The sequence below is a fragment of the Zingiber officinale genome, chromosome 6B, assembly GCF_018446385.1.
Source record: "Zingiber officinale cultivar Zhangliang chromosome 6B, Zo_v1.1, whole genome shotgun sequence".
Lineage (NCBI taxonomy): Eukaryota > Viridiplantae > Streptophyta > Magnoliopsida > Zingiberales > Zingiberaceae > Zingiber > Zingiber officinale.
In genome coordinates, this window is record NC_055996.1 from 78,657,845 (window position 1) to 78,729,933 (window position 72,089).

Below are 72,089 nucleotides of genomic sequence, written 5' to 3' on the forward strand. Positions count from 1 at the left end.
TTTTCTAAAATTAAACTTAAATCATTATTTTCTAAACTTGAACTCTATGAGCAAACTAACACTAACCAACGAAGAAGGGTATAGCTCTTTTTTGCAGGACAATGAAAGGAGAACAAGCAATGGACAAGAGGTGAACCATAGTCGGAGGAGTCTGAATCCAACAACAACTATGACACAACCGTTGAACTAGTCAACCTCTTCTAAAAATTGGTGAAAAAATAAGGTTTCAACACATGAGAAATCAAGAAAGTAATTTGGAACAAGAAGGAGGGATCAAATCAAAAGGCTGAATCCACCTGTTACAAGTGCCAACAAAAGGGGCATTATCCAAAATTGAACAAGAAGAAATTTTAAAAGATAAATAAGGCACTCAAAGCAATATGAGATGAATCATCATCCTTCGAAGAAGAAGAAGAACAAGTTAGCCACCTAGCAATGATGGGAATTGAGTTTGAGTCTAAGACTGAGTTCGAAGCCGAGTCTAAATCAAGTCATGGATTTGTATCCGTTTTCAAAGGGTCCAACCTCAATGTAAGCTCAACTCAACAATCTAATCTGTTTAGCATAACTTTTACTTGAATCATAAAGTATAAAAATCTAATGACCCGGTCAAGTCACTTCTAAAGGAGGTCAAACTTTTCAAGGAACACACTAACCCAAGTTTAGTAATTGATGAAGTTTAGGCTGGAACCTCAACTTAAGTCCAATAATTTGAGAAAGAGAATTTTAATCTGAAAAATTAGGTTCGTTGGAAAAGTTCGCTATCATATCCAAGGGCTTTGACATGCTTCTTAGGTCTTAGCGAGATGTGTATAATCAAACCGAACTTGGATATAAAGTAAAAACCAGTCAGAACAAATCCTTCAGGTCTTTAGTTAATCGGAATAAACATAGAATTCAAGCATGAGTCCAAAAAATTAATTTGATTAATCAAGTCAAATCAAACAAATATTAGGTCCCTCAAGATCATGTACATGTTTTGGATAGACCTTATCTAAGCCGTATTCAAGGGGGAGCCAATCAGAAAATCATTTTTATTATTAGATAAATAGATTTCTAGTTTATTCCTTTAAATGCATACTTAGCTTTTATTCTTAGTTAAATTAGAATGACTAGTTAAGGACAATATGCTTACTTGACACTTGCCCAATCTAGTATTAGGATGGGGCGAGATGATAATACGTTAGGAAAGCTTGGTGTAGGAAGCCAAGTCGGGTAAGATATATCCTACTTGGTATACTTAACTAAGTACAACTAACTAAAACTAGCTCATCACATCCTAGACTAGTTAGACCAGAGTTTCTTAATTGATTAGCTAAGTATTCAATTTCATGAATCAACTTTGTCTATAAAGTAGTTGTTGCTCTGATATTCAATAAGGCTCTTGTGTTTCGTCATTGCCTGTAAGCTGAAACTTGAAATGTGTGTTGGTGCAGCGGGGCCGACAAGAGGGAGGTGAATTGCCTACAAAATAAAAGTATACGGCCTCCTCGATTCTTTCAACTCAAACAGTGCAATAGTAATAAAGTAAACTAACAGAAATAAAGAAAAAGACTCAGCAATTTACTTGGTTACAACCAAGAAGGTTGTTAATCCAAGGCAGTAGAAAAAGCTCTAAAAAGATCTCCTTCTCTGAAGGTGGAGAAGCCTTTTACATACTAGAAGTTCAGAACTATTGCTAGAAATGAATACAGAGTTGATTTCTTGATTGATATTCATTTCCTAGCTCCAGGGGCCTTTATATAGCTCCTGAAAAGTCTATCTCGAGGGTCCAAGGCACCTCCAACAGGGGTTCAAGGTGCCTCCAATAGTTTGATCGGATAAAACTTTATCTGAATCTAAACGATAACTTTGGCTAGGTCTGAGGTGCTTCAAATAGCCTTGGAGGCGCCTCGGACTAGTCTAAGGTGCCTCTAAGCTGTCTGAGGCACCTCAGATAGTGCAGGCTGCGGAGGCGCCTTCAGCACTTCATTGAAGGCGCCTCTATCTCCTTTTGGCTTTCGATGCTCCGATAGCTTGGGTGATTACGGCCAACCCGAATAGGGCTCACCCGAACTCAATTCCCGGGCTTTTCCTAGCAGGCTTTTGTCCAGGCTTCTCATCCCTCGAACGTCGTGCACGTTCTTCTCATCCACCGGTGTACTCTTCCGCAGCTCTCTCATCCTTCAGATGCACCGAGTCCGTCGGCTCCCTTCCCGTGCCATCCTTCTCGCTAACTGCGTCTTCTGCTCGACTTCCTGCGCTCCTAAATTCTTGCACACTTAGACACAGGGATGAGATAACTAGTAGGACCTAACCTAACTTGGTTGATCACATCAAAACACTCATAGGGTCCAACATCTCCCCCTTTTTGATGTGCATCAACCCAAGTTCAAGTTAGGATAAAAACAAACAAATAATAATTTTAAGAAAAATTACTAAACTAACAGTTTAAGCAAAAATTGTAATAATATAATTCACAACATAAATTAGATAAAAATTAAAAAAAATTAATTTTCTTAACTCCCCCTAAACTTGTACCTAACTCTTCCCTTTTAATCACAGCAAAAAAAATGGGGTAAAAATAATTTAAGGGTTAAATAAAAATTTCAAAATAAAAATTCTTTTTCAAAAAGATTTGTCTAAGTCAAAATTTTATGCAAAGAAATATTTCTAAGAAAATGTTTTAAACAACTTTTCAAAGTATTATATAATTCTAATTTTAATGTTTTACCAGAAAGTTCATTAAATATTTTATTTCGATATTTTGATTTCCAAGTTGTGGCGAGGCACTAGGCCTTCTTGGTTATTGGAGCAATTACCACTTCCTTAAACAAAACCTTATAAAGAAATTGTAATGTTTAATTTTTTCGCTGAAAGCGTTGCCCTTTTTAATCTAGCACAGATTTTGGAATCCAGTAAAGGTTTCTACCTACTGGATTAATCAAAAATTTAGGGGGTATATAACTGTTAGGAACTTTTCTAAGATGTCCCTGATTTTTTCTAATATACCAATTTAATTTCCCGTAAATTCTAAGTTTTGATTTTGGGAATTTATTTAAACATGTATTATTATTTTTCAATTTTTCAAATTTGATTTTCAATTTTTCATTTTCTAATTTTAAATTGTCAAGTAATTCTAATGAGCATGAATTTTCTAGTTTCTTTTTCAATTCAGCATTTTCTTTTTCTAATTTTGCTAGATCTTTCGTAAGCACCTTGATAAATTGAAAAGATTGAGTAGGTGTGAGATCACGTACCTTACTTACCTCACTTGGTGATGCTCCCCCTTCATCGTAGCTTTCCTCTTCTGATTCTCCCCCTTGATTTATGCTCATCTCTGAGTCTGAGTCATCTTCAAAGAGATGGTTGGTCATCAATGCCACTCCTGAGAAGCCTTCGATTTCTAACTCAGAGGTTGAAGAATCGTCCCATGTAGCCTTCAAACTCTTGCGTTTAGAGGGTGTCGGTCTTCGAGACTTTTCCTTATTCTTTTTCTTTAATTTGGGGCAGTCATCCTTGATGTGTCCTTCCTCGTTACAATTGTAGCATCGGACCATTCTTTTGTGTTGATTCTTCCTTAACTGTGATCGAAATTTATTAGTTTTAAGAAATTTATTGAAACGTCTTACCAGTAGCGCCGCTTCGGTTTCGTCAATCGACGCTTCGGAGTCGGGGTCGTCCTTTTCGTCTTGTAGGGCAATGTTGAAGTTCGACTTCTCTACTTGTTTAGGCTCTACAAGTCGAGACTCGTGAAGTTCGAAAGTAGAAAATAAACTTTCTAAACTACTTACCTCAAAGTCCTTAGAGATGTAGTATGCATCTACTAAGGACGCACACTCCGGAATTCTAGGGAAGGAGTTGAGCGCATACCGGATAAAGTCTCGGTTCGTTATCGATTCGCCAAGATTTGTCAGTTGCGTTATCAGCTCCTTGATTCTCGCTTGAAGTTGCGCTACCTTCTCACCATTGTTCATCTGGAGATTCGTTAGCTGAGTCCGAAGGATGTCCCGTCTTGCCAATTTTGCTTCTGAGGTACCTTCGTAAAGCTCCAGGAATTTTTCCCAGAGGTCTTTGGCGGAGTCGTAGTTTCCAATCTGACTTACCTCCTGGGACGGCAGAACACTGAGCAGGTGGAATTCCGTCTTTCCGTTGGCCACAAAATTTGCTTGCTCTTTCTTCGTCCAGTTGTATTCTTCCTTATCTTTAGGTGTTGCGAAACCATATTTCATAATAAGAAGAATATCAAACTTTGTTTTGAAAAATACCTCCATTTTGCGTTTTCACGTAGCGAAGTCTCCGTCGAACTTTGGGGGATGAATGTTCGCGTTGGCCATCGTCTTGATCTTTGTGCTTCAGTCGGTGGTTAGTCCTTCTGAGGCTGTCGGGCTCTGATACCACTCGTTGGTGCAGCGGGGCCGACAAGAGGGGGGTGAATTGCCTGCAAAATAAAAGTATACCCTCCTCGATTCTTTCAACTCAAACAGTGCAATAGTAATAAAGTAAACTAACAGAAATAAAGAAAAAGACTCAGCAATTTACTTGGTTACAACCAAGAAGGTTGTTAATCCAAGGCAGTAGAAAAAGCTCTAAAAAGATCTCCTTCTCTGAAGGCGGAGAAGCCTTTTATACACTAGAAGCTCAGAACTATTGCTAGAAATGAATACAGAGTTGATTGCTTGATTGATATTCATTTCCTAGCTCCAGTGGCCTTTATATAGCTCCTAAAAAGTCTATCTCGAGGGTCCAAGGTGCCTCCAACAGGGGTTCAAGGTGCCTCCGATAGTTTGATCGGATAAAACTTTATCCGAATCCAAACGGCAACTTTGGCTGGGTCTGAGGTGCCTCAAACAGCCTTAGAGGCGCCTCGGACTGGTCTGAGGCGCCTCCAAGCTGTCTGAGGCACCTCAGACAGTGCAGGCTGCGGAGGCGCCTTCAGCACTTCATTAAAGGCACCTCCATCTAGCTTTCCAGCTCCTTTTGACTTCTTTTTGGCTTCCGATGCTCCGATAGCTTGGGTGATTGTGGCCAATCGAAATAGGGCTCACCCGAACCTAATTCCCGGCCTTTTCCTTGAGTAGGCTTTCGTCCCGACTTCTCATCCCTCGAACGCCGCGCACGTTCTTCTCGTCCACTAGTGTACTCTTCCGCAGCTCTCTCGTCCTTCGGATGCACTGAGCTCGTTGGCTCCCTTCCCGTGTCGTCCTTCTCGCTAGCTGTGTCTTCTGCTCGACTTCTTGTGCTCCTAAATTCATACACACTTAGACACAGGGATGAGATAACTAGCAGGACCTAACCTAACTTGGTTGATAACATCAAAACACTCACGGGGTCCAACAATGTGCACTTAGTTAATCAATTGTAACTTGAATCTAATTTAAATATCAATCAATTCCTAGAATTTAAACTAAATCTATAAAGATAAAATTAATAATCATCTCATGAAACATATAAGATACATTGATTGAAAATCTAGAAATGGGTGAGATGGATTTAGAATTTACTTAATTAATTAATTTAATTAATTTAATCAATCAGATTAATCAATTTAATTAATTAAACTAATTTAATCTAATTTAACTAATTATTCTAATTCATTGATTCCAATCTAATAAATTAAACTTAAATAATCTCTAATTAAATAATATTTATTTAATTAATTAAACTCAAATAAACCTAAATTAAGCCATATTTAATTAATTAAAATTAAATAAACCTTAATTAAATCATCTTTAATTAACTAAAATTTAACTAAAACTTAATTAATTAAACTAACTTAACTTAAGTAAAACTTAATTAATTAAACTAACTTAATTAACTTAACTAAAACTTAATTAATTAAACTAACTTCATTAAATTAATAAAACTTACTTATTTAAACTTAACTTAAACTTAATTTTAATTAAAATAAACTTAAATTTAATTCAACTTTTAAATCTAAACTTAATTAAGATAATGTTAATTAATACAAAATTGACATTAAAACTAAAAATCATAAATAATAATTCCAACCCTTTACTTTAATCAAATCTAATCATTAAGTAAAAAAAAAAGGTGAACTTAACTAACACTCTACCAAAATTAAAACTTAAATCAAGTTCAAACATTAAGTTTAACTCTAACTCGAGCTAAATTCGCTCCATGTAGGAACAATATAAGTTGAATCAATGGATGTTGGATAATTGTTACCCCAGACATATAACTGGAGATCAACTAAAGTTTACTCGATTGAAACACAAAAACCAAGGATCCATTACCTTCAGAAACAATGATAAACTTATAATAATCGGGTCAAGTGATATTAATCTCAAAACCAATTTTATTCGTAAAATTTTATTGGTTGAAAATTTTGAATTTAACTTGCATAGTGCAAGTAAGTTATGTGATACTGGTTACAAAGTCACATTTTCACTCACTAATTGCACAATTAAAACTGCAACAAATCTTGAAATCTTACTTAGGGGCATTAGGTAAAATAATATCTACACTATAAACCTACCGAACTCCTCACTTAAGTGTCTTATGATACAACAAGAGGACATTTAGTTGTGATACAGGAGATTAGGTCACGCTCACATACGACTCATATCCAAAATAAGTCAAAGTAATGTAGTTAGAGGCTTATCTAAACTTAAGAACTTGAAAGATAAAATTTGTAACACTTGTCAATAAGAGAAACAAACTAAAACCAATCATAAGTTAAATAACTTAGGTCAAACCAATTGTATCTTAGAACTATTACACTTAGACTTATTTGATTCTCATGGGGCTAAATCACTAAGTGAAAATCAATACCGCTTAGTAGTAGTAGATGACTATTCTAGATTCACCTGAGTCAAATTCCTAACACATAAATATAAAACATTTGAACAATTTAGAAACTTATGTAAATTATTGGAAAATGAAAAAGGAATTAGAATTAAAAGACTTAGAAGTGACCATGGAGGAGAATTTAAAAACTATAGGTTTACCTTTACCAAGTTTTGTCTAAAGAGTGAATATTATCATGAGTTTTCATGCCTTGGAACTCCACAACAAAATAGTCTAGTTGAATGAAAACATAGAACTTTACAATAAGTGACTAGGACTATGTTGAACGAATATAACCTAACCAACAAGTTTTGGGCTGAAGCCATCAACATAGTATGTTATACTCAAAATTGAATCCTAATTAACAAATTATATAATAAAACACCATATGAACTTAATTACAACCAAACACCTAATCTAAAATACTTTAGAGTTTTTTTGATGTAAAGTACATATTTTAAATACTAAAGATTACTTAGAAAATTTACATCTAAATCACAATAAGGAATCTTCTTAGGATATTCAATAACAAGTAGGGCCTATAAAGTTTATTACAAACAAACCTTAAAAGTGGAAGAAACCTTAAATGTTACTTTTGACAAAGACTATAACATAAGTCAATCCAAGTTAAACCAAGAATAGATAATAAAACTGAAGAACTTGAATTAACCAACAATGAACCTGAATCAAACTTTGAGTCAATTGAACCAAACACCAGAATCCAATCTAAGTATCCAAGTGATCAAATCATAGGTGACCCAAATCTAGGAGTCAGAACTATATCAACACTTAGAAACTTAAGCCAAATATCTTTAATATCAAAACTAGAATCCAAAACTATAGAAGAAGCTCTTCTTGATGTCGATTGGATTATAACAATGCAATAAGAGTTAGCCCAATTTGAGAGAAACCAAGTATGGGACTTAGTACCTCTACCTAAAGACAAATCCCAAATTGACACAAAATGGGTTTTTTTGAAATAAACTAGATGAAAAAGGTGAGATAATTAGAAATAAAGTCAGCCTAGTAGCCAAAGGATTCAGTGTTCAGCCAAGTAGAAGGATTAGACTATGACAAAACATATGCTCCAGTTACAAGACTTGAGTCCGTTAGAATGTTGCTAGCTTATGTTGCATATAAAAAGTTTAAATTATATCAAATGGATGTCAAGTCTGCCTTTCTTAATGGACTTATTAAAGAGGAAACATACGTAAGTCAATCACCCAGGTTTAAAAATCCTAATCATCTAGGCCATGTATTCACTTAAGAAAGCTCTATATAGATTAAAACAGACTCCTAGAGCCTGATATGAAAGATTGTCCACCTACCTAATATCTAAAGGATTTATTCAAAGTCAAATCGATCCAACTTTATTTGTGAAAATCATAAACAAAGAAATCATTGTAGCCCAAGTCTATGTAGACGATATAATATTTGGGTCAACCAACTCTAAATTTTTCAATGAATTTACAAAACTCATGGAAAACAAATTCAAAATGAGTTTAGTAGGAGAATTAAATTCCTTTTTAATATTACAGATAAACCAAACATAGGATAGAATTTTGTCCATCAAAATAAATATGCTAAGAAACTAATTAAAAAGTTCAATATGAAAAATACCAAAGAAATAAAAAAAAATCATGACAACAAATCTAAAAATGGATAGTGACTCAACAGGAAAAGAAGTTGTAGTGTAAAACAAAAAATATCTAGTTCACTTAAATGAATCAAGACTTATGGGTTAAGTAATTAATATGTTAATAGATTAGCGAACCTGACCCAGATGGCTAGGAAATCCGACCTGGCTTTTTATATATATGCCCTAAAGATTTCTAAGGGTTTTTCATCATCCCCCTTCCCTTCCCCCTTTGAAGCTAGCAGCCACCACCACCACTCACACCCATCCGAAACCTTCCCCTTCTTTGATAAGTTGTCGCCACCCCTTTTCCATTCAAATCTGAACCCCTAGCCAACTTAGAGGTGGAGGAAGATCCTTGTCAGGGCGCCTAAGGTCATTTCCCTACGAAAAACCTCAAGGTAAGGATATTATTTTTGCATTTGTTGCACTGTAGGGATCATAGTATGCTATTTTGAAGAAGTTCCCAGGTTTCTTTCATTTTATTTTCTACACTAGATGGTTAGTAGTATACAGATTTGATGTTATGAGCATATTTTCTCAAGGTCATGCTTCCTTCAATTCTTAAAATAAAATAAATAAGTTTTAATGTTTTTCATTTACTTTTACACTAAAATTTCTCCTACTAGATAGGAGGGAGACATTACTATTTTTCTGGGAATTTATTAGGGGTTGTTCGGGTGAGGAGAAAAGAGGAGGTTGGGGTTTTTATGTACTATTCGGGTGAGGGAAGTAAGCTAAGGTTTTAGGCAGATTCAACTGATGATTGGGGCTGATTTAGATGAGGGAAGAGGGCTAACAATCTGTGTTGTTCGGGTGAGGGGTGTAAACTGAGATTTGGGTAGATTCGACTGACAATCGAGGCAGAGTTGGATGAGGGAAAAGGGCTAGAAATCTATGTTGTTCAGGTGAGGGAGGAAGACCGTGGCTGGGGCTTTGCTAGTGTTTTTTGAGTGAGGGAGGAAGACCATGAGAGGGGGTGTCGCGAGGTGAGGTTTTGTGTCAGAGGAAGAGAGGATGGGGGAGCACGGGGCAAGGTCCTTAAATAACATTTCTATTTTAGTTACTTTCCATGTATACTAATTGTTTTTCCATTATTATATGAGTAAACTTTATATACTCTTAGCTATGACTTTCGAGGCATGAAAAGTAAAAATGTATTATTTATTAATATAACCTGCATGAATTTATGCGATGGGTTAGGGAATCCATCTTAAGAGGGGTCCGGTGAACCTTACCAAAATAGAGAGGTTAGGGAATCTTGCTTAAAAAGGGTCTGGTGAACCTTATCAAAACAGAAGGGTTAAGGAATCAAACTTAAGAAAGATCTGATGAACCTTACCAAATCAAAAGGATTATGGAATCTGGCTTAAGAAAGGTCCGGTGAACCTTAGCAACCTAGTACTAGAGTAAAAGTTTGGTCAAACAATCAAAAGTTTCAATGATATTGACTCACCTAAATATTTTGACGTTGAAAGTTAACGTTTGATGTTATTTTATCAAAGTTGAAGGCATACGGGACTAAATGTTACTAAAGTTTAACTTTTAAATATTTAAGGCATGCTCTTAAATATATATATATATATATATATATATATATATATATATATATTGAAAAACATGTGAATGTATGTTTATTTCTTTCTTAAAATATTTGAATTTGCTGAATCTTTAGACTGACTAGATCCCTATGGTGTAGATAATAAGGAGACGGAGGGACTTGATGGATGAGCTCGCTCGTACCTAGCAATACACACCCTATGACACTCTTCTAGAAGACTAGGTTCACTATGCATTAGGACATTGGTTTGCTTTGATCCGGTTGTTTTTTTTTTTTGTTGTTGAGGAAGACGGTTTAGGTTCTTTCCATTGTCCCAAGTTCATATACTGACTTGTTTTATATTTGGATTATTTTCTTTACATTGGAGTGTCTTTTCCTTGTTCTACTAATATGATGTATGTTTAGTTTGGTTAGAGTCCAAGCTAAACTCGAATTAGACGCATGTTTTGACTAGTTGGTTATGAATGGTATAAGTTCTAGGGTGTTTTAGAAGTTGACCTAAAATACTATAAGAGTGTAATAGGTAGTCTCTTGTGTCTAACTTCAAGCTGACCTAGCATACTTTTTGCAGTAGGTATGTATGGAAGATATCAGTCTTGTGCAAAAGAGACTCACTTTACTACAGTCAAAAGAATTCTAAGATATGTTTGTCACGCCCCCAGAGGAGTCCCTGTCCGAGAAAATTTCGGCAGCATCTCCCCTGTACGGCGGACAATCAAAAATTTCTACAAGCACTAAATACTCAGCCACAGGCGGCTGGAATCATAACAATAAATAAAATCAATCACCACGCAGTTTATATATATATTCAGCCTCTGGCTGACACAACCACGCAGTAATAATACTCTGACTCGAAATCCACCCTACTCCACTACACTCGTAAAGCTCAAATCCGATAAACTTACCTCTTCTGCCGTCCAGGCAGGCATGTAGTAGAATAAAACCAAATCCAATTTCATCGACATCATAAAATCCATACAACGTCCATAGGTGGAATAAATCTAAAACATAACAAGTTTTAAATAATCTAGAACAGAAAAGAAACCAAAACGGAAACCAAATCCTATCCTCGAGGTCTGCAGGGACCAGCAACTGGAACTCTCTCCTGACAGCATCAACCTGAAAATATCAACAATGGAGGCGGGGTGAGTCCAACACTCAGCAGGTACAATTGATATGCAAAGTAAAGAAATAACACCTAACACTAATCATGCGTACAGTCTCCTGATAAGAAAGATATAAATATGCATCTGAAGTAAACAGGAGAATGCTGTACTAACCAGGTCCTGAGTATAAGGTCAAACAGTCCGAGTGGTATAGGAATCCTGTATGCATGTCAAACATAGGCATCCAAACAATATGCAGCATATAAATGCAGCAACCACAAACACAAGCAATAAATGCATCATGCATATGATGCCAATGATGCGTCCTGGTCACCCCTGACGCCAGTCGATCGTCTCATACAAAAGTGAGGCCTGGGTAGGGCTGTGACAACCGTGCACTCTGTCGTCACTACTCCTGATGAGTGACCGAGTGGACGGGATGCTGTCGGAGTACACCTATCCTCCTACCCCAAATCATAGATGGGGGAGCGCAATGCTCTCAACTCCCGGTACACAATGACGGGGAGGAATCCCTGCCGGATAACACGTTGTGTCACACTACCCATGAGCGGACCAACGGTGCCTAACAGAGTCCCTGCTGCAACACACTCTGCCTGAATCGACCACTAACCCATGAGTGGTGGTGTGTGCAGATCCATGTAACTGGCGATGTGCTCAACAATAATGGAGCGGACTATCGCACAGCATGCAATCATGCAAATGATGCATGGCAATAACCATATAAACATCCTGACCTAATCCATATATATAGAAAAGTGCACCCTAAGTCAACGAATCATATCGAATCAAAGGTACACAGAAGGTATAAAAACCTAGGTCCTGAACATGGTGAAACATGGTATATCACTACCCCCTATAAGCATGTATAAACAGGTAAAATATACATGAGATGCAAATCAATCAATCAATCAAGTACGTACCAAGATTTGGGTAGTGATTAACCGAAACAGATAAGAAACACAATTGATGCAATATGTTAATTTCATTACTAAGCATATCAAAGACAAAAAGTCAAAAGTACCCGCCTCCGAAAATAGAAAGGTCCAATCTGACTCCGAGATACTCGTCTCGCGTCAAGGTCCTATATAACCAATATAAACATAATTTATTTAGCTAACTCAAATGTATAGCTAAATAAAATTCTTAAGGCTAAATTAGGGTAAAACCCAAATCCACTCAAGCCACATATCACGATTAAATAGAATTAGGGCACCCTAGCAAGTCCACAACTAGAATGAAATCTAGTATATATACAAACTTACCTCTACAACTTGTCCAAATCTGGTTGGAAACGTTGCTACTGTAAATCAACAGTCGGAGCAAGATTAAATTGCAAATCTCCCAAACCGATAAACCTAAATCACAATTCCAACACCTTCATTAATCAAATTAAACCCAAACTCAGTAAAAATTATACCATCTACACCTTACCTAAATTCACAGCAGGAATCACTGATCCACTGAAGGTTTGTTACTGCCAACAAGGGTTGATTGCTGCTGGAAACCTTAAATTACACTGCCGAATCACTGCTGGAATCACTTGTCGTTACCTCATCCGAACAACCTTACTCTGAAGAGGAGATGAAGCTCAGGCACGGGAGAACACCGGCAGTGGTACTCGGGTGCCAGCAAGATGGAGGACTAGGGCACGGTGTAATCTCTGCGCGTCGACGTCCAGTGGCTACTGATCACCGCGATGGGGCCGAGAGCAAAGGTGTCCGACGGTGGCTCGTCGGACCAGAGGAGAAGAGAGGGAGTCTCGGTGGCCGACGCTGCTTCGGTCCAGAGAGGGCAGCGGCAAGGGATCGGCAGAGTCGGCAAAAGAAGGCGGCGGTGCTAGGTTAGCGGTGGCTCTGTGCAGAGCTCAGCGTGGAGAAGGCCGGTGATGGATCTAGGGCACGGCTGGCGCAAAGAGTAGATCGGAGAGGCTAGGGCTCGGTTTGCGGCGGTGCTACTCGGGTCGGCGGCGCTGGAAAGGGGCAGAGGGAAAAAGGCTTCACCTCGGAGAAGAGGAGGAGGCGGCTGGTACCGGCGCAGAGGAGGTTAGGGCGAGGAGAGGCGCGAGCGGTTTCGGGGAGAAGAAGCACAGGAAACGGCGAAAAAATGAAGGAAAAGGAAAATTAAATAAAGGAAAAGAAATGAGAAAAAATTTCAACTTTTCCTCATTTAAATGGGGTAGCCAAAACAGGCTTTTCCGGGCCCCGTTTTTGTCCCCGTTAACTCGTCCATACGAGCTCCGAAAAATTTCCAAAAATTCCGGAAAATTTCCTTATTAATTTTCGCCTATTTTCCGGTATTTTACATTCTCCCCCACTAATAAAAATTTGGTCCCCAAATTTCGTTTCTACTATCAGCAAGTACTAACAACATATATAAAGTATAAATGCTGAACGATAAATAAATCACATACCTCAAGTGAAAAGATGGGGATATCGAGCTCGGATCGTATCCTCGAGCTCCCAAGTAGCCTCCTCGGCCGAATGATGCTGCCATCCGACTTTAACCAGCCGGATAGTCTTGTTTCGCAACTGACGTTCTTTCCGGTCTAGAATCCATACCGGAACCTCCTCATAGGTGACGTCAGGCTGAAAGGAGAACTGAGATTATCTATCAACACATGTATCAGATCGGGTACGTATCTCCTCAGCGTAGATACGTGGAATACGGCGTGAACGCCTGCCAAGGACGGCAATAGTGCCAATCGATAAGCTACTGCTCCAATCCTTTCCGAGATCTGGAAAGGTCCAATATATCGCGGAGCTAGCTTACCTCTGAGGCCAGTCTCTTCACCCCTTTCGTGGGTGAAACTGGCAGAAATATCTGGTCGCAAATGGAGAACTCTAAGGGTCTCCGACTCCGGTCAGCATAACACTTCTGGCAGTCTTATGCCTCTGACATCCTCTGCTGATAATATGGACCACTTTGCCTCACGTTGAGCTCCATGAGGTCTCAACAACTGGGTCTCTTGGATTCTCTTCCTGATCGACGACTGAGCAACCATCGTAACAAGAATACCCTGCTCTGTCTGTCCCTGCTCCTCAATATCTAACTCAGAGAAATCCTGAATCAAATCTGTGACCACAACTCGGTGGCAAGCTAAAGTCCCTCTGGACCTCTAGCTAAGTGCATTGGCAACCACATTAGTTTTTCCCAGGTGATAGCTAATGGTACAATCATAATCCTTCAGAAATTCCATCTATCTCCTCAGTCGAAGATTAAGTTCCTTCTGAGTGAACAAATATTTGAGACTCTGATGGTCAGTGAGAATCCCAATGTAATATTATACAGGTAATGCCGCCAAATCCTTAGGGCAAAAATAATAGCGGCCAACTTTAGATCATGAACTGGGTATTTCTTCTCATGCTCCATCAACTATCGATAAGCATATAAGAACGCTCTACCGTGCTACCTCAGAACAGCACCCATACCCTATAGGGACGCGTCGGTATAGAGGACAAATTCGTCCTCTTCCGAAGGTAAAAACCAAAAATCAAAGTCGACACTAGTCTCCGCTTAAGCTCCTAGAAGCTGGTCTTGCAATCCTCAGTCCAAGTAAACTTCACTCCTTTCATGGTCACGCGTGAAAGTAGCATAGCTATGCGGAAGAAACCCTCGACGAAAGGTCTGTAATATCCTGCGAGTCACAAAAGACTGCGGATCTCCTACACTGATTTCGGCTGCTCCCAACGGTAACAACCTCTATCTCCTGTAGAACCACGGTACACTCCTACTGGTGACCGTGTGTCCCAAACATCATAATAAAAGACAATCCAAACCAGCACTACTGATAATCACATATAGATGTTCTCGTCGAATCATCTCTAGATCTATGCAAAGGTAGTGTACGTGACTCACCTCGGATCCGTAATAGATCACAACATCGTCCACAAAGATAATGGACACCTATCCAAACATCCTCGACATACCAGGATCATCGAGTCCCTGAAAACATCTAAGGCACTGTAAGCCTATATGGCAAAAACCAATACACATAATGTCCGTATCACAGACATTCCTATCCATAAGATCTTCAATAATAAATCGAAAAATCTGATCATCAATAACATAAATCACCAAAGAATAAATCCTCCAGGGTGAGAGCAACGCTCCATCACAGGAAACACCACATATGTGGGAGCAACGCTCTACCACAAGAAATCCTCAATATGTGGGAGCAACACTCCACCACAAATAATCTGAAATATGTATCTGCAATAAATATAGGAGCAATGCTCCGCTACCAGCAATCTGTGATATGTGGGAGCAACGCTCCACCACGAAACAATACCTAAGTACCCCAAGGCACCTAACTATCCAGCTAGAGACTGTACAAGATCTCTCTACCACAATTCGCTGTGGTTAGCCTAGGATATAACAACCTAGTAACTAATCAAATCCATCATCAACTCTATCAGCATCCTAGTGGGTCATCCACTGATAGGAAAATTAATTGATGGGTTAATCCAACAAATGACATAATGCAGTCACTCCACATTCTGCATTCAATATAAGTAAAATCATCATACTGCTACCAATGTATACACCTAGCACACATGCTCACACAACATATGTATGATCAACAAAATCCTCCAATTATTATACACCAAACATACTCACAACTCAGGTATATTCAGTATGATACATCCAACAATACATACCGAACACGTGTGAAAAATCAACATAGGTAAAATCAACAATACACCTTAAACAGCACTCACATAACATATCGTATAACCGACATATGCTTCCAATAAAACATACTAAACCCAGGTGCACTCACATATTAAACATAATCAAAAAGTTACCTCAGATACCACACCAAACACATATGTACATATCACAACTCAGATTAAATCGACAAAATGCCTCCATCAAAACACCACCGATGTACTTATACTACATCTCGGATTTAATCAACAAGATATCTTCAATAATACCTCCAGATACATACACCGAACTACATATCTATGATCCACAAGGAACTTCCAAACCATATCAGAACATGGATACATATACTACTTGCAAATGGACAGTCTACCACATGACTCCTACAACACATAACAATCATAATATACATGTAGCATAGACATGCAAAATCAGCACACCAGCTCAATCAAAGAGACCAACCTTATGCTACCAACACTCATGGGTTACCGGTATATCTAAACAAAATTCATGCATATGTATCAAGCATGAATACATCAATCAAAAGCAACCCAAAATAAAGCAGCATAATCATCCAGTAACAACCCTGCTCTAGGTTCAAAGGAACTGGTATCGGAACAAGAAAGATATACACACCATGGTATAACATTGCAAGTCAATATCATAGACTACCAAGACTATATCTAATGAAAAAAAAAAATTTTATCATCATAAATCCAAATGTACTCTCCCAGTATACACAAGTAACGATTGTATCCCATAAGTGTTAAGCAATTAGCTCTACACTTCCTTACACCAGCGGGGTCACATATCTCAATGCACCCTCTAAGTTATCTCACCAGGTATATACAGTCCACGGTCAAAGTCTTCATGGAATAGGATACATCGATCCTTTATAACCTATCCAAGCCGACAATGATATATGGCTAAATCAGTCCTTTCCACGTCAGTACAAAACATGTACTCAAATGTGCTCTAGATACATAACTAAGCACGAATAAACTAAAGGTTCGAACCTCTAAAAATAGAATATGGCAATCCTCTACTGATCACCCAACAAAACTAAATCATTTATCTACGAACTAATCAAGAATACCTTAATTCTCCACAAGCAACTAAGGTATATCCAACCACATAATATCATATGTATAAATGTGTACAACCCAAAAGAAAAAGTCAATATTTAGGAACATCAAGACACTCTCATTTTCATCCTCAAAAATATCAGCCCACATAATATCAGATGAAGCAGTCTCTACTCCCCATGAGGGCAAGTTAGCATTCAAAACATCAATCTTTATTTATCCACATAGTCCCATATCAGAGGAAGCATATATCATTTTTTTTTTTATATATCATCCTGTTAACTATCCATAACCAACCAGGTTTATTAAAATCTCATAGGCACATTCAACCGTAAAACTCTCCAGCACTCCAATTTATAATCTGATCACCAACCATAATCATCAAACCTGTGAATATCATAAATGACACTCACTATGTCACCATCAATGACAACCCAAATATTAGATCATCAAAATAGTTATCCACTAATAGATCATCAAAACAAATATCTAGTAATTGATCATCAGACAACCATATAACATTTACTCTCATAAATCATTAGAAATCAACATATCATAATATCTTATATCACAATATCCCTCAACCTCAAACCATTCTCAACAATGATCAAACATGGTAACCCCCAATGACCAATTTCCATCGTACCTGGTACCCTAATATCCAAAAGATATGAGTATAAAACTCTCCTGGCTAAGTCAACAGGAATATGTAGGTATCATCCACTACCCAGCTAACAATAACAGAAGCTGGTATGTGCCTCCATCTCCTACGAGTAGTAACAGAAGCTAAAACTACTGATGGTATGATATGAAAAATCACCAGAGACTATAATCCTTGATCTCTATGCCAGATCAGTGGCTAACCCATCACATGTAATATGACTACAACAACCAGACAGGTAATAAAGATAAAGTGCTAATAGATGTCCTAACTATCATAAAATAAACTTCATACCTATTTGCCGTCTGGAGATATTCCATCGCAGTCCAGTCCCCAACTTCTTACCTCAAAATTCCGAACGAGAAAATCGCCGGAAATCCATATAAATCCGAAACGGAAGTCCGAAACATAACCATAACGGAAATTCGTACAAACCGAAATAGACATCCAAAAATCCAGAACACCAAAAGAAGGTATCCATAACCTGCTCTGATACCAATAAATTGGTATCAGATAAATCTCGAAAATCCAAAATACAAAAATCCAACAAATATCGCCAAACTTGACGCTCTGATACCAAGTAAATAAATTGGTATCAGGTTATCCCAAACATCAAAAATACGAAAACAAAAGATCGTATACCTGTGCTCTGATACCACTAAATTGTCACGCCCCCAGAGGAGTCCCTGTCCGAGAAAATTTCGGCAGCATCTCCCCTGTACTGCGGACAATCAAAAATTTCTACAAGCACTAAATACTCAGCCACAGGCGGCTGGAATCATAACAATAAATAAAATCAATCACCACGCAGTTTATATATATATTCAGCCTCTGGCTGACACAACCACGCAGTAATAATACTCTGACTCGAAATCCACCCTACTCCACTACACTCGTAAAGCTCAAATCCGATAAACTTACCTCTTCTGCCGTCCAGGCAGGCATGTAGTAGAATAAAACCAAATCCAATTTCATCGACATCATAAAATCCATACAACGTCCATAGGTGGAATAAATCTAAAACATAACAAGTTTTAAATAGTCTAGAACAGAAAAGAAACCAAAACGGAAACCAAATCCTATCCTCGAGGTCTGCAGGACCAAAGATCGGAACTCTCTCCGACAGATCAACTGAAAATATCAACAATGGAGGCGGGTGAGTCCAACACTCAGTACAATTGATATGCAAAGTAAAGAAATAACACCTAACACTAATCATGCGTACTCGATATAAGAAAGATATAAATATGCATCCGAAGTAAGCAGGAGAATGCTGTACCCAGTCCCGAGTATAAGGTCAAACAGTCAGAGGGATATAGGAATCTGTATGCATGTCAAACATAGGCATCCAAACAATATGCAGCATATAAATGCAGCAACCACAAACACAAGCAATAAATGCATCATGCATATGATGCCAATGATGCGTCCTGGTCACCCCTGACGCCAGTCGATCATCTCACACAATAGTGAGGCCGAGTGGGTAGGGCTGTGACAACCGTGCACTCTGTCGTCACTACTCCTGATGAGTGACCGAGTGGACGGGATGCTGTCGGAGTACACCTATCCTCCTACCCCAAATCATAAATGGGGGAGCGCAATGCTCTCAACTCCCGGTACACAATGACGGGGAGGAATCCCTGCCGGATAACACGTTGTGTCACACTACCCATGAGCGGACCAACGGTGCCTAACAGAGTCCCTGCTGCAACACACTCAGCCTGAATCGACCACTAACCCATGAGTGGTGGTGTGTGCAGATCCATGTAACTGGCGATGTGCTCAACAATAATGGAGCGGACTATCGCACAGCATGCAATCATGCAAATGATGCATGGCAATAACCATATAAACATCCTGACCTAATCCATATATATAGAAAAGTGCACCCTAAGTCAACGAATCATATCGAATCAAAGGTACACAGAAGGTATAAAAACCTAGGTCCTGAACATGGTGAAACATGGTATATCACTACCCCCTATAAGCATGTATAAACAGGTAAAATATACATGAGATGCAAATCAATCAATCAATCAAGTACGTACCAAGATTTGGGTAGTGATTAACCGAAACAGATAAGAAACACAATTGATGCAATATGTTAATTTCATTACTAAGCATATCAAAGACAAAAAGTCAAAAGTACCCGCCTCCGAAAATAGAAAGGTCCAATCTGACTCCGAGATACTCGTCTCGCGTCAAGGTCCTATATAACCAATATAAACATAATTTATTTAGCTAACTCAAATGTATAGCTAAATAAAATTCTTAAAGCTAAATTAGGGTAAAACCCAAATCCACTCAAGCCACATATCACGATTAAATAGAATTAGGGCACCCTAGCAAGTCCACAACTAGAATGAAATCTAGTATATATACAAACTTACCTCTACAACTTGTCCAAATCTGGTTGGAAACGTTGCTACTGTAAATCAACAGTCGGAGCAAGATTAAATTGCAAATCTCCCAAACCGATAAACCTAAATCACAATTCCAACACCTTCATTAATCAAATTAAACCCAAATTCAGTAAAAATTATACCATCTACACCTTACCTAAATTCACAGCAGGAATCACTGATCCACTGAAGGTTTGTTACTGCCAACAAGGGTTGATTGCTGCTGGAAACCTTAAATTACACTGCCGAATCACTGCTGGAATCACTTGTCGTTACCTCATCCGAACAACCTTACTCTGAAGAGGAGATGAAGCTCAGGCACGGGAGAACACCGGCAGTGGTACTCGGGTGCCAGCAAGATGGAGGACTAGGGCACGGTGTAATCTCTGCGCGTCGACGTCCAGTGGCTACTGATCACCGCGATGGGGCCGAGAGCAAAGGTGTCCGACGGTGGCTCGTCGGACCAGAGGAGAAGAGAGGGAGTCTCGGTGGCCGACGCTGCTTCGGTCCAGAGAGGGCAGCGGCAAGGGATCGGCAGAGTCGGCAAAAGAAGGCGGCGGTGCTAGGTTAGCGGTGGCTCTGTGCAGAGCTCAGCGTGGAGAAGGCCGGTGATGGATCTAGGGCACGGCTGGCGCAAAGAGGAGATCGGAGAGGCTAGGGCTCGATTTACGGCGGTGCTACTCGGGTCGGCGGCGCTGGAAAGGGGCAGAGGGAAAAAGGCTTCACCTCGGAGAAGAGGATGAGGCGGCTGGTACCGGCGCAGAGGAGGTTAGGGCGAGGAGAGGCGCGAGCGGTTTCGGGGAGAAGAAGCACAGGAAACGGCGAAAAAATGAAGGAAAAGGAAAATTAAATAAAGGAAAAGAAATGAGAAAAAATTTCAACTTTTCCTCATTTAAATGGGGTAGCCAAAACAGGCTTTTCCGGGCCCCATTTTTGTCCCCGTTAACTCGTCCATACGAGCTCCGAAAAATTTCCAAAAATTCCGGAAAATTTCCTTATTAATTTTCGCCTATTTTCCGGTATTTTACAATGTTAAAGGAACCCTAAATGTAGGAATATAGTACCCTAGGACAAATAACTTAGACTTATTAGGGTACTCAAATTTAGATTATGTAGGCTATAAACTAGACAAAAATGTATAAGTGGTAGCTATCCACTATTAGGTCAATGTTTAGTCAACTAGAGTAGTAGAAAGCAACAATGTATTGCACTATCTGCAACTGAAGTTAAGTACATAGCAATAGAAGAATGTGTAACTCAATTATTATGGATGATACGCGCACTAAAAGCTTTCCAACTTGATTACAAAAATACCAAAATCTTAGTTGACAATATAAGTTCAATTAACTTAACAAAAAATCTTATACATCACTCAAAAACCAAACACATAGAAGTTAAATACATAAATAATTCTATAAAATTTTAAAAATTATAAAAATTCATATATACATTATTTATGTCATATACTATCATAGAAAAATAGTTTTGTAAGAAAATACATCCCATTTTTAAAAATTGGCACAAAGTTGTAAACTCTTAAAAACTTCAATGTTTCTTCCAAATTTATATTTAACTTTCTAATAGTGATTCCTATCAAAATATAGCCTTCACCAAGATTTTTCAAAGTATATTTAAAATCATTTTCAAAACCAAATTTCTAATCATGATTTTTGGGCTAAATACACATGATTTGTACATTTACTATCCCCATAATTGAATAACACATAACTATGTGTTTTGATGAATTTAAAACTCAACAAAATGCACTAAATCAATATCTTGAGTTTTGTTCATCCTCCTAATATATCACTTGTATCTAATGTGTACTAAAAATACATACAAGTTAACTTATGGTCTTTGTAAGATGTAGATATTGGTTCTACTTAATCTAAGGATTCATGCATATCTGTCTAGGTATTTAAATTATGATCATTCATTTAGAATGTCACTTGTTGATTAATGTCATTATCCTTAATTACAAGTAACTAAAATAATTCATGATAATTTATGGCATACATCAAAATAAATAATTTTTCAAAAGAAAACATACTATAGCTACATGATATACGTATGACATGACGTGATATTTTTATTTTTTCATAATAAATATGAATGCAAAATACGATGTTATGGCATATGATGGGCAAGCAATCATGGTAATTTAGCATAAATAATATACCTACATTATCTATCTAAGTATCCCTAATTAATTACTAAACCAAAAATAATCCTAGATTCCTAAGCCAATGCTAAAATCCCAACTTAGCATTTCTTTGACTCTTATTCTAATTGTGTCAATTTAATTAAGTTCAACTCCTCAAATTTTAACATATTTTAATCTTTCAAAGAGTAAACATATTAATCATTCTCATTTTCAAGGTAGTTGTACTCCTTGAAAATACCCTCCAAGTGTCAACTTCTTCAAGGTTAGGTTAACTATCTTTTCAATTTTAGTTAACACTCTCTAGACCCATCTAGGGTGTAGAAAATACACTCCTAGGAACCTAAAATCGATTGCTACTCCTTGGGTGTTCTAGATGTTCACTAGGGATAGCTTCCCTTGATACCTTTATAATGACCTTCCTAGGCTTCTTAGAAACCTTGGTCATGATAGACTTTTCTAGGTCAACTTTAGGGATAACTTTCCTTGTGACATTCTTAGTGACTTTGTTAGGCTTCTTAGAAGCCTTAGTCACATTGGTCTTTTCAAGATTAACTCTAGCGATGGTCTCCCTTGTAACCTTGACTTAATCCTTAGACCTAGGGTTAGTTCCATAATTATATGAAACCCTATGGTATAACGTCATATCCTTCATAGCTTTAGGTTTGTATCCCAAACCGCCATAGCCATTGGATGGCTCTTGCTTTCCTAAACCTAGGTTATGCTCATTTTCCCCCTTAAAGATATTTTTTATTCTTTTTAGAGTCTTTTCTAATTTATCAAAACTTGACCTCAAGGCTTGGTTTTCAATCATTAAATACTTAGATTTAGATTTTTCTTAATTTCTTTGAGCATTTTTATTCTTGGTCTTATATCTAAAATCTTTAGAATTCTTGCCTAAGTTATTTTCTACCTTTCTAATCTTAGGTGAGGTAGTCTTAGCATGATATGCTACATATTTTTCTTTAACCCTATCATGCTTCCTATTTTCATGATAAATAGCATTAAAGTGATATAAATTTGAACTAGTGTGATTTTTATCATTTTTTAAAGGAATTGCATTAATAAATGATACTTTGGGTTTGCTCTTAAGAGCTCCCTTTTGAGTTGAGCTTCCTCTTTTGACCTTGGTTGATTTTCTCCCCTTAGGATATTGACTTCGATGATGTCCCTTTTGACTACACAAGAAGCACACAATGTGCTCCTTACCCTTCCTTATCACAGGGTCGGCCTTCCTTGGCTTCTCCTTAGCTTTTGGTGCCACTTGATCTCTCTTCTTGGTCAACTTCCGACACTTGCTTTTGTAGTGTCCTCTTTCCCTACACTAAAAGCATATAATGTGATTTTTATTATTACAATTTGAAATTTTTATACCTTCACATGTAGGGATGACACTTGATCCTTTATTTGATTTTGCTTGACTTGTGGAGGTGACATCATCTTTCTCTCCATTTGACCCGAAAGTAAAAGCTTCTTCTTGCTCCGGTGTCAATAAAGGATGCTCCCCCTCAATCCTTGAGGTGAAGGCCTCTTCAAGTTCTTTATCCTCCTCATCCAAGTAAAACAAAGAGTATACCCCTTTGTCTTTATCCATGTGCTCTCTTGAAGATGGACCTTCTTCAATTTCTTCCTTGGATGTTGAGCACCTCTCAACCTCCGAATCATCTTCCCCTTCCTCTTGATCTAATGAGTTGCCCTCTTTGGATTCTTCTTGATTTGGTATAATGGAGGGTTCTTCATGGATTTTTTCCACCTTGATCCAAAGCTCCTTGGCATCTTGATAGTCCCCAATTTGAATCAAAATATTGCTTAGCAATAGATTGACCAACAATTTGGTCACTTTGTCATTGGTCTCGCTTCTTTTGATTTGTTCTCCGTTCCATTTGCTTTTCTTGAGGATTTTACCTTTGCTATCCCTTGGAGCCTCAAATCCCTCCATTAGAGCAAATCATTGCTCTATCTCTATTATGAAGAAGTTTTCGATTCTTGATTTTCAAGAATCGAAGCTTGTAGATGTGAATGGTGGAGGCATCCTTGTGTAATATCCGAGTCCATCTTGGAAATCTATCTTGAAGTTGAAACTTTTGATGAAGTCTTTGAATTTGTCAAAATTAGGGTCTCAACTTCTTATTCTTCCTCTAGCTCTGCCCTTTCCGATGATAAGTCTAGTGAAGAGCGACCTCGCTCTGATACCACTTATTGGAATACTTCAGATCTAGAGGGGATGAATAGCTCATCTCACTCACTTGCTCATTTTATAGATGTTGTTACAGCGGATAAACTTGAACCAAAGTTCCCCAATGCTAATACAAGGATTTACTTGGTATCTACCTCAATAAGAGGTAACTAATCCAAGGATCTACACTCAAGCACACTCTCCACTATGTAAACACTCCTCGAAAATACTCCAGAGGTGGAGAAGTCTCGTATAAGCTCTCAATACAACAAGAAGAAAGCAAATATAAATAAAATCTTACAAGATTTACAATAATGAAACCCTAGCTTGCTCTCTTCTTATTTGGAGATGCCTCTTGATATTTGGAAATATAGTAGTACTCTACTCCAAGAGCCATCAAGAATCCCCGGCAGTGAGCTTGAGAGAAATCGGGAGAGTTGCGATGAATAGTGCACGTCAAACCTTTTATCGGGCTCATAATGACTAGTTTTCAAGCGTAATTGATTATCTTAATCGATTACACATGCCTAATCGACTAGCCTAATCGATTAGGTATGCTTCTATTTGTGTGAGAACGACCCATAAGCGATTGTTCCAATCGCTTACAGTGTCCTAATTAATTACACTAATCGATTAAGCGACTACCCTAATCACTTAAGATATAGTAATTGATTAGACTAATCAATTACCAAACCCTAACTTCTAAACCTAAGTCTAGGGTTCCCTTACCCAACATTCAGTCAACCGTTACCTGTTAGGACTCCTCCTGGCCTAGCATCAGGTCACCCTTGATCTATCGATACTTCTTCATCAAGTATCCGGTCAATCCTTTGACACACTTAGACTTTTCTTCTCGTGCCAAGTGTCTGGTCAACCTTGATCTACTTGGACTTTCCACCTTGTGTCAAGTATCTGGTCCTCCATGACCCACTTGGATTTTTAAAACACTAGGTGTCCAGTCAACCTTAACTCACCTGGATTTTCTCTTACCTAACTTCACTCACCAAGAATTTTCAACTACCTGTCTTCACTCACCAGGACTTTTCATATGCCCATCTTCACTCACCGAGGCTTCCCAATTACCGGGCTTCACTCACCAGGACTTTCTAGTCATGTATCTGGTCAATCTTGACATACTCGACTTGCTTCTTCTGCCAACCATCCTGTTAGTCTTGCCCTTATCTAATCTCCAATTAGAATTTCCCAGTCAAGTATCCATTTAACATTGACCTACTTGATCTTTTTCACATTAAATTGGTCAAACCTTGACCAAAGGAAAATTACACCAACATCTCTCTAAACGGACAATTGCACCTGCAATCTCTATATATTGTCAAACATCAAAACTCAAACATCAAGACTCAAGCTTGAGCCAACTCAAACTAGTCAACCTTGACTTAGGAAAACTATACCAACACACCAAGCCTCTTCCAGAAGTTGAGTTTAGTGCATTCGAAAAATAATTACAAATGTGCTTGGTAGACTAGATTTTTTTTTTTATTTTTGGCATGCTATTTATTTATTATTTTATTGATAAGTACTTTCTATTTTTGAAAAATGGACCTAGCTTAGGATATGCCTTAGAAATCATGATTTAGAACGTCTCACAACACCTAGGTTTAATTTGATTGTATTTGAATCATATAGAATAGCATGAGATGTTTAGGAATTTACTTCAGGTTCAAAATGTAGAAAAAGTACATCGATGTGAATCAAAAGGAGTCTAAATTTAAAACTAATCACTTAATGAACTCAAATATAACTCAACGATTACTCCTTATCATTTGGGTAAATAGAGTTAGACATTTACTTAAGACTAATGTTTAGATGCTTATTTTTACAAATTATTTGCAAACATTTTTTTCGTTTCTATGTTATTATTTTTCACATGCTTGGATCATAAGCACAAAAACAAAATAAACAAAATATTTTTCTATATTAAAATAAAACAAAAAAAATGTTACTATTTTTCACATGCTTGGATCATAAGCTCAAAAACAAAATATTTTTCTACATGTTATTTCAAAACCTTTTCAAATGTTTTTTACAACAACTTGTTTTTTTTAACATGCTATTTAAGAAAAATTTAAATGTCTTTTTTCAAAACTTTGTCTTTTAAATTTCTTTTTTCAAAACCTTGTTTTGTTTCCAAAAGTTTTCTTCAAAACCCTGCTTTTTAAACTGCTTTTCAAAACCTTTTTTATAAAATGTTTTTCTTCAAAACCTTTTTTCAACTGTTTTTCGAGACCTTTTCTTTCAAATGTTTTCATCAAAGCCTTTTTTTCAAGTTCTTTTTATTTTTCCTCTAAAAACAAACCTCCAAATTTCTTTTTAAAGCAAACCTTTCAAATTTGTATTAATTTTTTTTTATAACTACTCTTAGACAATTAAGAAACACCTGAACTACAATTTTTTTTTTTTTTTTGGATGAATTTGGATAGGGGGAAAAATAAGTAAGTGAACATGCATTAATTTAAGGGGAGATCAGATTATGGGGTGTAATAGAATGCACTTATTTCTATTTGAACTTCATTTGTTGTGTTTATTCCCTGAACTATTTATTAAATTCCTAAATTGTTATACTATATTTTTTTAACTTAATTTTAATCATATTGCCATAATAAAAAAAATGAGAGATTGTTAGTACAAGATGCACCATATGATCGAACTTAAATTTTGATATTGGTAAAGGGTTAAAAGTTAAGTATATTTGAGGTTTTGATGTATTGATCAAGCTTATAGGAAAGTCCTAGTTAAGGCTAGGCAAGGAAGTCCTGATCCGTGGGACTAGATAACGAAGTCCTAATTGGTGGAACTAGACAGGAAGTATTGGCAGATCAAAGATATCGAGTGGGAAGTCCTGGGGTCAAGGATACTAGGCAGAAGTCTAAACAGATCAAGAACCGAAGGTCTACCAAAAAGTCTCAAGGGTCAAGATCAGCTAAGTAAAAGCCCAAATAGGTTGTATGGACTAAGGTTTGGCACCAAATAAATTCTCTTGAGTGGAGTGGTGAGGACGCACTCTCGGAAAAAGAGCAATAGGCATTGGTCCAATCTAAAGGTTTCACAAGAAACCTAAAGTTAAGACCGGACAACTCAAAAAGCTGCCAATCATACTCATTATTTTATATGTGTGTTAGCATTGTGATGCAAGAAGCTAAGTATGGGAGCCAACCAAAAAAGGGACTCCATGCATCCGAAATGGATCCAAGCGACTTGAGGTCCGAGTACCCCAAATGGTTCCAAGCGCTTGGACTATTCGAAACGTAACTCCGCGTCCAAATGAGATGGCACATCCTGTTTGGTCGACACACGTCAACTTCCAGGCGCCTAGAATAAATCTAGACTCTTAGGAAAGAATAAAGCTTCGATGGAATAGGTCGGATAGAGCTTCGATGCAGTGCTGTCACGTCAGCTAGCTAGGCACCCGGAAGGGATCCAGGCGCCTGGACTAGCGGAATCAGCTTTAAAGTAGCATCGGATAGATGTTGCTGGAGGTGCCCTATATTGATCCAGACGTCTGGATAGAGCTGTAAAAGGAGGTCATGACCAGAAACTTCATACCATTCATCTACGCTCAAGTCTACGCTTCTCCAATTGCGAAACATTGCTACGATCAAGCCACAATGACACAAAAACACTGTGACGCCGCTACGAGCTCAAATGGGCCTTGTCTTTGGTATCATAAGTTGTCATTCTTTTAATTTCTTTGTATGCTTTAAGTTAATGGTCGGTAAAATTATTATCGAATCTGATCTTTGGTAAAAGAAGTGAATTTATAGTGCTTGTCTGATCTAATGAAAGTAGTCAAAATGATTGCGGACTTTGGAGTGGGTTATTCATCCCTCTAACGCTCCAATAAAAATTACAAAAAATATCTACACTTTTTTAAAAAATCCTATATGTGAATATATAGGTATAGCCCATTAAACATATGGATTTAAGATTTTTCTTGCCAAAACCACCTTGTGAGGTCAGCTAAAATTAGTATTTATGCCTTAAATAAACAAGGAAAGTTTAAAGAAACAATAAGTAGACGTACCATAAGCATGCGAAATATAGAATCTATATATTTTGAAATAAGGAATAAAATTGAAACAAATATTTTTGAGTTCAAAATTTTCCTTTCCTTTATTTACCCTCCCCTCCCCTCCTATCCCAAATAGAGCGTTATTCTAACTTAGCTCGATATATATACATTTTTTTTCTTATAAAAAACAAAAAAATAAGCTAATAAGTTTGACTATGGGTAGGGTTAGTTAAATTAGTTTGATTCTACACAATTTATTATTTAAAATTAATAAGATCTACTAAAAGTTATATATAAGTGTTAGTTGAACATTAACCTCTATGATTTTAAGCCTAATGTTTACTCTCAAGCACCATTATAGATGTATCAAACTCCCCCATCAAATATATTATCTTGAAAATCATTTTACTTAAAATTCGAAGCATGTTATCCTTTGCAAAAATACAAAAGAACTCAAATTAGTCTAAAGTCGAAATCAAAGCGAGCGAAGTTAGAATCAATAGATATAGTTTCTAGACACATCCTACGAAGTTGCCATCCCCACTCAAGCTTGTAGGATTGACCTTTGGCTCTCATCTTTTTCTCTCTCTAGTGCAATCTCCGCTGTGCTTCCTCTGTCATGCACCACAATGTACAATCCATATATAAGTACATGAATAAATACTTTTTCTTTCTTTCTTCTATCATTACTATCGAATCAAATTGTGCTCATCATCTTCCTTTTCCTCATCTTGGTCGCGCATGGCGAAGCACTTCACATCAACCACCAAACCAAATCTACATTATCAGCTGTTTCACCATGTGGCAGTGACGAATTAAATATAAGGTCTGAAGAACATCAATCCACTGGAGCTCATAATTTCAGAGAACAGTTCTGTTTTATGTATACAAATCTTCGAATAAATGGAGGTTGTGGCCACTTGTTGTTGATGTGAATTCAACATTCCTTTTGTTGACAAAGCAGGATTAAAGCTTCTTCTTCTTCTTCTCTCAGCCCCACAAAGTTGCACCACCCTACGAAGAACGTAACTCAGAGCCTTTGCTGCTTAGTGGGATGTCTTCTTTCACTGCTCGTCAATAGTGGCTCTGTTATTAAGGTTGCGGTTGTTGAGGATTAAACGCCATTATTGAGATGTTAAGTTGGTTCATCATTGAGAGTTTGGAGATGAAATCTCGAGGGGAAAGGAAAGGATGCATTACAGCAGGAACGCAGAAACTTTGAAGATTAGAATGGAAGTGGGAAGAACACATAGGCCAAAAGTAACATGGCCTGCTTGGTCGATCCATCTCTATAAATTGCGACCCGATTCCGCTGCTTTCGTTCATCCTCACAACGCAAATGGCCACTTGTAGAATTGTAATTCCTCTGTTCTTGCTTTTGCTCGGCATCGCCGGATGCTCTGCTTCTAGATTGCTCTTCGCAGAGCCGATTCCATATGGCGCCGGTCACGGCATTGGTTCTGGCGCAGGCTATGGCGCCGGAGGCGCTGCGGGCGGAGCGGGAGGGTATGGAGGCGGAGGTGGCGGTGGTTCTGGTGCTGGTTATGGCTCCGGCGCACAGTTCGTGCCGGGTTACGGCGCTGCAGGGGGGAAAGGTGCCGGCTTTGGCAGTGGTTATGGAAGCGGCGGCGGTGCCGGTTATGGTGCTGGCGGTGAGCATGGAGGTGGGCTTGGTGGTGGAGGTGGAGGCGGGTCTGGAGCCGGGTATGGGGGGGCCTCCGGCGGGGAGTATGGTGGTTTGGGAGGCCATGGAGGTGGGTATGGTACTGGCGGAGGGAGCGGCGGTGGAGTAGGTTATGGAGCCGGGGGTGAGCATGGTGGTGGGTACGGCGGTGGTGGAGGGAGCGGTGCTGGCGCTGGTGGCGGCAGTGCAATTGGAGAAGGCGGTGAGCACGGTGCAGGCTACGGAAGTGGTGCAGGAAGTGGGGCTGGTGGTGGGTACGGTGCCGGAGGAGAGCATGGAGGTGCGGCCGGTGGAGGAGGAGGCGGCGGCCATGGTGGTGGCGGTGGGAGTGCAATCGGAGAAGGGGGAGAGCATGGTGCTGGCTACGGAAGTGGTGCAGGAAGTGGGGCTGGTGGTGGATACGGTGCCGGAGGAGAGCATGGAGGTGCGGCCGGTGGAGGAGGAGGCGGCGGCCATGGCGGTGGTGGTGGGAGTGCAATCGGAGAAGGCGGAGAGCACGGTTCTGGCTACGGAAGTGGTGCAGGAAGTGGGGCTGGTGGTGGATACGGTGCTGGAGGAGAGCATGGAGGTGCGGCCGGTGGCGGAGCCGGTGGCGGAGCCGGAGGCGGCCATGGCGGTGGAGGCGGGAGTGCAATCGGTGAAGGGGGAGAGCACGGCGCAGGCTACGGAAGTGGTGCAGGAAGTGGGTCTGGTGGAGGATACGGTGCCGGAGGAGAGCATGGAGGTGCGGCCGGTGGAGGAGGAGGCGACGGCCATGGCGGTGGCGGCGGGAGTGCAATCGGAGAAGGGGGAGAGCACGGCGCAGGCTACGGAAGTGGTGCAGGAATTGGGGCTGGTGGTGGATACGGTGCAGGAGGAGAGCATGGAGGTGCGGCCGGTGGGGGAGCCGGAGGCGGCCATGGCGGTGGTGGTGGGAGTGCAATCGGAGAAGGCGGAGAACACGGTGCAGGCTACGGAAGTGGCGCCGGGAGTGGGGCCGGTGGCGGATACGGTGCCGGGGGAGAGCACGGAGGTGGTATAGGAGGAGGCGGCGGAACCGGCGGAGGCTCTGGATACGGTGGTGCGGGCGGTTACGGCGGAGCAGGCGGTTATGGGAGCGGTGCTGGCGGAGGCTCGGGACTAGGAGGCGGCTATGGTGGCGCCGGAGGCTACGGCGGCGGCTCGGCCGGTGGTTCGGGAATAGGAGGCGGCTATGGAGGCGCAGGCGGTTACGGTGGGGGCGCTGGCGGTGGCTCAGGGATGGGAGGTGGCTATGGCGGTGCTGGTGGCTATGGAGGCGGCACAGGCGGTGGCTCGGGGATAGGAGGTGGCTACGGTGGTGCTGGTGGCTATGGAGGCGGCACGGGCGGTGGCTCGGGAATCGGTGGAGGATACGGTGGAGCCGGTGGCTACGGTGGAGGTTACCGTCCTTGAGTTGCTGGCTGAAGAAAAAATTCGCCAAATAATAAATGTAATAAATAATATAATTATCGCGTTAATATTCCATGGGTATTATCCCACTCATCTTATATATTTAAAAACATTATGAGTTAATTGAATTATGGACAATAATTAAAATATAATAAGTTTTGATCTATACGTACTATCAGTTTCACCATTTTAACCAATAATAACATTGAATAATTTAAGAGGTTCATTCAAATATTTTTTTATCTTACAAATAAAATTATTATAATAATATTAAAATAAAATTATTTTTAGCATGAAAATGATATGAGTGGCTGCGTTTTGATATTTTCCTCTCTTGAAATTTTATCTACATTTTAAAATACATTTAAGAATTTTTAAATTATTTTAAAGGCCCTTAATGAGTGTAATAAATAACAATTTGAAAACGGAGGGATATTTTAATAAATTTAAAATTTTAAGGATATTTTGGGAAAAGACGAACGAAAATTTTCACCATTCCAAAAATAGTAATTTAGAACCATCGGCGGCTTCCGAAGTTATTCTTTGGCCGCCGCCCTCTTCGCGCGGACGCAGCGCAGCGGTCAACACAACTGCCGGTCTCCTTCGTTCCTTGTCACCGCCACATTTCCATTATAAAGAGAAGGCGAAACTCCGATTCCACCGCCGCCACGAACGCCTTTCCTTCGATCTCTGCAACAATCCATGCTATGGATCCATCGCTCGGTATCAACAAGCAGAGCAAGCAAATCCGCAAGCCCTCGCCTCCTCCTCCGCCGCAGCAGATATACAATATCAGCAAGAACGACTTCCGCGCCGTCGTCCAGCAACTCACCGGCTCCCCCTCCCGCGACCACCTCCGCCCCCAGCCCCCGCCTCGTCCGCGCCCTCCCAGCTCCCGCCTACTCAAGATCCGCCCTCCCCCGCTCTCCCCAATCGCCACTCCACCGCACCCTAACCCTAACCCTAACCCTAACCTCCGCGCTCCTGCCTGGGCTTCCTCCCCTGTCTCCGCCTACATGCGCTACCTCGAGAGCACCCTCCTCGGCCCCGCCTCCTCTTCTCGCCATCGCCCCCCGCCGCCCTTCCCCTCCCCGCCACCCCTAGCACTGCTGTCGCCGAGATTGATAATGAGTCCAAACTCGTTCCTTTCCCCTTCTCTGAGTGGATACCTAAATCTCTTATCTCCGAGGTCGCCGTATCCCTTGATTTCTCCGGGGTTCCAGTACCCTCCGCCGCCGGTCTTCTCTCTGTTGCCCCATCCGGAAACATTGGGAGCTGGAACGGGGGGGCATGGCCTTCCGGCCCCGCCTTCTCCCGGGTTCTTCTTCTTCCCCCAGTCGCCCTCGGGCTTCCTACCAACTCAGAGCCCTAGATGGAGAGATTAGTCACACTGGGAACTCGTTCTGCAGTATGACCTTCTTCCAAGCATTTTCTGCTGCAAAAAATTCAATTTTTTCGTGTTGGTCCGACCAATGACCTCATCCTCATGCGAGCACGAAGAAGATCGGTAGATAGCTGTTCTTTGCTGATTCACTCCGAAGACGCAGCCATGTAAAGGGCCTGTTCTCCCGGGAGTTGCAGGAAGATAAAGAATAACTGAAAACATACAGGTGAAGTGTAGTATATTACTTTAGTTTCTCTAATCGTGGATTCCCTAGTTAAATGTTTGTATTTAGCTATGATATATCATTTCATCATTAATGCCCTTAGAAATTATTCCAATGTTAGTATTTTATAGAGTTCTGGTCAAATAGCTTATGTGGTAGAGTTTGTTGTGAGCAAGTAGCACTCGAATTCCTCAAGCCATATCTCGATATATCCATCCTCTTCATTCCGACAAGAGAATCTATTTCCAGAAACTTACACAATGACAAACTAGACGTAAAGATTTAATTCAGTTTTCTTTCATCCAAAAGAAAACTTGGATGCATTTGAAAGCAACACTTGTTCTCCAGTTTGTTCGGCGCTGCCTGCAAACTTTGACCAGTGATTTGGGTTTCTTATATTTCTGTCAGTATCAGTCTTTTTTTCCAGCTTGTTATGTCTATCTTGAACATAAAAGTTAAGAAGTGACTTTGATTATAAAGAGAATTTAGTTATGCTTCCGAAACGTGTTTATGAAAGATCGGTTAAACTGAAATCTCTACAAAATCTTATTAGTTCGAAAATTTGATTTAGTTTATGCGAAAGTGTTTGTTTTTTAATAAACATAGGTCATTAGTTTTGAATTTTCAAAATCAATTAAATTGATTTTTTTTTTATTAAAGAAAAAATATTAAGATTTTTTAATTTTTTTATTGAATCAATTAAATCTTTATTATTTTTTAAAATTTGATTAATTTGATTTGATATGTTTGATTTTAACGGTAAAATTTGATGGATTCTGTTAGTTTAAAAAATAATAGATTAGTTTATTTTCAAATAGTTCAATTTGATTCTAGCCAAATGTTCAATCGGATGGCCTTTGGGTTGAGCCAATGGCAGATCGTGAAATAATGGTGGGGATTGAGACATGGGGGTTTGGAAGATATAGTGGCGTTCCAATGGAGGTTTTATTGTTTTCCTTTTAAAGAGATTTGCGAAATGAAAAAATAAAATAAAATACAATAATTGAGGGTGTAAATTGTGAGATTTATAATTTTATAGTGATATTGAAATTTTAATTCTGCTTTCTTCATCTCAAAATTAACAATGTGGATGACACTATTAATTAATAATGCAAAAAAATTATTGATAGCGTAGGATTTAAAAATATATATATAGGGATATTTTTTTATTTTAAGATAGTATATTAGAGACTAAAAAGTTTACCTCTCTAAAGATGTGTTTGATTTAAGTTATATAATTTTAATTATGAAGAATAAAATATAATTTTATTTTATTTGATTTAACCTGGATAATATAATAAAAATTTATTTATTTAAAAATTTTAATATATAATCTTATTTAATATTCTAATGTATTACCTAGGGGTGTAAATGAGCCAAGTCGCTCGTGAACTATTCAAAGCTTGATTCGATAAAAGCTATTTGAGCTCGTTTAATGAAGCTCGTTAAGATAAACAAACCAAGCTCAAGCTTCACAATATTCGGCTCGTAGCTCGTGAACATGTTCATTAAGCTCATAAATTAACTTTTAAATAAAAAAATAATAGTTTTGATATTGAATTTATAGATTTTATACTCTACTTATAAAAAACATAGACAAATATATTAAATTTATTTATTAGAATAAAATTATAAATTTTAACAAGAATATTACAATTTTTTTAAAATATATAATTTAATTGTTAATGAATATTTAAATTTATAATTTATATTTATTAAGTTCGTTTAGGCTCGATAAAAGCTCGAATAAACTCGTGAGTCATGAATATATTCGTTAAATAAAACTCAAGCTCGGCTCGGTTATAAACAGCCCTGACCCAGAGGCCAGGCCGTCCTCGGCGATTGCCCAGAGCCCCTAATTTGGGGGGCCCACAACTGTTAAATATTTATAATATATATATATATATATATAAATTGATTTAAGAATTAAGTTTTATAAATCTTCACTGGTGCACTGCTCTTCCGCCGCCGCACAAGCTCAAGGCTCAAGTTCTTGGAGGGCCCACAACTTTTAAATGATTATACAATTTATATATATATATATATATATATATATTAATTGTTTTAAGAATTAGATTTTATAAATCTTACACGGTTCTCTTTGCACATGTTCTTCCGTCGCCGCACAAAGCTCATGCTCTACCAATTTCTGCCGATGATCTCTTTTTTTGTATTCCCTCTACTTCTCAGTTTTCTCTTGGATTTTTTGCTTGCTCTCCTTTCTACCGCGAGATCACGACGGTGTCACAGCAAGACTGTGTCTTTGCCACTTCTCTACACGGCTGCACCAGCACCTCCGACACACTGCACCTGAAGGTTTTGAGCTTACGGTGCGGAGGTTTGCGAGTTGCGGCTGTTGCGGGTTGTCATATACTCATCTTTTTCAATTTTCATCCAGGTACAATTATTCCAATTGATTTAAATTATAATTTTATTCAGTTTATTTAAATTAGAGTTTTGCAATTATTATAATTTTGTGCATTATAATATGGTGTCTAGAAAACATATTTTTGATGTGAAAAAAGAAAAAAAAATAGATGATTTTAAAAAATCTTGAAATTAATAATATTATAGATGATTTTGCATTAGAAAAATTAGAAGAAGTCATTATAAATAATTTTTATTTTATGAAAAAAAATTAAAGGTCTATTTTTATTGTTTCGCCCAGGGCCTCCTGATTGTTAGGACCGGGGCTGATTATAAACGAACCAAACTCAAACATCTAAGAATTCGACTCGACTCGATTATACCCCTAGTATTACCTTCAGTTATAATGTCATATATATATATATATATATATATATATATATATATATATATATATATATATATATATATATATATATATATGATTAAAAAATTTTGTTAATCCTCGAATCAAGCAAAAAAAAATTCGATTTCATATTACATGTCTCTTTTGCTAAAGTATCGAACATATATCATTACTCAAAAATTACCGATTACCTAAATCAAATAAAAATTTTATTGATAATCTTATATAAAAATAACCCCCAACTAAATATATCCTAACAGACAGAGATATCCCAAGGCAATGAGATTTTGGATTCTAAGCATTTATACATGTGGCCAACTTCGTAACCATTTGAATGTAACAAATGAGAGGAGTTATAGTGACAGAATTATAACAGGTCCTTAATGCATAACTCTCAAAATAGGTCCTTAATGCATAACTCTCAAAATAAGTCCTTAATGCATTATAAGTAGTCCCCGAGGTGATGACACTGTAATAAGCTATTCAGATTGTCATTTAGATTGTCACTTAGATTATCACTTAGGTATCTAGAATTAGATCTCCCGCTATGATATATTTATAAAAAAAAATCTTCAAATGAAACACGCAACCAAAAAATACTAGATTCTTGGGCTACCACAATGCACTTCCCGATTTATCCTAATAACCGGTAAAAAAATTTCATAGAACCTAACGAATCACCCCAAAACTAGTCAATAACACTAACTAATTTATCATTTAATACATTACAAGTACCACATTGTGGAAGCAGTTCCAGGTATCTGAAAGAAACTCCTCGAGTTATCTTTGTTTTCGACATCAGTTAATAATCCAATTTATAATATATGAAACTGAACGAAACAACTCTAGTCTCTAGTTATCATCTTCTCTTCGAATCACATCTGTCTTCACATCATCCTGACACGCTTGCAATTTGAAGTGACATTTCGAATACCTTTACTTGTAACCTGGAAGGGTGCGGAGGCTGATCGAAGAGATGGAGACTTATCGATATATGCGTGTCGTTCATTACCATTCCAGTATAGAATGATCCGATTGGTGCATGCATGAGACCAACTATCACCTATTCCATACAAACATACAAATGAGAAAGAAGAAACATTGATAGACTATGTAATATTTCTTCCATGACATAACAAAAATAAATTCCATGTTTAATTGATTGATATGGGAAGGAGAGAATGGAAGTATACCAAGAGCAAGAGTCAACTGAAATGAGCCATCCACAAACTTTGTTGTAACTTGATTCAGCAAAACAACCTGCTTAGGGTTAAAAGAGGATTCAGCTGTTTTGCAAAGACAATAGGAAAATAAGGAGAATAAAATTCAAAAATTGTGCTTAATTCAAGATTCTAGCAACAACCACCAGTCTTATCTCACTAGGTGAAGTTGACTAATTCAAGATCCTAGCAATGACAATATAACAAAACTAAGTAGCATGTCAAAATAACTTTATCAGGAGAAATTTGAGGCCTAGAAGTACAGTTGCCAACCAATATGCCTGTCTACATTTTGATGACTCATGGAACATATGCATAGCAAGAGAATTTACCTTATATGATTTATTCAACACAATCCCTTGAGCAAGTTGTGTGAAACAACTATAATCAGACAAGTAAACTATTTTGACCACAAATATATGATGCGAGCTGGTTAACTTGGACAAGCACAAAACGGAAAACCCTGGGATTATGTATACCAAACAGAAGATTAAGTATATATATCTAAGCCACAACTTATTGTGCCAACTGCTTCCAATGTGAAACATCACAAAATGAAATGCCTTCTTATGGTTACACCATCACCAACTAGCTAACATAACTGAACTAATAGTTAAATGTGGAATCCTTTTCTGAACTTCAAAGATGTAACTACTTACAGCCAAGTTATGCTTCTTTGTAAATCGCATCAGCTTCGATGACATCCCTCCAAGTACTCTAGTTCTCATAGCCAAATCATCAAAATCTCGACGAAAATGAAAAGTGATGCTGTCCACAACAATTATCTTCACCTACCGAAGATTCATTGATTACACAGCCATAAAACAGAGAATTATACAAACAGGACAAAGCATGTTATTGCAAATTTGTAAAAGAAATGTGACAACATTAATCCAATATTTCTTTTCTCTATTTACTTTCATGTGTATGATAATCAATTCGCATAAACCAAGATGAGTAAATTGTAGATGTGGATTACAAAGAAGGCCTTGCTCAAAATAAATTATGCTATGTTGATGAGGAATAGACATTTAAGATTGAAGCATGAATTGTTATCGTTAATGCGGCTTCACTTTAACCAATGGTCTTTCGTGAATGAAAATAACTTTTGCTAATTGTTTTCAGTACAAGAAAACAAGCATCTTTATTAGAAAAATATAGCAGTATGATAAACAGCAAAAGATAAAGAGTTTTTTTTAAGTAAATAGGGAATAAAAGTATTCAATTTACATCTTTATGTTCTTCAAGAAATTTCTCCAAATAGTTAACAGCTGCAATTTGCTCAGTATAACTGCAGACGCGGAAGTAGAATATATTAGCCAGGAAGCTGTTAGGTTGCAATATGTATGGGCACACTAAAGACTGCTTCCTATGCTCAAATTTTTCAAATAAATCAGCAATGCATCCTTCAATAATTTGGTGTGCACGTTCAACCATGAAGCTGCCTTCTGTATCTGTCACCATCAAAAAATAATATCTATGCTACTGCTTAAGATTAAAAAAAAAAATCCATTTCAAAGTCAATATAAACCTATCTAGGTAAGCATCTTAGATTCGTTTGGTGTCACCTATGTAAACTGCCTTTCCACCAAGACCACCATATTGAACAGGAATTTGGACATTGACTGCTAGCTGAATCCTGTAAAATTCTGGTATAAAGTAATGTTGCTTATCCAAATCCTTCATATACTATTTGAAATTCAAATAGCTAGGCGTACCCAAGTTGTGTTTTACCAATTCCTGGAATTCCTCCTGGAAAATACACAAGTCAATTGAGAACAGAAATACATAGATGCATGCGACAACAGAAGGTTGCAATATGTTTTTTGCAGAAGCCAGGATGAAAATGCCACATTAAAAGAATATAATAGAATAAGGACTAGATAAATTGTAAGAGAGATTGCACGAAGGAACACAGCCATGAATGGAAAATGTACAGCATCTCTCCTAATCAATGGATGATGTGCTTCATATAAGTGCACATAGAAATTTAAAAAAAAAATAATGATCATTAAGCTTCACAGCAATATGCAAGCATCAAGAAACAAATGTAATTTAACCAAAAAAAACTGACCAATTTCAGTTACTGCTTTGCACTGTATTCCACCTCCAAGTATTGTATCAAGTTCCTCACAACCCGTAGTGATAGGTTTCTGCATTTGCTCCTCTGAAAGCATATCCCAAGCCGTTTGGGCTCCTAAAATGGAATAGATAATAAGGAGAATAAGAAATACATGGCATCAGCCTTACACTAATATATAAATACAAAAAGATAAAAACATCCCTCGAACCCTACATTCAACATATGCACCGCAACCACAAGATAACAACAGCAAGGAGGAAAAGGCCATGTCTCCTTGTGTGTTCGCCCCACTACAAACTGATGCTGGTGAACATACCTACACTCTTCTTTTCACATGTTGACAAAGAGGAGATACTTAGGAGATTGGGTCAGGAATACCAAAATCCAGTCCAATAACACATAATAGCTTTATCTGTGAACACGATTCGAAAATTAGATCGCTGCAAGTTGCAAAGAGTGTTTCCAGACCTCAGGGAGAACCTCAACACCAAATGACTTCGCTAAGGCATAAGCAGCATCAAATCAAAGATAAAAGTACTCGATGTGCGAAACTATCATGCACACCGGATGTTAGAGAGTTCTTCTCTCAAAGACTGACTCTTCTCAACGGAAACTTTCTAGGATTACGCCGCACGTAAGAAGCCAAGAAAGAAAGGGATCATTCGCTAAAGTCTGGCCGAGAATTGCGAGAAACAAAAGAAGAAGAAGACGCAGTTGGCATTACTAGGAACGATCGAGTGCTACCATCGAGAAGCGCATGAGCGCCGGATCTACTGCTCTCTGCCATAGCGATCGAAGCAGACATCGGATGCCAACGCCGCCGGATGGACAAAGAGATCGGAACCAATTTCGGAATTCGGTATCGTCAAGAACCGACGCATGTTAATTGGGCCACCCTATGACAAGAGCCCAATTCCAATAGGCCCGATCTCTATGCCCGAATTAATTTAGATTAACAACTCTTTTTAGAATAATTTTATATTTGTCCCTCCTTTACATCTATTTTTTAAAATAATTTTCACAGTGATCGTGGACGATAAGCATACTACAGAAATCATGCCCTACGACAATTTACACATGAAGAAATATTTACATTGAGTTTGCATCATCATACACTTATCATCATACACTTGACATTATTATTTACAAATATTTGCATCTGTATCCCATGAATTTGCATTATAATAAAAAAGTGTACAACAGGGTCTGATCAGCAGCATGGAATCATCAAACTTCAGAAACTCGGTCCATCGAATAATCGAATGCAAGTAGGAATGAATGAGCGAAACCGAGGTCAGTTTACGTTTTTCCTTCCTATGCATTATCTTGGGCTTGACTTCTGCTTATCAGGGTGGGGGTCACTGAAACAATCCCAATTAAGAATAGTGTTGCTATTGCTTGGAAATCGTAAAGGTCTGCTACCGATCGAAGCTCTCCGATAGCAATTCCAGCCTGAAATACATGTAAAATGTAGGAAAGTTCTATAAAAATGATATAGGAATATCATGAGACTTTGGTGAATTGGTTACAAGGTAGGAAGGTTACCCTGACTGTGACATAAGCAGCTGGAATTAGCCCGATGATGGTAGCCAGGAAGAAGATGTGATAAGGGACATCAACAATGGGTGAAGCGACATTGATGAAAGTATTTGGCAGTGTTGGAGTAACTCTGAGAAAAAGCATGTAATTTAACAGCTTCTCTCTTCTTCTAGCCACCTAGAAACCCAGTGTTATTGCTACATCAGCAAACCAATTCTCAAAGGAACTCGATAGCAAATGAAATAATGTCGATAGGGAAGAAGCACCTGTTTTTGAAAGAAACTTAGCTTGTCTGGCCACAATGAGAAGACCAAGGGCCGTCCTATTAAATATGACAGGAAATAGCATGAGGATGCACCGGCTGTTGCCGCAAAGACAACCAGGGCTACACCACGCACAACTCCAAAAAGTGCACCGGCTAGAAGAGACATAAAAATTGTCCCTGGAATCATGAAAGTTTGCATAAAAATGTAGACTGTGCAGTAGCCCACTAGAACCTGTATGGTGTAGTCACTTGTATAACTCTCAAGATTGTCCCTACATCAAAGAGATTCAATAAGAGCATCAGAAAAGCTTGCACTTCTGTAAGCACTAACCTGCACCGAGATGAAATTTACATGCAAAGGCGGCTTCAACTCAAACTTTTGGTAGTCTATTCTCTCCCTAAACTACACAATTATTCACACAAGCACATTCGTATTAATAAACTTGTATTTGTTTGTTTTTAAGTGCGAGGTTTGAACGAATTGAGCTCGCCGTCTATTCATTCCCTCCCTTGGCCTAGCCAGACCAGCAAGATATCATAGCAGCAAAATATGCATTTACACTATGACTCACAAATATGAGAATATGCATCTCTGAGGCAAAATCTTAACCCTGAACGTAAATCTATGGAACCTTTACAATAAAAAAACATGTTTTAACAGTAATAACTCTTCACAATCTGAGAGAACAGGATCCTTTATTTTGAGCAGAATCGGATAATATTCCACTAATGTTGGCAAAAAATAACATCGCAATGAAATTCCCTGCTATGGTACTAAACCTTGAATCATAACCAAAACGTAGACATCCGAAGATATTAAAGAGTACGATTCACAGGCAGCCTCTGGGTTTTCCGATCATTTGCAATGAATTCATAGGTTAAAAACTGAAAACAACTAGACAAAGCGACAAGAATTCCAAGAGAAGGATCCGTGATTCTAATACAAAAAGAAGGTTGAGTTTTTTCGGCATCAAACATAAATACCCCCTAAAAATAACAAAGTATGAACAGATGTAAATTCACCAACCAAAACCTAAACAGAAGATATGGCTCTTGAGACACACCAAAAGAATATAGATAAATCGATATCGCTATTCCAGGAGAAGCCCCAATTTTGAAGAAATCTCACCTCAAATCCTGGATATCTTCAAGCGTGCGGGGCAATTTGAGGAAACTGTAGTCGGAGGACGGCATGGAAAAGTAGACGGCCGCCAAGCCCAATCCCAGGCTGGCCACAACGCCGACAGCCGCCGCCACCTCGCATCTCGACAAGGGGAACTTGGAATTCCGCCCCATCAATTTGAACGCTTCGATGGGGAACGAAGAAGATGCAGAGGGGAGAGAGAGGAGGAGGATCAAATTAAGCAAACCCTATTTCACGTTATTCCCCTCTTCGATTCCTCTCTCTCTCTCGGATCCTTCTCCTTCCCCCCGGCTTTTATCGCAAACCATTTTCAATTATTCAGTTTTGTTTTATTTAAGTCCTTGTAGTTTTATGAATTTTTTTAGTTCACACAAATCTATTCCTTTCTATTGTCTTATTTTAGTTATCAATTAACACAGTTTAATAGCGGTCCGCGCACCTGCGTTACGTGATTACGGTGAAGTAATTAAATAATTTTATTTAATAATACATAAGTTTTCTAGAAATTAAATTTCTAAATAAAATCATATGTACGATATTCTAAATTCATATATAACAGGTAAAACTAAATCTAAAATTAAAGTAAAAAAAATAAATTATTAATTATACCTTACGTTATATAATAAGTATATTTTATATCACGCTGCAAAATGTTGGAACCGTCAACCCAGCGGCCCCCTCAACCCGGCCCCACAAGTATGAGAGGGAGTAAATCACGGTGAATACGGGCCCAGCTATGATATGGTGGTCTCAGGTGTTTAGCACGGACAGATATTGATGTTATCGCATTTGCTGCCGCAGACCCTCGACCTCTCGACTCATGTTGTAAGAATCCATGTCATAACCAGTTGATCCCGCCCGTGGGGGAGATATAGAGATGGTATGTGAGATATAGAGATAAGTAGGTATGGTTGTGATTTTTTTAAAAAAAAATTGATGAAATATAAATGAATTGATATGACTATATCAAAAAATTTAAATATATGAATTGATCTCACGATATGTCAGAATAATTAATACAAATGTATTAAAATGTGAAAAAATAAAATTTAAAATTATTTTTATATAAAAAAATATTAACATAACTTAATTTTAAACTACATCAAATTATTTGAGAGTGGGTTACTAAATATTCATATTCTTAATTAAATTGTAATATGATAATATTAAAAACCGGGAAATGCTGAAACTATTTGTGAGTTTAGACCTAATTAAACGAAAACGTCCATTTGGTTTTCAAAATGCTACGGATTAAATTCTTTAAAAAAAATTATTGTATTACTATTTAATTAAGAATATATATATATATATATATATATATATATATATATATATATATATATACTTTTAATAATTAATTTTGATAAAATCTAAAATTAAATTATGTTAATAATTTTTTTTAATCTTTTTCATATTAAAAATAATTTTAAGATTTATTAATATTTTTTTATATTAAAAAAAATATGTACTATTATAATTTTCTTTAATCATATATCTTAAAATTGGTAATATCACGAAGAAATTTCTATAAATATCTTAGGTTGACTATATTAGAAAACATATCTTTTTCAACCTAACTAAGATCTAAGTATAGTATCTATTCTTATCAATTTAATATCTTATATAAAAAATTAAATTTTTTTTTATGATGAGAGTATATTACATTGCACTACTAATACGTTTGGATATTAATTTACGTATATTCATATATTATATTACACATACAACACTTAGCGCTATAGCTAGTCATTTTAAAGGATTAGAAATATCAATTTTATAAATAAAAAACTATTAAACCTTGAGAATAAATCGAGAAGTACTCATGGCGGACAGAAGTCCAACATCTCATGATTGAATACCTCATTTGATAAAAAAATATCTCTATAAATTGTCATAAATGTCTAAGTAATAACCTAATACTTTTCCGCTATATCATAATCCTAATATTTTTCCGCTATATCATAATCCCAAGGATAAATTTTTAAGTAAAAAAAATATGATAAATCAGATAATACACAACTTGAGGCAATCGACTTAATCACATGGAAGTTCTCATTATATATCATGATAAATTAAAAAGTATTCATGAGTAATCTAATTACATATTTTATTTTAAAGAAAAATTTTTTATAAATACGCAGAGATCAATAACTTGACAATCATCTATGGATATATAACAATAAGTTGACACCGTCTCAGGTGTGTATATATATATATATTAAAAATATCATATGATAGGGATAAAATAACAAAAAATTAAAGATAATTAGCAATTTGCAAGCCGTTCGTCATATTAATAATATATAAAAAATTACAGGGACAAATTTGGAAAATAAAATCCTACGGGTAGTAAGCGGCGAGCGAATTATTTTAGCGAATATTCTCTGATACATGTCGCCGCGTGGCGAGGATCTAATCGGATTTTACGGCTGGATTTGCGTCGAAGATGAGATTTCCTTTTCCAGCCGCGGCTAAGCAGCGAGCGAATTATTTTAGCGAATATTCTCTCATACATGTCGCCGCGTGGCGAGGATCTAATCGATTTTACGGTTGGATTTGCGTCGAAGATGAGATTTCCTTTTCCAGCAGCGGCTAAGCGGCGAGCGAATTATTTTAGCGAATATTCTCTGATACATGTCGCCGCGTGGCGAGGATCTAATCGATTTTACAGCTGGATTTGCGTCGGAGATGAGATTTCCTTTTCCAACAGCGGCTCGTTTCCAACGTGTTCTATTTAAGGGAAATTAGTGGGCCCAGATAAAGATGTGGAGGCGATAATGCCTGCTGTTAATCCTCCGTCATATCTAAATAAAAATAACAATAAACATCTCACTTCTGTTAAAAAATCTCTCTACTCTCATAGTCTCATAAACCTTCCTAACAAATAACCTCATTATCAAATTATTATTTTTTATTTATATTTTTCATTTATTTTTATATAAAATATCATTTGTTGTATATATAATATTAATTAATATTTTAATTTAATATTTATAATTATATTAGTCTTTTAAATTTTATATATTTATTTATGTAAAAATAATAATTTGATAAAAATAAATAAATATTTTTAAAAATATATTAAAAAATATTATATACGAAAGCATACTCTTGCTGTTTGTTGCCCTCATGCGCACATTAAGAGAGAGGGCATAAACCCTCACTACAAAAATAATCGAATTTGCCGATGAAATTTTTCATCGGGAATTCGTTGATATATTCGTTTACCGACGAAAAAGCATTTGTTGAGATATCATTCGTTGAAACGGAGTTTTACGACCAAAATAAATATTATGTCGATATTTTTTCTAAGTGAATAAATATGTCATTGATAAATGTCGCCAGGAATATTGTTCCCCGCAACTAAATTTACCGACAAAAATACTCTTTTCGGTGGTGATTACCAACATAAACAGAATTTCCGTCGATAATCACAAAAGGAAATATTAATGTCGTCGGTAATCACCGACGGAAAAAGTATTTTCGTCGATAATCACCGACGGAAAGAGTATTTCCATCGGTGATTATCGAAATTAAATATCGAAGGAAACAAAGTTTCCGTCGATATTCCGTCAGTAAAAAAAATGGACCAGCTTACAATCGAGATCTACTCAATTTATAGTTTACATATCTATATAAAACTATCACAAGCGATGTCATTTCATACATATAAACATCACATTTTACAATTCATATATACAATCACATTTTACACATCCTAATAATCCATATATATAATAACATTTTATATATCCTAACAATCCATACATACAAATAAACTAACACAATTGTAGCAATTCATATAGCACAAACAAAAAAAAATAGTATTATGGATAGAAAAACAGATAGAAACAAACACAAACTAAACAAAACAAAACAAAACATAATCTAAATAAAATATGAACACAATAATAGAAACAGATATCCATATATAAATCTAAATGTACATAATCAAATATATAAATTCATACCATGGTAACAAATACTCCAAAGAAAACTAGCAATATAAAATCTTACAGAAAGTCAAATACGATAGCTTATGATCAAATTGATATATAATTCAAAATGTTCCATATATGTATAACGAATTTTATATGTAATAAAAATGATACCCGGATAGAAAGATAATGATGATGATGATGATCGTGATGAATATGTAAATAGGGATGTCTGAAACATATAGTAATATAATATTTAGAAATGAGCAGATTAAAATATCAAAACCAAATATATATTTTTTATGGTTGAACAAACCTTAAAAAAAAAGCTAATCACCATGGCCTGATTGTAAAATACGGTACCCAAATAATAATAATTAAATAATAAGGTTATTTGAGAAAATAATCTTATTAGAATTTTTAAGAATTTTTTGAGATTTAATCAGAGCTTGTATGATGTATGTTAAAGGGATAAATTATTGGATTAAGGAAAAGTCTGTTTAAGCTACCCTATTTGAATAAGGAAATGTTAATTTCTTTAAATATTTCTTTTATTTTCCTTTTTTCTTTTCTCTCCCTCTCGTGACGTCGAGCAACACCGACCTCCTCTTCATCTTCCCCAACCCGACGAGACACCGAGACTCTTCCCCTTCCTCTTCTTTATCTTCTCCTGATTAGCAGCTCTGATTCATTTCTTCCTCTTCACCGCGATCGCCCCGGTCTTCGCCGGTTCTTGTCTCCTCCCCTCGTCATCGCTGGTGTGGATCTAACCTAGGAGCTTCAAGAGTGAGCGATCCTCCTCTTTTCAAATTCCCCCAAGCTTCAGCGCCGAGCCGTTCATCTCCTTTCCGGCGTCTCACCGATCTCCTTCGTCAGGTTGAAGCCACAACCATCGGTGCTAGGTCTGGGCCAAAGCTGGCTCTATGAGAGCAGTGTTAATCTTTGAAACTCTCTCCCACATACCGATCCTTCTTTCCACTTGCTCGTCAGGGGTATTCTGTTGCTTCGTCGCAAGATTTGTAGGTGGGTATTTGATCCTTATATGGTATTGATTTGGGGATTATTGTTTGGAAGGCAGTGGCGTTTCTTGTTCTAACCATTCATGTTGGTGATGCAGGACATATGTTTGACGAAATGCCTTGAGTCCTCTTGTCTCCTCTGTTTGCGTTGGCAGCACCATTGGCGATCACATGTTGTTGTGAGTTGCTGCTAGGACAGTGAGCATCCACGGTAATAAGCTATGAGGCAACAAGAACCCCATTCCATGTTGTTTCTTTCATGTATTTAGAATCTGATTAGTGGCAATTATGTGGGTAATTAATTTTATTATATGAAATTGGAATTTGGAATGATACAATCTGGTGGTTGTTTGTGGAGATTAATTTTCTATTAATGATGAAGAAGTTGCTGATATTAATTGGAGTTGTAGTATGGTTAAGGTTGATTGGGGAATTAATCTATAACCATGTTGGATTAGAGTTACTCTAATGGTGGGGGAGTTGTTTAGTTATTTACTTCTTATGTAACTAGCTAAATATAATATGTTGTTATAGGACTTTGATTCGAGACGAAAGTCTCAACGTGGGATCTATTTCGGATACGATCTCCATTTTTGAGGCAAATACCTTTTAATTATCTTTTTGATATTGTCATTCTGATATGCTTAGTGAGTTATAACTAGTAGTAATAGTTATGTTGATATCTGCTTGGTACGTCACTACTTAATACCCGTAGTATATCTATTTTGTTATCTGTTGTGCATTTATATGTATGTCCTTTTTTATTCTTGCCATGTGTACTTATGTAGTGGCATACAATGCGTTACCGGATACATGTCTAGCTACTAGATATACTTGGCTTGTGTAATCAGTTTTATTACTTGGCATGTGTACCTAGGTTTATCATCTGACATGTATACCTAGGTCATTGTTATGGACTTAGTTTCCCTTTTGATACACATTATGAGGAGGCTGGTATTTTCAGGATATACATGTTTAGTGTCATGCACCATTTTGCATGATTGTAGGCTATGCGATTGTTGGCTCCATTGTTGTTGAGCACATCGCCAGTTACATGACATGCACACACAACCACTCATGGGTTAGTGGTATTTCATGCAGGGTGTGTGTGCAGTTTGCTCTGTCAAGACTCCGCTAGTCCACTCATGGGTAGCGGTGACTGCTACGTGGTAGCGGGCAAAGATCCCTCCTCTTGACTATGACACAGGGAGATGAGAGCTTTGGATCCCCCACTCTGTTTGGGGTAGGAGGACTGGTGTACTCCGACAGCATCCTGTCCACTCAGTCACTCAAGAGTAGTGATGGCAGAGTGCACAGTTGTCATAGTTCTACCCACTCGATCTCACCATCGCGTGTGAGGTGGCTGACTAGCGTCAAAGGTGACCATGTCATTTGCATCATATGCATGGATTGCGTTTATTGCTTGTGATTGCTGCACATTGAATGCTACATTTTTGTGGTTACATATGATTGACATGCATACAGGAGATATGAGGTATTTGATCTGACGACCCTTATATCCGTATAGGAGGTCCTGGTGAGTACATTTTCTTTGTTTGTTCAACTTTTGCATTTCCTGTTATTAATCAGGAAACTGTACTTCATGATTATTACTGATATATATATTTTATTATGCATGTCAGTTCGATACCCGTTGAGTTCTTGAACTCACCCGTTGCTTATTTCCTATTTCAGATTCAAGTTGTCAAGAGGTTCCAGTCGCTAGTCCCCACTCCATGTTGTGACGGTTTCTGTTTTCAATCTTTGTTTTCTTGTTATATATATACATACTAGTGATGCATGTGTCTTGCACTCGTGGATTTTATATCGTGATTCGGGTATGATGCCCATGTTTTTCGCTGCGGTAGTTTTACGTTATGGGTTGTGTTTTCCTCATTGTAGTGGAGTAGGTTTTTATTAAACTGCGTGGTTGTGATTGTCAGTCGGAGTCTGTATTATATAAACTACATGGATTGTTTATTTAATTATTGCATATGTTCCGGCCATGTTGGCCGAGGATTGAGAGGCCCTGAGGGCTTATAGACAAGTTTCAAATTGTCACCCGTACAGGGGAGATGTTGCCGAAATTTCACTGACAGGGACTCCCTCGGGGCATGACAATTTATTTGGTATCAGAGCCCAGTTTTACGAGTTAATCTGGGTATTTTAGGATTTTATATGATTTTCCGTCGATTTTCATGTTTCGGAATTCCGAGGTATTCTTTGACAAGGTCATATTAGGGACTTGGCAGCGACGGAACATCTCCAAACGACAAATAGGTATGATGATTAATTTTATAATTTTGATACTCGTAGTAATTCCTGTATAATAATTTAAGAGATATGAAGTGAGCTACACGTGTTCCCACGCCGAGACGTGGCGCAGGACGCCCACGTAAGAGGGCGTTGGAATACCTAGCGACGAAGTCGCCAGAGAGGTCTGCTGAAATCGAACCTGTCGGTCAGGGACAGATTCCTCATAGTACTACAGGCGCGTCAGGCTCTCAATTTCCAACGGTTCCTTCTCCAGAGATACTTACCCCAACCATACTTGTCAGACTCACCCCTACAGTATTCACGGTACCACCAGCGATACCACCTGCGGCATATCCGGTCCCTCCACCAATAGTGCCTGCTGCTGCGTACTCGGCACCTCCTCCGGTCATGCCTGCTGTGTACCCGACACCTCCTCCAGCTGTTATTACTGCGTACCCGGCACCACCGCCACTTGTGTCTGCAACTGCGTACTCGGCACCTGAACCAACAGTACCAGTTGCTCCTTATCTGGTACTACCACATACCGTACCTCCAGTCGCTCCTACCTATATTGACCCTGCAGTGTCACCAACGGTACTTGCCCTGGCTTATGCAGCACCACCAGGGGTACCTTCCCCGACCTATCCAGCGGTACCACTTGTAGTACCAGCTCCAGTGGTTCCACAGTTCCCGCTGCAAGCTCTACTCACCCTACTGATATAATTGCGACACGAGCTCAGATCCCAGCTTTGGCAGAGTCGGTGAAAAGTCAATTCACGCTATTCCATAGAGAGTCTGACCCGAGCATGGCTCAGTGTTGGATAGAGACGATGGAGCGGACTTTCTTCTATATGGCTTGCTCCGATGGAGCGGACTTTCTTCTATATGGCTTGCTCCGAGTGGGAGAAGGCAGACCTGGCTGCTTTCCATTTACGGGACGAGGTCGATATCTGGTCGGACACGCAACGCTCGATCATAGGCGAGTAACACATCACTTGGGCGATATTTAGAGAGACTTTTGAGAGTCAGTATTTTCCACGGTTATATCAGATGACACGTCGTCAGGATTTTCTGAGTTTTCGGCAGAACAACCGTACAGTGACGGAATACAATGCTGAATTTAATCGGTTAGCCAGATTTTGTCCAGAGTTAGTTGCTGAGAATAGGTCACGTATGCTTTAGTTTGTCCAAGGACTGGATGAACATCTTCAAGTAAAGATTGCGGGTTTTGGTAATTCATCTTACATTGAGACATTGGATAGAGCCCTTATGATCGCGTCGGCTCAGCAGAGAACTAGTGCGGACAAGAAAAGGAAGCAGATAGATCGGACTTCAGGATAGACCCAGCAGCCACAGGCTACTGGACAACACCAGAGTGTTCACAGCCAGTCGGGTCAGGGTACTTCTAGGGCATCTGGCCGACCTCAAAAATCAGGGCGGACCTCATCAGGACATTTCCAATCTTCTCAGCAGAACCAGAAACAGTCCGCCAATGACGTGCACTGCACTCGATGTGGGTCCAGGGATCACATCACATCAGCTTACACCTTGGGACAGTCAGTTTGCTACTATTGCAAACTACCTGGGCACATGAGCCGAGATTGTTCGCTGAAGGCTTAGCACGTGGCTTCCAGGGCGTGCATGCTCCTCAAAGCATACCTGGAATGAACGTGTCAAGAAAGCATGTCTGACACCCTACGTCAACAACACGAGCATATCTCTGATGTGACAGTGGAAGTTTCCACCGTACGATTCTCTGTCTGACCATACCGCCAACCATTCCTCTTGTCGGCGGCACTAGCTCCTAGGAAGATATCGCCATCTACCCCCTCTGTCCTTTACCGAGCTGAGCGGAGGAACCGCTCGGCTAGTGCCTTTCCCGAGCCGAGCGGAGGCCATGTCGGCTAACGCCCTCCGGGCGGATGCCCGCTCAGCCAGTGACTTGGTGTCCGCACCCCCCGTGTCGGGCGAGTGAGCCTTAACTACAGGGTTGACGCCGGGTCTACTTGTTAGCCGAGCGGGATGGACGCTCGGCTATTGTCTCTTCCCGCTTTGCCTTATGAGCGTCGAAAACTCGGCGTCAGGCCGAGCTGTCAAAATGTCGAGTCAGTTATTCCTCCTGCTGATCAGGAAGGTAATCTGCCCGGTCAAACGTCTGCTGGGTGTTCGACCTTCAGCCGGGTGGGCATCCGCCCCCTCTTACCACCGGATCACATGCCTCTCCTTCAAATCTAGTCGAAGGAGGTTGGAAGTTCGACTGACTGGACAAACAGGCTGGAGAGTAGTTTGTCGATCGGCTGATAGATGAGCTGGATCTCGCTCGGTCTCCGTGGGAATGACCTTTCTCCCCTGGTCGGTGCTTCGTACCTTTGCACTAGTCATTTTTGGATACTTTTCCTCACCATTGCCAAAGGGGTGCAGGTCGGTCAGCTAATGCGGGCGCCGTCTGCATCTCCTCGTGATACGTGCAAATCCTTTCCATTAAGGCCAAGCATGCGCCCATTAAATGTTATCCTATGGGATGGCACCATGTGTCGTTGGCGCAGTCGCTGCACATCCGAGGTGACAATTGCTGATGTGACGTTTGTGTTGGTTGGTCCTAGGAAGATCGTATCGGTTCCACTATACAAAAATTTTGTACAAGTGTCGAACCTTTCCTAAACAACCTATTGTGTTCTTTAGAAGTTAAATTAGGAATCGCAAACGGAACTTAACATTATTGATTCCAAATTTAACTTATCTGTTCTTAATGGTTTAGACTCAGATCGCATGCGGAACTTAACACTATTGATCCAAATCCACCTACGTTATAAATTCAATTAAATATTAATTTCCAAAATTAGCTTCCAGGACTGCATGGCGAGGCACTAGTCCTTCTTGGGTATGAGATCATCCACCACCGTCTAGACAAAGCATTTTAAGGAAAGCTAATATTTAATTTCCTTATATAACTCTAGATTTAACCAAAAAGAACAATCGAATCACAAATTCGAAAAAAAAAAACACAAACTCGAATTACAATTCGAAAAACTAGAATATAATGCCTCTTGTGTTTGGAATTCTTACAAAGAAAAATAACTAGCATGATGCGAAAGAAAATTACTAGTTATACCTTTTCTTTGTATGCTAATGACCTCGAGATCTTCTGCCGTATTCCTCGCCTCCTCATGGACGTCGTGTGGGCGACGATCTTTCAAGATGAACACCACACAAAAGCTCCTCCTTCCTTCCTATATCCGACCACCAAAAGGGAAGAAACTCCATGAGAGTTTCGGCCACCACCCAAGAGAAAATAAAGAGAAGAGAGGGAAAACAAGGGCCGGCCACCAAGCAAGGACAAAGCAAGAGGAATAGATTGGATAAGGTGCCTTCTTCTTCTCTTATTCTCCTTCTCTTTTTGTATCCGGCCACACAAAGCAACCACAAAAAATATGGTCGGCCCTAGCATGATGAAAGGCAAGGAGCCGGCCCTAAGGAGGAAGCTAGAGAGAAGATAGAAAAGAATTAATTAGCTCTTGAGGTAACACCTCCCCTTCTTTTATAATCTTTGTCCATGGCAATTAAGGAAAGATTTTTCCAATGAATTAAAATCTTTCTTTTAATCATCCTTTGATTCCTCTAATTTTCCTCTTATGGCCGACCCCTTGCTTGGTCACGAAGCAAGGGTGGTCGGGCCCCTTATCATGAAGGAAAAGTTCTTATAAAATTTTATAAGCAAAAAGGAAAGCTCTTATAAAATTTTGCAAGCTCTCTATTAATTTCCTAATGTGGATGACAATAAAGGAAAGTTTTAAAAATTAAAATCAAGTTTTAAAATTTAAAAACTTTCTTTTATAGAATCCCTTTTTAACATGGTTACAAAAAAGAAAAAATTTAAATTTAAAGCTTTCTTTTAAAACCATGAGGATGGTTACAAAAAAAATGAAAGTTTTAAAAACTTTTAAAACTCTCTTTTAAACCATGTGACCTAATTCAAATAAGAAAAGTTTTATAATTTTAAAATCTCTCTTTTAAAACTTGTAGATATCTACAAAGAGAAGATTTTAAAAATTCAAAAACACCCCTTAACTTTGAATTATGTGGTCGGCCCCCTTGCACAAAGCAAAGGTCGGCTACCTTGAAGGAATTTATGGCCAGCCCTTGGCTTGGTCACCAAGCCTTGGGTCGACCCTTCTTGGACACCAAGATGGGCTTTCATTGAGTGGATTTGAAGCATTAATGAGGCTACGACAGGGACCTAGAGGAGAAATTGGTTTTGGCCTTCTAACGAGCTTGAGTATCCCGTGTTCGCCCCGAACACACAACTCAAGTTCATCAATAATAACTCATTTCACTAGAGAGTTATTATTACACTACCGCACCAATCCCAAATTAGATTATGGGCTCCTTCTTATCATGAGTGTGTTAGTCTCTCTGTGTTTAAGATATCGAATGTCCATTAATTTAATTGAGTTACTGACAACTCACTTTAATTAATGTCTTAGTCCAAGAGTAGTACCACTCAACCTTATCGTCATGTCGGACTAAGTCCACCTGTAAGGTTTAACATGACAATCCTTCTGAGCTCCTCTTAGGGACATTCTCAACCTAGATTACTAGGACACAGTTTCCTTCTATAATCAACAACACACACTATAAGTAATATCATTTCCCAACTTATCGGGCCTATTGATTTATCGAGCTAAATCTCACCCTTCGATAAGTTAAAGAAATAAATACTAAATATATGTGTTTGTTATTATATTAGGATTAAGAGCACACATTTCCATAATAACTAAGGTCTAGTTCTTTTATCAAGTCAGTATAAAAAGAACTTACCTAAAATGGTCCTACTCACTACACTTAGAGTGTACTAGTGTAATTTATTAGTCAAGATAAACTAATACCTAATTACACTACGACTATTCCAATGGTTTGTTCCTTTCCATCTTAGTCGTGAGCAACTGTTTATAATTTATAAAGAACTGATAACATGATCTTTTGTGTGTGACACCACACATCATGTTATCTACAATATAAATTAATTGAACAACTACACTTAACAAATAAATGTAGGTATTTGACCATTGTGATTCTTTATTTCTAAATAAATGTTTATACAAAAGCTAGACTTTTAGTATACACTCTAATAATCTCCCACTTATACTAAAAGACTATGCTGCCATATCTGCTGTCATATATTTGATCTACATCCCTTCAACATGCCCATCAAAAACTCTTGCCTTAAGGGCCTTAGTGAAAAGATCTCATAGGTTATCATCTGATACAATCTAGGCGGCAACAACTTCTCCTCGTTATACGATGTCTCGTATTGGGTGGTACTTGCGCTCTATTGTGTTTACTTACCTTATGGACTTATGGTTTCTTCAAGTTTGCTACTGCACCACTATTATTACAATAAATTGTGATAATTTTGGGCAAACCAGAAATCATGTCTAAGTCCATCATGAAGTTTCTGAGCCATTTAATTTCTATGGCTGCCTTAGAGGCTGCCACATACTCAGCTTCTATGGTGGAGTTCGAAAAATATTTATGCTTAACACTCCTCCATTGTTATGGCTTTACCTCCTAAAGTAAACACAAAACCCCGAGGTCAACTTACTATTGTCCCTATCTGATTGGAAGTCAAAATCCATGTAGGATCAAATTATTTGCCTTGTAAACTAGCATATAATCTCTAGTCCCTCTAGGATACTTTAATATATGTTTTACGGCAGTCTAGTGTCCTGGTTCTGGGTTACTTTGATATCTGCTAACTATGCCCTGAGCAAAACAGATATCCAGTCTCGTACACAGTATTACATACATTAGGCTTCTGATAGCCGAAGCATAAAGAACTGCCTTCATGTCTTTTATCTCCTTTGATGTCTTCGGAGACATTTCTTTAGATAAAGCTACTCCATGTCTAAAAGGTAGAAAACTTTTCTTGGAGTCTTACATGCTAAAACGAGCAAGGATTGTATCGATATATGAAGCTTGGGATAAGCAAAATATTCTTTTGTTGCGATCCCTTATTACTTTGATCCCAAGAATATATATGCATTCTCCCAAATCCTTCATATCGAATTGTTTGGACAACCATACACTTACTTCCGACAACACTTTGATATTGTTTCCAACTACCAAAAATGTTATCTACGTATAGTACAAGAAATATCACCACGTTTCCATCACACTTCTTGTATACACAAGACTCATCTGGTTATTAAATAAATCCATAGGTCTGGATGACTTTATTAAACCAAATTTTCCAAGACCTTGAAGCTTTGTTTTAGTCCATAGACTGATTGAATTTGCACACAAGATGCTCTTTGCCCTTTGAAATGAACCATTCTGGTTGCTTTATATGGATATTTTCTTCAAGACTTCCATTAAGAAAAGCTATCTTGACATCTACTTGCCAAATCTCATAGTTCATATGAATAACAATAGATAAAAGAATCTGGACAGACTTAAGCATGGCTACCGGTGAGAAAGTTTCCTTTTTCAATAAGTCTTGCTTTGAAAGTTTCCACCTTCCCATCTATCCCTCTTTTCCTATTGTAGACCCAATGACTTTTACACCATCTGGTGGCTCTACAAGCTCCCAGAATTTATTAGAATATATATATATTCTAATTCTGTATTCATTTCTCAAAGATGTTGCATCTTTATCTTGGATCGCTTCATTATATGTCCAGGAATTAAGTTCATGTTCACCAGGGATCAAGTCAAAAGACTCTTCCAAAACATGAATATTTCAGGTTGCCTAACAACCCTCTCACTACGACGAGGAACTTTCTGTAATTGTGTATCATCTGTGATACGTGTTACAGTTTTTTGTGATATTTCATCTTGTATAGATGGTACTAGATTAGACGTGTCCTTTATTATTTTCTTAAGAACAAATTTACTTATGGGCTTATGGTTTATTACATAGTTCTCTTCTAAAAATCGGGCATTGGTGCTAACAATGACCTTCTGATTTTAAGGACTATAAACCTCCTTTCGTTTCTCTAGGATAACCTACAAACAAGTGAACTCCTGTCCAACTTATCAGTGTCTCTCATGTGCTAGACCACCCAAATCAGAATATGCTTCAGACTAGGCTTACGCTCATTCTTCAATTCTATGGGAGTAGAGAGTTCTGACTTAGAAGGTACTATGTTCACTTCCGTTTCCAGTGTATATCCTCAAAACAAATTTTGGTAATTCTGAATAACTCATCATTGATCTAACTATTTCCATAAGAGGCATATACCTTCGTTCTACTACACCATTCTGTTGGGGTGTACCAGGTGTAGTTAGTTGGGATTGAATCCTGACTTCTAATAAGTGACTCCTAAACTCTCCCAAGAGGTACTTGCCACTACGATCTCAGCGTAGTGTCTTGATACTTTTACCTTGACGTTACTCCACATCAGCCTAATACTCTTTGAACTTATCAAAATAGTTAGACTTGCGGCGCATCAAGTAAATGTACTCATATTTTGAATAGTTGTTTATAAAATAGATGAAATATTCGAAACCACCTCTTTCCTGGATAGTCATAGATCCACACAAATCAGAATGAACCAATTCCAACACATCTTTGGCTCTATACCCCTTAGACTTAAAAGCTTCTAGGTTATTCTTCCTTCCAAGTAAGACTCGCAGGTTGGAAATGTTTCCACTACCAATGAACCCAAAAGTTCATTGGCTATTATCCATTGAATCCTACTTAAGTTAATATAACCTAGCCTTAGATGCCAAAGATATGATTGGTTCATTTTTGAAGGTTGCCTTCTCTTATTAGAGTTAGAAGATATGTTATTAATTTCTATTTGTTGCATCGTGGGAGTTATTGGATTTTTAAATTACCAACCAACGTACCAGAACAGATAACTTCTCTCAACTTTGTTATTAAAAGAGGCAGAATATCAAGTTCTTTGAATAGTTTAGAAACTGAAATCTAGTCCTTTCTAAACTTGGTATGTAAAGACAATTTCTCAAAATTCATGTTTTATTCCTATCGGAGGATAAACATCTCCTACTGCAACAGCTGCTACTTTTGCAGCAGTGCCCATGGTGATTTTCTCTTCATATAGTTGTCGGATTTCCAGGAACCCCTGCAATGAATTGCAGACATGATCAGTGGCTCCCGTATCTACACATCAGGTACCGATAGATAACACCACTAATCATGTTTCAACAACTAATGAATAAAATACACCTATATTGTTCTTAGTTCTGAAAAGACAGTCCATCTTAGAGTCCAAGTATTGTTTCTAATCATAACTGGGACTACTAAGTCTATTCTATAGTATAACATCTAGGGGATTGACTAACATTTGAAATCCTAAGAATCACAAAAATATTTGGTCAAGACTAACACCTTAAAATCCCTATGAATTTTGTATGCCACGATAATGTGGACGTATACAAAATCAAAGAGGAGATTTACAAATAAAATTAATAGTTGGTTTATCTCTGATCAAATATTTGGTCAAAACTTTGAATTTAAAATAATATTGATTCCTCAAAACAATATCATTTAAATTCACCAACAACTCAAACACTGTGAATTTTGCATGCCACGATAGTGTGGACGTATACAAAATTGAACATTTGTAAGAGGAGGGTTATACCCATTAATAACCTTGTCAACCTATCTTTATGACAAATAAAATTACCTCAAATACCGTGAATATTGTATGCCACGATAGTGTGGACGTATATAAATTCAAACATTTGTAAGAGGGGGTTTACCCATTAATTTTATTATCTTGTCAATCTGACAAATAAAATTTCCTCAAACACTGTGAATTTTGTATGCCACGATAGTGTGGACGTATACAAAATCTTAACATTTGTAAGAGGAGGGTTATAATTTTATTATCTTGTCAACCTATCTTTATGACAAATTAATAGCTGGTTTTCCTTCGGTCACACAAATAATAGCAGTGTCTCCGATGGGGAGGATATTATTAAATGAGCCTAAGTGTATACCATTACTTGATACTTAGTCCATTAAATAAGATTATGCCCCTTCCGATGGGGAAGATCACACGCTCTTAATTAATTTCCTATAACCATCCAAAATGGAAGCTTAATCTAGTGATCCGCAAACAAACTCATCTGATATGGAGGAATGCACTCAGAGCCAATGCGCAAGTTTGTTTGCATCACTTACAAACCAGTAATGGAGACCGTGGAATTTATTTAAAAAACCCTCTCTCACTTAGTTATTTAAATGTGAGGAATTTTAACCTATGCAAGCATACATCACATGCACACACACATCACAGTAAATAAAAGTAATAAATTTGGAAATTAATTTTCCAACTATTATCGTGCTCCAACCCTAGTTGCTGCCATCTTTAGCCACCGCCATCAGGTCGAGTTGTCGCATCTATCTTGCTTCTTATTCTGTTGCGCCTTTGGTCCTCTAATAGCACCACGCCTTACAAGGATACGATCCGCGACAAATATAGAATTTTACATATATCGATACTATATTCCACAAAAGAATGTACATGTATTCTAGATCGAACAAAAATAAAATTCTAAAACTAATATAGCTCCTGCTGTATTTGATACATACAATCATGCACACACAAAATAATGCCCTTGACATGTCCAATGGTCCAATCACACATAATATCTATATGTCATAATAGTTAGAGCCTGCAACCACAAAGTTAGCACATCCTACTATTATCCTACCTAAATTATGTATGACATGTGCATAATTAATTTGAAAACCAAAACACACAGAGGCAAACTCTAGCTCTGATACCAATTGTTGGTTGATCCTAGGAAGATCGTATCAGTTCCACTGTACAAAAATTTTGTACAAGTGTCGAACCTTTCCTAAACAACCTATTATGTTCTTTAGAAGTTAAATTAGGAATCACAAACGGAACTTAACATTATTGATTCCAAATTTAACTTATCTGTTCTTAATGGTTTAGACTCGGATCGCAAGCGGAACTTAATACTATTGATCCAAATCCACCTACGTTATAAATTCAATTAAATATTAATTTCCAAAATTAGTTTCCATGACTGCATGGCGAGGCACTAGTCCTTCTTGGGTATGGGATCATCCACCACCGTCTAGACAAAGCATTTTAAGGAAAGCTAATATTTAATTTTCTTATATAACTCTAGCTTTAACCAAAAAGAACAATCGAATCACAAATTTGAAAAATAAAAAAAAACACAAACTCGAATTACAATTCGAAAAACTAGAATCTAATGTCTCTTGTGTTTGGAATTCTTACAAAGAAAAATAACTAGCATGATGCGGAAGAAAATTACTAGTTATACATTTTCTTTGTATGCTAATGACCTCGAGATCTTATGTCGTATTCCTCGCCTCCTCTTGGACGTCGTGTGGGCGACGATCCTCCAAGATGAACACCACACAAAAACTCCTACTTCTTCCTTCCTATATCCGGCCACCAAAAGGGAAGAAACTCCATGAAAGTTTCGGCCACCACCCAAGAGAAAATAAAGAGAAGAGAGGGAAAACAAGGGCCGACCACCAAGCAAGGACAAAGCAAGAGGAATGATTGGATAAGGTGCCTTCTTCTTCTCTTATTCTCCTTCTCTTTTTGTATCTGGCCATACAAAGCAACCACAAAAAATATGGCCGACCCTAGCATGATGAAAGGCAAGGAGTCGGCCCTAAGGAGGAAGCTAGAGAGAAGAGAGAAAAGAATTAATTAGCTCTTGAGGCAACACCTCCCCTTCTTTTATAATCTTTGGTCATGGCAATTAAGGAAAGATTTTTCCAATGAATTAAAATCTTCCTTTTAATCATCCCGTGATTCCTCTAATTTTCCTCTTATGGTCGGCCCCTTGCTTGGTCACCAAGCAAGGGTGGCCGGCCCCTTATCATGAAGGAAAATTTCTTATAAAATTTTATAAGCAAAAAGGAAAGCTCTTATAAAATTTTACAAGCTCTCTATTAATTTCCTAATGTGGAAGACAAAAAAAGGAAAGTTTTAAAAATTAAAACCAAATTTAAAAATTTAAAAACTTTCTTTTATAGAATCCCTTTTTAACATGGTTACAAAAAAGAAAAATTTTAAATTTAAAAATTTCTTTTAAAACCATGAGGATGGTTACAAAAAAGAAAAGTTTTAAAACTTTTAAAACTCTCTTTTAAACCATGTGGCCTAATTCAAATAAGAAAAATTTTATAATTTTAAAATCTCTCTTTTAAAACTTGTAGATATCTACAAAGAGAAGATTTTAAAAATTCAAAAACACCCCTTAACTTTGAATTATGTGGTCGGCCCCCTTGCACAAAGCAAAGGACGGCCACCTTGAAGGAATTTATGGCCGGCCCTTGGCTTGGTCACCAAGCCTTGGGCCGGCCCTTCTTGGACACCAAGATGGGCTTTCATTAAGTGGATTTGAAGTATTAATGAGGCTACGACAGGGACCTAGAGGAGAAATTGGCTTTGGCCTTCCGATGAGCTTGAGTATCCCGTGTTCGCCCCGAACACACAACTCAAGTTCATCAATAATAACTCATTCCACTAGAGAGTTATTATTGCACTACCGCACCAATCCCAAATTACATTATGGGCTTCTTCTTATCATGAGTGTATTAGTCTCCCTATGTTTAAGATATCGAATGTCCATTAATTTAATTGAGTTACTGACAACTCACTTTAATTAATATCTTAGTCCAAGAGTAGTACCACTCAACCTTGTCATCATGTCGGACTAAGTCCACCTACAAAATTTAACATGACAATCCTTATGAGCTCCTCTTGGGGACATTCTCAACCTAGATTACTAGAACACAGTTTCCTTTTATAATCAACAGCACACACTATAAGTAATATCATTTCCCAACTTATCGGGCATATTGATTTATTAAGCTAAATCTCACCCTTTGATAAGTTAAAGAAATAAATACTAAATATATGTGTTTGTTATTATATTAGGATTAAGAACACACACTTCCATAATAACTAAGGTCTAGTTCTTTTATCAAGTCAGTATAAAAAGAACTTACCTAAAATGGTCCTACTCAATACACTTAGAGTGGACTAGTGCAATTTATTAGTCAAGATAAACTAATACCTAATTACATTACAACTATTCCAATGGTTTGTTCCTTTCTATCTTAGTCGTGAGCAACTGTTTATAATTTATAAAAAACTGATAACATGATCTTCTGTGTGTGACACCACACACCATGTTATCTACAATATAAATTAATTGAACAACTACACTTAACAAATAAATTTAGGTATTTGACTATTATGATTCTTTATTTCTAAATAAATGTTTATACAAAAGCTAGGCTTTTAGTATACACTAACAGTTTGGCGGTTCAAATTCAACGGTCGGATGTGCGCTCCGATTCCTGCGCCCTAGATCGGACGACCCCGATCGGCCGCGACTATCTTTATAAAGCCTCAACGTCGCCGTGTCTTCCTCTGGTTCTCCTTCTACCCTCCGACTGTTCGCTCCGGCTACGTTGCTTGCCTCCAGTGTTTCTGCGACTTCCAGCTTCCTTCAGCGGCCTTTCCCTTCCCTGTAAGCTCTGGCTCCTGTTCATTCATTTCTGTTAATACCCTATTAGCATTTTCTGGCATCCCGCTATCTTACCCGGTGAAGCTCCGCCGTTTTTCCGACTATCTTCTTAACGAACTCCTCACTATGTGAAAATCTGGAATAGACTTCGCAACTGTTTACTTTGGCAATCAATATTTGTGAAGTAATATATTACAATCAACTTCGATAATAAATTTGATGTAGTAAATACTATTTTAGACTTCATAGATTAAAAAATGCGAGCCTCACTTTTAATTTTATCTAACATTTTACTTCGTAATATAAATTAGATGAAGTAATAAGTCACAATATCAAACTAATATATCTAAGTGTTGAAGTAATAAGTTTAAACCGGTTTAAAAAAATTTTCCTGTTGAACCGGTTAATTTTTTCCACGCGTGAACCTTAACCCTGCGCCCTCTTTATTTTTTTCGTCGTTTCTCTTCACTGCGCCCCTCTTCCCTCTTCGTGATTTTTCACCCAACGTACACCTTTGCCCGGCGACTTTCGACTCCCCTCGCGGCGGGCGGAGATCCATTTCACCCAGCGACCTTCAAGTCCCCCCTCCCTCCCCGACGCACGAAGATCCTCCTCCCTCCCCGATGCACGGAGATCCTTTCCTCTCTACAGTGCTAGGTTTTGTTCCCTTTCCGACCTCTTCTTTTCCTTCCTCTCCGCCTCTCCGTTATAGTGAATGGAAACGTTGAAATTGATTTGTCATGCTTTTTGAAATTTTTCTCTACAACCCACAAGTCATGTTTCCCTTCTTTTCTTTCCATTCAATTTCCGAAGATGCTTCAAAGAGGACTGTGTTATAGTGACAAATCAATTTCCAAATTTAGACAGGTTGTAGAAGATGTAAAAACACTTTAAAGATGTAAATTTTGTCAAGATATAACTGCAAATATTTAGGTTTTTTTTGTTAATGTGTAGAGGATAGGATGTGCCAGATTAGTGAGAACTCCTACTAGTTTCATGTTTCTTTTTTAATTTTATTCGTTCTATCTTCTTGGTTCAAAGCCTGTAAATGAATAAAAGTTATAAAGTGATATCAAGGAATGATGTTTCCATCAAATTGTTGCTCCCTTTGGTTCTCCCTCCTCCATCTAATCATCTGGTTCTTATCTCAAGCTCCTGTTATATTAATCTTTCAAACTGTCTCACAAAGAGTAGGAGAGGTAATAACAATTTCAATTTGGCTATTTCCCAGCAGCTTAAGCCTTTTGGATAGGTGATCATTGGTGAAACTTAAGAGAATCAAACCAGAAATCAATCAAAGTACCAACTAAAGAAAATGAAGAGACAAACCTTTAGTTGCTTAGTAATGAAAATCTATATATCAATATACAAGTAGATATGTGCTCCAAAGGTCCTATTATTTAGTTTTTTGATCATTCATAAAATGCTTTAGTTCTTATTCTTGTTAGGGTTTTTTTCCTTATCTATAGATGATTCTGTTGATTTAGTATTTGGTATTGTAATTTTTTTATAGTGCTTGTAGAGAATGCTTCTCTTGCCTGTGTCATGAAAGCCTCAAGGATATCTTGTTGTAGTATGTGTTCTAAGAATTTCATCTCAACCATGACAATATATGAAAGTCGCACATGACTTCTAAAATTTAGTGTCACTATATGATTTTTGTGTGTTTTCATTTTTTTTTGTGTTGCATGACTTCTGGAATTGAGTGTCACTATATGATTTTTGTGTGTCACTATATGACTTCTTGCAATATTTACAAATTAAAATTTCATGGATTTTACATTTGGAACACAAATGTTGTATTTTTTTAACTTTTATTTATTCACTTTAATATCTTCAGATTTTAATCCATTTGTTTGGAGATTTTGCTTTATTGAAATGAATATTGGTAAACTTAGATTTATGTTTTAACTTATAGAGATTTTGCTTTTGTTTAAACACACTGGTATATTGGTAAACTTAGATTTACGTTTTAACTTATAGAGATCCATCAAGGTGAAATGATCTATACTGCTCAAAATATAAAGTCTAAGGATATGGATGAATTCCAAGGATCTTTAGGATCGCATTAGTGTTTCACACTTAATTTTAACTACTAGATGTCTATTAAGGTGAAATGGCCATTTCACCTTAATAAAGTGTAGATGAAAGTTTGAGGACATTGATGGATTCATGGGACTTCCAAGAATATATTAGTGTAATATAAGATCTCATAAGGAACTCAATGCACAAAAAATCATAAAAAAACATGCACAATTAGCATAGCAGATGCACAAAAAATGGACCAGATAAAAGGATCGCAGGAAAACCCGAGCTTCATTTCCAAATTATTGGAATTACTCTCTCATTTGATCAGGTACCAGAATTTGGCAGATTTGCCATAAATCTTAATTAGTTTGGTGAGTCATTACAGTATTGAATCCTGAAAAAGCCAATTATCATGGCTAGGATCCAAAGTGCAGGCTTCATGTTGTGAACTGGAACGAACTTCTCTTATACTCAATATTACTGATGTAGTGAGAAGATAAGAATAGCTACACAGTATCAAATTACAAGTACTCTCAAATAAAGAGTTAAATGAAAATTGAAGACATGCCATAATTAATAGAAGAAGATTTGATCGTCTTGTTTTAAAGAACTCAACAAGTCTTTACACAAACCAACTGTCAAACTAGAAGAAACAAAAAGATTAGAACAAATATCATTCTTTAAGAATTCTGTGCGCCTTTGTAGTCTTAATATTCCTTTCTTCTCGTTGAATGTCAGTCAAAGTTTATCCAATCCTATTACTTCATGTTCTTTATTTTGCTTACACATGCAAAATACCAAAATACAATTCTTTGTTTCCATATTGTCTGCTATATATATAATGCATATATACAGGTATTTATGAATGTATCTTCTATGTAGGTTATTCATGAAAAGTAAAAAAGAACGAATGATGCATTATAAATATCATCACAGATTATCTCGCAAAGGTTACATCGGCTTAGAAATTGAATTGGTAAGCTACCATTCATTATTCTTGGTATTTTCAAGCAAGTATTTAATATTATGTAACTGATCATTTTTGGAATTGTAGTGAGAGAAAAAATGAATTGTTGAAAATGAGGAAGTTGATAGATCATTGCTTTGGCGTAAAGCTCGCGAGGACAAATCTGGCAACATCACAAATATGGAGATAGCAAAAGTCGTTGAAAAAATTGTAAATTTTTATTTTTATCTAATTTTTATATTGTCTAGCTAAATAATATTAGAATTTTTGGATTAATTTGTTACATCCCTAATTGTAGGATGACTTATTGGAAAAGAATGTCAAAGGAGAGTTCAAATCTTCTGGGATGAACGATGTGTTAACCACTGCCTTAGGAAATCGGGAACACTATGGACGAGTTAGAGGTGTGGGAGGATGTGTAAGACCCCAACTCTACTTTAAAACTGCAAAAAAAAATAGAGAATCAGTCCCAAAGGATTCGATCGATAACTTCAAAGAACAATCGGAGGAGAATAAGAGCTTGAAGGCTGAAGTGGTATGATGAAGTCAGAAGTGAATGGAGCGAATTCATCTATTTCTATGTGAGTGCCTAAGTGTAGGCTATGATATAATTTTTAGATTGTATTTAGAGATTTATGGATACAAAAGTTTTTGGGTTATGGTTAAACATTTCTTTTATAAATACACTCTTGGATTGTATTTGATATTTGTGATATATTTGTTCAATTTTGGTGATGAAAACTATTGTGTTATAGCAAAATATTATGATATACACTTTTGTCAATTAAATTTGTATTGTAGTAAAATATAGTCAACTACTTCGATACTATAAATAAAAATGATGAAGTAATATAACACATAAGACTTCAATAAATTTAAATATTATCGTAGTTAAAGAAACTATTTACTTTGCCACTGATTAAAATTGTTGAAGTCGTTCGTATGTATTACTGCGCTAACTTAAATTGTTGAAGTGTAGTAAATTATGCTTTCCTACTTCCATACTACGATGATGTAATACAATAACAATTACTTCGATCAAGCTAAAATATACAGAAGTAATATTAAATATTTACTACACCATAATATAAAAAACTTGTGAAGTCCTAACTTATTTAAACTTCGTCAGACAATGTAACCTATGCAGTAATATATGATCAACTACTTCGGTATTTTTTACTGGTCTTGATGAAGTAATAGAGCTTTTTTACTTCAAAAATGGTCTGATTTTGAACTGGTTTTGGACCGGTGATAGACTTCGGTAATCGTGTGCCGAAGTAAAAAAATTAACCCTTTTACTTCACGTGCATCTACTTCGGTAAATATATACCTATTACTTCGGATAATATCCGAAGTCTAATATTGTCGATTTTCACATAGTGTCTGTTTCTTCGTCTTTTACTTATGGCCAGCTCCTCCCAGTAGGTCGACCTCGCCCCTAATCCCTGGTATACCACCATGGAGACCAAGTTTGATGCGGGCAACGCGACACATCTTATAAATGTCTTTGACCTTCCGTCAGACCACGAGATTGTCCTGGTCGGCCCATCCGATCGGCCACACAACCCGCCGACCGACACTATTTGTTTCTTTCAAAACCAGTTCATGGTCGGTCTCCGGTTTTCCATCCATCCGTTCATAACCGAAGTTTGTAATTTTTTTCAAATCCCGCTCACCCAGCTCGTCCCCAATTCCTTCCGTCTGTTATGTGGGTAGTCGTGCTATTCAAAGTGCACAACATCCCGTTGACCCTTCGGCCTTCCACTACTTCTACTACCCCAAACAGTCCGAGCTTGACACCTACCTATTTCAATCTCGCATTGGCTTAGTTTCCTTCGACAGAATGCCCTCTTTCAACAAGCACTGAAAGGAATATTTCTTCTACATTAGACTCCCTGAGCGGCCAAGCTTCCGCACTCAATGGCAGACCGCTCTGCCACCTCCGCCCGAGCTAAAGAGATACAAGACTCAGCCAGATTACCTCCACGCTGCTAATATGTTGGCCGGACTGAAGTTCGATATTCACAAATTGCTTCCAGAGGGCGTAATGTACATCTTCGGGCTGAGTCTGAGCTAAGTGCAGCTCCCGAGCAGCCTAAGTATAAAATTTCTTAAACCTTCTTCCTTTGAGTCTAACTGATTCTGTTTTTCTTTTGCCGCTGACATTATGATGCGCGTCCGAGCTGCCGGTATAATGAAGGCCAAGCAAACCGAGATCGAGGTGGCAGCTGCCAAGGAGATGGAGCGACTCGGCTTGACCCCGGTCGGCCCGCAAGAGGGCACGACTGGGGAAACTTCAACTGCTAGAGAAAATACAACTACGGGCGATGGGACCGCCGAACGGACACCCAGCGTAGGAGGGGCCACCGACCCAGGAGTGGTCCAAGAGGTGCCCTCCGTCATCCCTGCTGAGGGATCAGGGTCCTCAGGCGATGACGTGCTGCTCACCTGCAAGAGGCGTCGAGCAGATGCGCCTTCCCGATCCGCCACGTCGACTGTGCAAACTTTTGCGGGGGGAGACGTCCCGACTACAACCCCCACAACAATGGAGGCTACCTCTTCCGATCGGACCCCGTCCGTGGTTGAGCTACAGGAGCCACTCCCCGTTCAGCCAATTGCCTCCTTGCCACCAGCTAGACGGAAGGTGACGCGGTCCGCCATCCTGTCGGTACTTTCCGCTCAAACTTCCGACCCATCTGCTTCCACTCAATCGGCGTCGACCGGGCGACGATCCGTTACTGCCATGCTCCGCCTCCCAACGAAGGATCTTCTGGCACCGAGTGACCAACCCAGCTCTCCTCAACACCATGTCTACATCAAAGGTCAGCTCGCCCGCATCTGGGAAGAGGCGAGGGCACAAGCGGCCATGAAAACTTCGGGCGCGTTGGCCGGCAGCCATCTAGAGATGTCCACCGGGGTTAGTACTTCTAGTTAAATCACTTCATAAATTATCTCCGATCGGCACTAATATTTGTTTTCAGTACTGGGTGGAGAACATCGCCATGTGCCAGCGGCTGGCACAGGTGGAGGACAAGCTGAAGAAGCTCAAAGTCTCTGGGGAGGCCTCTTCTTCCCAGGGACCTCTGGCCGCTCGGCTGAAGGCCGAGCTGGAGAGGGCCCAATAGCTTCTGGCAGAGGAGCAGCAGAAATCAGTCTAGCGGGCCAGTCGGCTGAGTTAGTTTGAGGCTCAATTGAAGACTTACGACCGAAAACTCGATCTGGCTTCTACAAGGAAATGGCGCGCTGTCGCCGACCTGGAAGAAAAGAACAAAGAAGCCTTCCAATTGGCCGAAGATCTGAAGAAGGCCAAGGACTCCTTATCGGTCGAGCGGGAGAGCCATTCGGCAAAGGAGATTAAGCTTCAAGGCCAAGTGAAGCGCCTTGAAGAGGAACTGGAGGCTTCACGTGCGGATCTGAAGACCTACCATGAGGCCGAGTCGGGTCGATTTGCTGCCATGAAATATCAATACCTCCGCTCGGAGTCATTTTTGGAGAAGGCGACCAACTGTATCGTCCATGCGTTCGAGCTGGCCATCGACGCCACGCTCGTCCAGCTGAAGGCGAACGACCACCTCCCTGAAGCCTTCGCCGACAAGGATGTCGATCGAGTCCAGCTTCTAAAGGGTATTCCCGACGAGGCCTTCGACTGCATCGAGTGAGTGAGGCCAGTAGAGTGTTTTTTGTAAGCTTTAACTGTATTGTATTCCTGCAGTTCAGCAGCGTCTTATCAATGAAACCTTTTCGCGTCTTTCTCATATGCTGTTTGTTTGCCCTTCTGATCGGCTGTGGTGCCCCTCCTCTGTTTGTTTGCTAAGTATTCGGTTGCGCGATTCTGATAGGCTATGGCGCCCATACTCTGGGGTTTATAGTCGTCGCTCGACTGTCTTCAGGGCGGGATTTTTATAATCATCGCTCCGACTCGGGAGTTTAATGTCGTCGCTTGATGGTCTTCAGAACGGATGTTTATAGTCGCCGCTCGACGGTCTTCAAGGCGAAGTTTTTATAGTCGCCGCTCTAACTCTAGGGTTTAACATCGCTGTTCGACGGTCTTCAAGGCGGGGTTTCTATAGTCGCCGCTCCGAATCTAGGGTTTAACGTCGCCGCTCGACGGTCTTCAAGGCAGGGATTTTATAGTCGTCGCTCCGACTCTAGGGTTTAACGTAGCCGCTCGATGGTCTTCAAAGCGGGGTTTTTATAGTCGTCGCTTTGACTCTAGGGTTTAACGTCGCCGCTCGACGGTCTTCAAGGCAGAGATTTTATAGTCGTCGCTCCGACTCTAGGGTTTAATGTAGCCACTCGACGGTCTTCAAGGCGGGGTTTTCATAGTCGTCGCTTCGACTCTAGGGTTTAACGTCGCCGCTCGACGGTCTTCAAGGCAGGGATTTTATAGTCGTCGCTCCGACTCTAGGATTTAACGTCGCCGCTCGACAGTTTTCAAGGCGGGGCTTTTATAGTCGCCGCTCCGACTCTAGGGTTTAACGTCGCCACTCGACTGTCTTCAAGGCGGAGTTTTTATAGTCGTCACTCCGACTCTAGGGTTTAATGTCGCCGCTCGACGGTCTTCAAGGCGGGGTTTTTATAGTCGTCGCTCTGACTCTAGGGTTTAACATCGCCGCTCAATGATCTTCAAGGCGAGGTTTTTATAGTCACCGCTCTGACTCTAGGGTTTAACGTCGTTGCTCGACGGTCTTCAAGACGGGGTTTTTATAGTCGCCGCTCCGACTCTATGGTTTAACGTCGTCGCTCGACGGTCTTCAAGACAGGTTGGCCGCTCGGCAATAACTTTATAAACCTTTGTTTTAGTTTTTAATCCTGCAATCGAAGGACGCGGAGAACAAAGATTACATGGTATTAGTTACATCAGCGCACCTTTCACCCAGCTCGGTATGACTGGAGGTGGTTTGTGTTAGAGTGTATACTAAAAACCTAGCTTTTGTAAACATTTATTTTGAAATAAAGAATCACATTGGTCATATGTATACATTTATGCTAAGTGTAGTTGTCCATTTAATTTATATTGTAGATAACATGGTGTGTGATGTCACACACAGAAGATCATGTTATCAGTTCCTTATAAGTTATAAACAGTTGTTCACGACCAAGATGGAATGGGACAAACCATTGGAGTGGTTATAGTGTAATTAGGTATTAGTTTATCTTGACTAATAAATTACACTAGTACACTATGAGTGTATTGAGCAGGACCATTTGAGGTAGTTTCTTTTTATACTGACTATATAAAAGAACAATACCTCTATTATTATGGAAGTGTGTACTCTTAATCATGATATAATAACAAGCACATATACTTAATACTTATTTCTTTAATTTATCAAAGGGTGTGATTTAGCTCGTTAAATCAATAGGCCCGATAAGTTGGGAAATGATATTATTTATATGGTGTGTTGTTGATTATAGAATGAAACTGTGTCCTAGTAATCTAGGTTAATGATGTCCCCTTGAGGAGCTTATAAGGATTATCATGTAAACCCTGCAGGTGGACTTAGTCCGATATGACGATAAGGTTGAGTGGTACTACTCTTGGAGCTAGATATTAATTAAGTGACTTGTCAGTAACTCATTTGATTAGTGGACATTCAATATCTTAAACACAGGGAGACTAATACACTCATGATAAAAAGGAGCCCATATAGTAACATGGAATTGGTGCGGTAGTGATGAACTCGAGTTGGGTGTTCGGGGCGAACACGGGAAGCTCAAGTTCATCGGGAGACCAAAACCAATTCCTCCTCTCGGTCCCTGTCGTAGCCTCTTAATTATAAAGTCTTATATCCACATAAAGCCCACCTTCTTACCCATCCTTAGGTGGTCGGCCAAGCCAAGCTTGGAGCCCAAGTAAGGGCTGGCCAAATCAAGCCTTGGATGGATCAAGTGGTGGTCGGCCCTAGCTTGAAACCCAAGTTTAGGTGGTCGACCACAATAAAATTAAAAGGGGATTTTAATTTTTAAAATATTTCCATATGTGGAAGCCATGTTTTTAAAAGAGAGTTTTAAATTAAATCTTTCCTTTTATAGTTTCTACAAAGGATTAAGAGAAATGTTTGATATATTTCCTTATTTGTAGTTAAAAGGAAGATTTTAATTTTGGAGAAAACTTACCTTTTTGAAATCATCCACATGTTTTTATAGAGAGATTTTAATTTATAAAAGTTTCCTTTTATAACCAACCATGAAGGGAATTTTAAAGAGAGAAATTTTTATTTTAAAAAAAAAATCCGGAAACAAATTAGGAAGTTTTAATTTTGTGTTTAAAACTTTCCTTTTTTGGAGGACTTGTAAGGGCCGACCATTAAAAGAATAAAAGGAAATTTTAATTAAATTTTCCTTTTGTTCATTGGCAAAGGAATATAAGGAAGTTTTAATTATGGTTAAAACTTTCCTTATTTGCTAAGACCAAGGAATATAAAAGAGAGAGTAGAGGTGTCTCACCTTACAACAACATACATCTATTGTTTCCTCTCCTCTCTTCCTTGGTGGTGGCCGGCCCTCTTCCATAGCTCTTCCTCTTCTCTTCTTCTTTGTGTTGAAGTGTATACTGAAAGCCTAAGCTTTTGTAAACATTTGTTTTGAATAAAGAATCACATTTGGTCAAATTATCTACATTTGTTTGTAGTTGTTCAATTAATTTATATTGTAGATAACATAGCATGTGGTGTCACATACAGAAGATAATGTTATCAGTACCTTATAAATTATAAACAGTAGCTCACGACCAAAATGGAAAGGAACAAATCATTAGAAGGTCGTAGTGTAATTAGGTATCAGTTTATCTTGACTGTATAATTACACTAGTACACTTAGAGTGTATTGAGTAGGATCATTTGAGGTCGTTTCTTTTATACTGACTTTATAAAGGAACAAAAACCTCAGTTATTATGGAAGTGTGTGCTCTTAATCCTAATATAATAACAAGCATATATATTTGATATTTGTTTCTTTAATTTATCAATGAGTGAGATTTAGTTCGATGAATCAATAAGCCTGATAAGTTGGGAAATTATATCACTTATAGTGTGTGTTGTTGATTATAGAAGGAAACTGTGTCCTAGAGATACTAGGTTGATAATGTCCCCAAGAGGAGCTCATAAGGATTGTCATGTTAAACCCTGCAGGTGGACTTAGTCCGACATGACGATAAGGTTGAGTGGTACTACTCTTGGACTTAGATATTAATTAAATGAGTTGTCAGTAACTCACTTAATTAGTGGACATTCGATATCTTAAACACAGGGAGACTAACACGCTCATAATTGTTGGTGCAACCTTAGGTCAAGGTTGACCTGGTTGACCCGACTCGAGTTGACGTGACTCGAGTTGTATTTT

General features: G+C 38.3%; 4 protein-coding genes and 2 long non-coding RNA genes across 11 annotated transcripts; 2 read left to right on the top strand and 4 right to left on the bottom strand.

Moving 5' to 3' along the window:
* Positions 1-12,137: 12,137 nt before the first annotated feature.
* LOC121990330 lies at positions 12,138-13,182 on the bottom strand. The gene is made up of 3 exons (XR_006114552.1): positions 12,545-13,182; positions 12,376-12,468; positions 12,138-12,194 (listed from the first exon to the last, which is right to left on the bottom strand). It is a non-coding gene; the product is annotated as an uncharacterized LOC121990330 (long non-coding RNA).
* Positions 13,183-19,676: 6,494 nt separating this feature from the next.
* Positions 19,677-20,670, bottom strand: LOC121990331. Its single transcript, XR_006114553.1, has 3 exons — positions 20,084-20,670; positions 19,915-20,007; positions 19,677-19,733 (listed from the first exon to the last, which is right to left on the bottom strand). It is a non-coding gene; the product is annotated as an uncharacterized LOC121990331 (long non-coding RNA).
* Positions 20,671-29,602: 8,932 nt separating this feature from the next.
* LOC121992789 (glycine-rich cell wall structural protein 1.8-like) lies at positions 29,603-31,510 on the top strand. Its single transcript, XM_042547354.1, has one exon. The coding sequence runs from the start codon at positions 29,633-29,635 to the stop codon at positions 31,388-31,390; it is 1,758 nt and encodes a 585-aa protein (XP_042403288.1). The 5' UTR covers positions 29,603-29,632; the 3' UTR covers positions 31,391-31,510.
* Positions 31,511-31,901: 391 nt separating this feature from the next.
* LOC121990332 (protein HAIKU1-like) lies at positions 31,902-33,122 on the top strand. The gene has a single exon (XM_042544485.1). It carries the CDS (start codon positions 32,095-32,097, stop codon positions 32,770-32,772), a length of 678 nt encoding a protein of 225 aa, XP_042400419.1. The 5' UTR covers positions 31,902-32,094; the 3' UTR covers positions 32,773-33,122.
* A 3,341-nt stretch (positions 33,123-36,463) lies between these two features.
* Positions 36,464-39,962, bottom strand: LOC121992790 (DNA repair protein RAD51 homolog 3-like). Of its 6 annotated transcripts, none has more exons than XM_042547356.1 (8): positions 39,815-39,962; positions 39,062-39,184; positions 38,706-38,739; positions 38,556-38,626; positions 38,218-38,441; positions 37,647-37,772; positions 36,961-37,027; positions 36,464-36,830 (listed from the first exon to the last, which is right to left on the bottom strand). In XM_042547356.1, exons 1-8 carry the CDS (start codon positions 39,873-39,875, stop codon positions 36,655-36,657), a joined length of 882 nt encoding a protein of 293 aa, XP_042403290.1. In that variant the 5' UTR covers positions 39,876-39,962; the 3' UTR covers positions 36,464-36,654. The 6 variants fall into 6 exon arrangements, with proteins under 6 accessions (XP_042403290.1, XP_042403289.1, XP_042403294.1 ...); XM_042547355.1 differs by having other exon boundaries at positions 37,647-37,778; XM_042547360.1 differs by having other exon boundaries at positions 38,218-38,278; positions 38,556-38,636.
* Positions 39,963-40,113: 151 nt separating this feature from the next.
* Positions 40,114-42,310, bottom strand: LOC121992791 (uncharacterized membrane protein At4g09580-like). Its single transcript, XM_042547361.1, has 4 exons — positions 42,004-42,310; positions 40,876-41,146; positions 40,616-40,786; positions 40,114-40,522 (listed from the first exon to the last, which is right to left on the bottom strand). Exons 1-4 carry the CDS (start codon positions 42,168-42,170, stop codon positions 40,385-40,387), a joined length of 747 nt encoding a protein of 248 aa, XP_042403295.1. The 5' UTR covers positions 42,171-42,310; the 3' UTR covers positions 40,114-40,384.
* Between the last annotated feature and the right edge of the window lie 29,779 nt (positions 42,311-72,089).

Coding starts and splice junctions, on each gene's coding strand:
- LOC121990332 (XM_042544485.1), top strand. CDS start 32,095: ATGGATCCATCGCTCGGTATCAACAAGCAGAGCAAGCAAATCCGCAAG.
- LOC121992791 (XM_042547361.1), bottom strand. CDS start 42,170: ATGGGGCGGAATTCCAAGTTCCCCTTGTCGAGATGCGAGGTGGCGGCG. Junction 40,787..40,875: donor TAAGTTTCTTTCAAAAACAG/GTGCTTCTTCCC, acceptor CTGGGTTTCTAG/GTGGCTAGAAGAAGAGAGAA. Junction 40,523..40,615: donor CTGCTTATGTCACAGTCAGG/GTAACCTTCCTA, acceptor CATGTATTTCAG/GCTGGAATTGCTATCGGAGA.
- LOC121992790 (XM_042547355.1), bottom strand. CDS start 39,875: ATGTCTGCTTCGATCGCTATGGCAGAGAGCAGTAGATCCGGCGCTCAT. Junction 38,627..38,705: donor ATTGGTAAAACACAACTTGG/GTACGCCTAGCT, acceptor AGAATTTTACAG/GATTCAGCTAGCAGTCAATG. Junction 38,442..38,555: donor TGGAAAGGCAGTTTACATAG/GTGACACCAAAC, acceptor TGATGGTGACAG/ATACAGAAGGCAGCTTCATG.
- LOC121992789 (XM_042547354.1), top strand. CDS start 29,633: ATGGCCACTTGTAGAATTGTAATTCCTCTGTTCTTGCTTTTGCTCGGC.